The sequence below is a fragment of the Eurosta solidaginis genome, chromosome 1 (assembly GCF_040869045.1).
Source record: "Eurosta solidaginis isolate ZX-2024a chromosome 1, ASM4086904v1, whole genome shotgun sequence".
NCBI lineage: Eukaryota > Metazoa > Arthropoda > Insecta > Diptera > Tephritidae > Eurosta > Eurosta solidaginis.
This window is the reverse complement of record NC_090319.1, coordinates 200,822,304-200,883,721: the sequence shown is the minus strand read 5'-3', so window position 1 is coordinate 200,883,721 and position 61,418 is coordinate 200,822,304. Positions and strand designations below refer to the sequence as shown.

Genomic DNA, 61,418 nt, shown 5'->3' with positions numbered 1-61,418 from the left:
ATTTACAATATCTCTTCATTACACAACTTTCCCAACAAACAACGGTTCGGCGCAACGTGTTCAATCTTCTTTCATGACGAGAAATCACTTATTGGGAAAACGAATATACAGAATCGTTGACTGTTGCCATTCAACTTGCAAATTTACGACTACCAAATCTGATAGCCATAAGATTTACATATACAATGTTTCTTCGAAATACGGATCAAGTCAACATTAGCCCACCTGTTTTCGAATCAATATCGCTACAACTATTTGGTAACCTAACTCATGGATCCCTCGAGTTCAACGAAAATATTCACCAGCGTCCCGAAAGTTGTTCCTACACACTTACTAACTTTTTTGCTCTGATGCCTTAAGAATAAAAAAATAAAAAATAAAAGTAATGAAGAAATGTATTTATGATGTGTTGCACTGATTCATCTGCATCTGATCGAGTTTTCTTAAACAAGAGTATGAACAATGAACATGGCTGCTATTTTGGCAATAGGGATTTTTCAGATACAATTGAAGAGATACACCACAACACATCATATCTGTCACATCATACTTTCGGTGTATATTGACATTAGGTCTTTTTGTTATGAACTATGGAGAATCAACACGTGTGTTCAATATTTATGTAGTTTCCGATTCATAATTGAGTATTTTTTCATTTTCAATTGAATTCATATCAATATTTATAATACATTGGGAATTCCTTCTGTAAGTATGTCGTATCGTTGAACAAAAACATAGTACAAAATTGTGTGCATCATGTTTTTCTCTTCAAATTAATTTTTTCAAATGTTCTTTCTTCCTTCATTTTACAAAATACATTTAGTGATTTGAACTGTATCTATTGCTGAGCACGTGTTTTATTGTGTTTTTCATCAAATTTTTTGCACGGTTTGTATTTTCGTTTTGTCCTTTGGACATATACGTGTGGGTGTATTTCGACCGCGCATTATTTGTTTGCACAAGTGCTTTTCTTAAATTGTTGAACATGGAGATTTAGTGAATTTTTTTCATTTCTCTTGAAGAAAATGCTTGGAGCCAGAGTCAAAATATCGGTCGACGTACGCGTAGTGATAACAGAATGTTACTTCAAAGAAGAGCGGAAAGTATTGATGACCTGTCACAACAAAATGAAATACGACGTGAACGATATGCATGAAATAGGTCTGCAGAACCACAGCGGCAAAGAAATCCAGCACCACCAAGACAAATACGACGTCGTGTTTTAGAAAATGTGTATCGTGCTGCTTTTAATTACGATCCACAAATTGATTACAGTATGCATGGATATATTGTATTAACGAGTGCAATATGTCCACATTGTGAAGCAGCTAAGTTTCTGGGTGAAACGGCTGGCATGTGTTGTGCTAATGGCAAAGTGAAATTGCCGGCATTTGAAACTTCACCTGATCCATTGCACTGATTGATTATTGGAGGATCACCAATGCCGAAGCATTTTATGAATCATATACAAGAATACAAATCATCATTTCAAATTACTTCTTTTGGTGCTACAAAAATTATAAGAGACAATTTTATGCCACATTTAAGGTGATTACTTCATGTGGAATATCTAATTGTTCTGTGGATCTAAGTAACAGTTCCTACAATGTTTTTAAGGATTCTGATCCAACATCAAATTACATTGCATACACATTACAGATCCAAGGTCAGATTTATCATCGAGCGGGTGCATTGTTACCATTTCCTGACGCTAACCATCAATTTTTGCAAATATATTTTATCGCAGATCAAAATCGTGAGTTCGATGAACGTTGCACAATTAGCTCACATACAAAACGAGCGATTATTTGCGATCTCCAAAGAGTTTTTCATCAGAGCAATGCATTGGTGAAATTGTTCAAAACCGCTCTCGATCGTATGCCATCTGATAATCACAAAATCATAATCAGAGCGGATAAAACGCCTTTTGGTGAGCATGCTAGAAGATTTAATGTACCGACTATTGATTAAGTGGCAATTGTAATTGTTGGCGATCAGTTTCAATCCCGCGATATTGTACTTCATTGTAGAAATGAACAATTACAGCGTGTTTCGGAGCTTCATCGCAGTTACGACGCATTACAATATCCAATTCAACATTGGAAAGGTGATGATGGTCATCGTATTAATATACCAATGATAGATCCAAGAACCGGCAAATAATATACTAATTATGTTCATCAGATGTTAAATAAAAACTAAAATTTAGAATCGAATGAACATATTTTTTAAAGGTCGAGATGTTCAAAAGAAATTTAGTGCGATGAATTACACAGTGCTACAAAAAAAAAAAAGTAAATACACTCATCAAGTGACCTAGCTAAGATTGTTTATCTAGTCAAGTGTAACACGAAACGGTATTTGAAAAATCCGCTATACCCTCAAATTTTTTTATTGTTAAAAAACCGTTATTCCATGCTTGTCGGCACATAAAGTTCATAGAGGGGCTATTTTTGAACCGATTTAAATTTTTCTAACGGTTTCGGGGAGTTAAATAATGGTATTTTTAATATATAAACAGCAGATTGTTAGTTTATAAGGTATAAGAAGAAATTTTTCCACTTAAATCTGAAAATTTCGTAAAATTTTTTCGTTTTTTCGAGTTTGATGCCATTTTTATGGTACAATTCGAAAAACATGCTTTAATTACAACAAATATTATTGCTCTACTATTAATTCTGAGTAAAACTAGACCTTATTTATTAAAAAATGTATCAAATTGACGAAGTTACAACACTTTTTCGAAAACAAGAATTTCAACCTTTTTACCACCCACTGCATAGTAACGTATGGTTGACATGCTTGGTCGACCGGCCAGGGGTAAAACTACATGATATCACCTCAGTGAGTGATGAGTGTACAATGGCAAACAAAAAATCATTGAAAGCATTAAATCGAAAGATGCAAGATTTCGTGGAAGGCTTTTTGGTGGTGCTTTAATTTTATTGTCAGGTGACTTTCGACAAAGATTACCCGTTATTCCACAATCAACACCGGCAGATGAGATCAATGCATGATTGAAGTCTTCCCTTTTGTGGCGATACGTGAAAAAATTAACATTACACATAAACATGCTTGTTCAGTTGCACAATGATCTGTCTGCAGAGCAGTTCTCGAAGCAATTGTTAGAGATCGGAAATGGCAAAATTCCAATCGACAAAACAAATGGTTTGATTACATTGCCAAACAATTTTTGTACAATAATCCAATCAAAAGAAGAATTAGTTGAACGAGTGTTTCCAAATATTGTTCAAAATTACATGAATCACGATTGGTTGAGAGAAGGCGCAATACTGGTACAAAAATGTGCATGTCAATGAAATCAATCATCACATTCTGAAAAAATTGCCAGGTGTGGTGACCGCATTGTTTAAATTTGAAGGTCGGCTCATCAGTTATTTTATTACGGAATTTAAATGCACGAAAATTGTGTAATGGAACAAGACTGAATGTAAAAAAGTTGATGACGAATTTAATTGAAGCAACAATACTGAACGGCAAAGCGAAAGGTGAAATTGTGTTTATACCGCGAATCCCACTGATACCAACAGACATGCCATTTGAATTGGAGGGTTTGCAATTTCCAGTGCGTCTGTTCTTTGCTATGTCAGTAACAAGGCGCAAGGACAAATGCTTCGAGTATGCGGATTGAATTTGGAGAAACCGTGCTTTTTGCACGGACAGCTGTACGTTGCCTGTTCCTGTAGGCATTCCAAATTGTTTGTTTATTCATATCCCAGCTGGAAAAACCAAAAATGTAGTGTATCCAAATGTTTTCGATTAAGAATTGAAATAAAGATTAAAAAAATTCTATGATATTTTATTCTTTTTCCAATATTTCTATTGGTGTAGCGAAGCACGCCGGGGTCCCGCTAGTTTCTTATAATTATTGTTCTTCATTGCATAATCTACTGTCAAAATGTGAGTTGTTGACGACGTGCTAAGTAGTGCAATTTAGCGAAGTGATATAACGCGTGGTTTAAAATTACATAAAACTTTATGGTGAAAGAAAAACTAAAATATTATTTAAAATCTACACGTAAGGATATTAATTTGCGAGTGTTCAAAAGTTTTTTGTTTGAATATTTTTTACTAAGTTATGAGTTTTTTAACGTGTGTTATTTTTATGCTGAAAATATATAAAACCGTGAAGAGAAAAGCCTGCCAAAAGTTTGAACCACTCTGAACCACAATAATTTTTGAATTTCTACAATAGCTCAATATTATTACACATAACTCCTATGGGGCCCGTTTTGATATAATGACAATAACAAAGAGGGAGTCGTACGAGGTGTGGGTTACAGAACGTGGCCAAAAGCAAAAGGATAAACCCGTTTTAGACCACGTATGTGCTGTTTTAGGTTTCAGAGAGGGAGTAACTGTAGGGTTATCTACTTTATTTAAATATGCTATATTTTTGTAAATTATTTTTGAATTAATTTATTTTGAATTTTATTTCAAAAAGAAAAAGTTATTGTTAGTTATTTTAAATTTTTTTTAAATAAAAGTTCGTTGTCTAAAGCTTTCGGTGAACCACTTTATAAACAAAATATTCAATATATATTTTAATACAAATTATTGATAAAATTACAAAAATGTAATTAATTTTAACAAACATGTCAAAGATCAATACAATCAGGCAGCACAGCAAATCTAATAAAAACTCATGAATATATGCTGGGAGTGCACCTGTCATCGGTAGCTATGCTTTGTGCTTTTGATATGGTGGCAGCCTTTGAGTAGTTGATCTCCGCTCTCTACGTGCATATGTAAAACCAACAACCATAACAAAGGGAACATCAGCAACAGCAGGCGAAAAACATTTTTCTTATGATTCAGATAACTGTTGTCTCTCAAGTCATTAACATGCAAAAAAGTACCTTGATACAGAAATAAATATTATACCGTTTCTAATAAAAGTTAACATTTTTGGCATCCCTTGTGGGGAACCGTCTCTCGCCAATTGCCTAATTGTTAGCTACGCTCTTAAAACAATTAAGTCCTCTACAAATTAGCGCAATCACTAGATATATCTATTAAAAAGGAGGAAGGCCTATTCAGGTTAATTCTTAACTTTCCTGCAAACAACAGAAAAGTCTCGAAACAAAAGAGGCGAAGGGTTACCTGTTGGCCAGGCGAAATCTATTATCGGATTATTGGAAGCGCTACAATGACGTTCGCGATGAATTGTGTTCAGCAGAAAGAAGAAGAAAAAATTAAGACGATTTTAAGTGAAACTCGGCTAGCAACTATGGAGTAGTCGGCACATTGCTAAGCGAAATGCACGATGAAATCGATGAACTCGACAGCAATCATCGTGGAGATTCTCGATCAGCTATGCTTAATAAAATATGTGGCGGGTCCAGCAACACATCTACGTCCAAATTGCCGAAGACTGTGTTGCCCAAATTCGATGGCTCCTTTGACAAATGGTTAAGTTTCAAGGACATGTTCACAACATGCGTTATAAACGAATCTAATTTATCGGATGTACAACGTATGCATTACTTGAAAGGCGGTCTACTTGGTGATGCCGAAGCCGCTATGCTTCAACAACGTTATGATAACAAGCGTCGCCTCGTTAAGTCTTATCTTCGAAATATCACCAAACTTCCGACAATCAGCTATGAGTCATATGTTGCCATGCGAAAACTATTGGATACTGTCACCGAATCAGTTCGTGCACTACAACAGCTTGGACGACCTACAGAACATTGGGATGATTGGCTTGTCCTACTTGCAACTGAAAAGCTTGATCCTGAAACAGTTTAGGAATGGGAAACGTCATTGGAATCTGCGAATGTTATACCCGAATATAAAATACTGGTGCAATTTTTCGAAAAATGTATTCAGGGACTAGAAGCAGTTTCTTCGGCTCATAAGACCAAATCGAAAGAAGCACCATTCAGTAGTAAGCCAATAGCCCTTACTACAGTTCGTACTAATCAAACCAATATCGGACGTTGCGTATGTTGTGCAGGTAAGCATGCGTTAATGTACTGCGCTGAGTTTAAGAAGAAACAACCAGCATCGAAGCTTGAACTGGTCTTAAAGTTCAAACTATGTAAAAACTGCCTTAAAAAAAATCACTCCGCAGACGAATGTCAATCATCATATACTTGCCTTAGGTGCTCTCTGAAGCACCACACTGTTCTTCACGACAGCCTGTCGTCACCAGGTAGTAGCGTCGCTGCACTCTACATGTGTCCAGACCACTGCGATAACCAATTTGCTAGCTATGCTAAAACCAGTGTTCCAGCTGTTTTGCTAGCTACGGCGTATATCAAAGCTCAGTCGTTGACGGGGCATTACATAAAACTGCGGGTCTTACTCGACAACGGCTCGCAAGCATCTATCATAAGCGAGTATGCCGTTCAACAATTGCGACTTCGTAGGAATCGGATGCAAATTCCCATAACGGGCGTTGGTGGCCATAGCGTTGACGAATCAAAAGGTATAACCTCATTCGTTTTAACTTCACCTACAGGACCATCGTTTAGGGTCACTTGCTCTGCGCTCATTTTACCAAGGAAATCTTTTACCACTATCAATCCAAAACCATACACGGACTTTTTAGGCCTTACACTCGCAGATCTCTGTTTCTTCGCGCCACGCTCGATAGACGTCATCATTGGCACATACCTCTATGGTCTATTACTAAAAGGTCATGTCGAGAACACCGCCAGCTGTGCGTCTATAGCACAAAATACGCATGGGTTGTTTATGGGCGTATACCCAGCTCTGCATCTCCTCGGCTATGTACAACGTTGTGTACTACAACAATTAAATTTTTTTTTTACTTAAGCAGTTTAGTCCAGCAGATGTGAAAGTTCCATGAATGCGATGATATTCAACCTATGCCCACGATGACATAAGACGAACTATTCTGCGAAGAATTTTTCAAATCCACAGTTCAGAGGACCAGTTTGGGGCGGTATCAAACTCGTTATCCGTTCAAAGAAGACTTTGACCTTACACAATTATGAAGATTGAAAGCTGACGCTATCAATCTCTTGCATTCTCTGCAAGGTAGACTTAGAAATAACCCTGAAATGAATCAGTTGTACACGGCCGTCATGACAGAGTACCTATCTTTAGGGCATGTGGAAAAAGTAGTTGAAAACGACGGGCCAAAAGCTGTTTGCTATATACCGCATCATGGCGGGTACAAGGAATCAAGTTCTACAACTAAATTCCATACTGTGTTTAATGCGTCCCGTAAAACGGGAGGGCGCATCTGTTTAAATGACTGCCTCCATGTCGGGCCGAAGTTGCAAAGCGACTTAAGCCAAATAATTATGCAATGGCGACTACATCGCGTTGGTTTCATGGCAGATATAGATAAAAGTGTTATCGTCAGATTCTGGTATGCCGAGAAGACGCTGACATGCAGCGCATTATCTGAAGAAATGACGAGGGTGAGCCAGCAGCATATCGGTTGCAAACCGTCACATATGGGCTGAACTGCTCACCATACCTTGCAATTAAAGTACTGCAAATATTAGCTGACGATGAAGAAAAAGATTATCCGGAGGCGTCACAGGTTTTACAAGCGTCCTTTTATGTAGACGACTGCTTGCAGGGAGCTGACCATTGAAGCGGTATTGGAAGTGCAATACCAACTCCGACAGTTACTCGAAAGAGGTGGGTTCGTTCTTCGCAAATGGAGCTCAAACTCTGCAGACTTCATGCAGCGTTTAAGCATAGATGACCAGCAGGAAAACATTTGCTGTAACCTAAATCTAGACCTCGAGACGAAAGATCTTGGTATTTATTGGCTGTTTGATTCAGACTCCTTGACATACAAAGTTAGCTTGACTTCCTCACCGACACAAATCACCAAACGACAGCAATTATCAGACATCGGAAAAATTTATGACCCTCCAGGCTTATTAGCCCCATAACTGTAACTGGAAAAGCTATGTGTCAAAAGCTGTGGCTAGCAGGTTTAGACTGGGATGATCCCATCCCCGACCCAATGCAGCAGGAATGGCAACGATTTAGAAAAGAGTTAGGTGAAACTGAACGTCTAAGGATTCCCAGGTGGCTTGGTGTAGAACCCAAGTCTGGAAGTTTTCAACTGCACGTATTTTGCGACGCGTCCAACATTGCATATGCTGCGGTAGCATACCTCCGAATCAAAACCTCGCATAGCAATGTTCAAGTTTCGATTTTAGCAGCAAAGACAAAACTCGCTCCCCTGAAGAAAATTACCATTCCTTGCTTGGAATTAAACGGTGCTGTCTTGGCAGCCAAGCTTGCAAGCAAACTTTCTGAAACGCTTCAACTACCGTCTCTTGAAAAGTATTGTTGGTCTGATTCAAAAACGGTACTCAGTTGGATCCGATCAAATCCTGGAAAATATGAACAACATGTCAGAAACCGAATAAGCAGAATTAAAGCCTACACATCGATTGACTCTGGGAAATACACAAGCAAGCGATCCTGCAGACGTAGCATTGCGTGGTTGCATGTCGTCACAGTTAATGGAGCTCTCTACTTGGTGGGATGGACCAAAATGGCTTCAGTTGCTACCTCATCAATGGCCCACACAAACTCACCTTGAACCCGCTAAGAGTGATGGAATTGTTTCGTCGTTGGTCACAACGCCATTAAGCGAATCTGCATCATTTTTAACGGAACTACTCTCCAAGTATTCAAATCTTAAAAAATTGTTAGCAGTCACCTCCTTTGTTCGACGATTCATCGCAGCTTTAAAGAAGAAACCACAAGAAACTACTTCATGGTGCTCTGCCGAAGAAACGGACAGAAACGTTGAAATTCTGGTTAATGTACGTTCAAAGTATACATTTTAATAACGAATTGTCTTCTTTTCGCATGAACAGACCGATCAATACAAGAAGCAAGCTTCTTCAGCTCAATTCAATTCTTGATAAAGATGGCATCATTCGGTTAAATGGGAGATTACAGAATGCGCGATTCCTCTCAGCAGAATGTGCGATTTCTCTCAGCAGATGAACGTTCTCCAGTCATTTTACCGCATGATGGAATATTGAGCAATCTGTTAATTGCGCATGCACATAAAACTACCTTACACGGAGGTACACAGGCTTTTTTAGCTGTTCTACGACGGTTTATCTCGTAGAGAGGGTCTGTTTCTCACATATTCAGCGACTGCCAACAACATTTGTTGGAGCGAATGCAGAACTTAAGGCTGACTTTGCGGTATGTAAAGAACAATTTGAAGCTGCAGCTCGGTTTTTGGCAGTCAAAGGCATTTCGTGGCACTTTAAACCACCATGCTCCCCGAATTTCGCCGGTCTATGGGAAGCTGGAATCAAAGCATCATTTAAACGCGTCATAGGCCGAGCAGCACTAACCTTCGAAGAGTTCTTCACTGTACTCAAGCAAGTAGAGGCAGTACTCAACTCAAGGCCATTATGTGCTTTGTCGGATGATCCCAGTGATTTAACAGCGCTAACTCCCGTCCACTTTTTGGCGGGCGGTCCGCTGGTCGATATCCCTGAGCCCAACCTTCTTGAACTAAGCGCAAGTCGGCTGAAACGATGGAAATTGTTACAGCAGATTCAACAAGATGTCTGGAAACGCTGGAGCCGTGAGTATCTTCCGGCGTTGCAAGTCAGATACAATTGGAAGCAGACGTGTCAGAACCTGAAGATCAGCGATTTAGTGTTGCTTCGTGATGAACGCTCTCCTCTGTTGCAATGGCCCCTTGGTCGAGTTGTAGACATACACCCAGGTAGCGATGGTATTGTGAGGGTGACAACTATACGCAATGCCACGTCAACATGTAAGCGAGCCATCTCCAAGCTGGTCCCCTTACCGACCGACCCTGATATTGATTCGCATGGTGGGCGGTTTTCACTGGAAAATTTCGTCGCACCAGATGGACGAGGTGGGCGGAATGTCAAAGATCAATACAATCAGGCAGCACAGCAACCCTAATAAAAACGCATGAATATATGCTGAGGGTGCACCTGTTGTTGCTGTTGTAGCAATGTTTCGCCCCACCTAATAGATGCGACCGATCACAAATTGTCATCAATAACCTCTAACGGGAGTCAAAGGAAACTTGCTGTTTCGACAGGGGTGGACCATAATGAAAGGGGTGTTAGAGGCGTTGGTTCCACATTACAATTAAAGACATGGTTGGTGTCATGTGGGGACACATTACAAGCGGGGCATACATTTTGTATGTCGGGGTTGATTCTGGATATGTAAAAGTTTAACCTGTTACAGTATCCAGAACGAAGTTGAGCCAGAGTGACTCGCGTTTTCCTGGGGAGTATGCGTTCCTCTTCCACAAGTTTTGGGTACTTTTCTTTGAGTACTGGGTTCACCGGGTAATTCCCGGCATAAAAGTCCGACGCCTGTTTGTGGAGTTCACCAAGGACCTGCTTGTGTTTTTCCTCAAAATGCTTACGGAGATGACTCCTTAAGTCCCTAGGCGGTGTTGGCTCATCAATCAGATGTCTGTTGGAATGCCCAGGTTTCTGGGTATACAACAGGAACTGTTTGGTTAGCATCTCATTTCTCTCCCTGATGGGGAGTATTCTCGCCTCATTATGTAGATGGTTTTCTGGGGACATAAGAAGACAGCCCGTGGCGTTTCTGAGCGCATTATTTTGACAGGCCTATAGCTTCTTCCAGTGGGTAGTTTTTAGGCTTGGCGACCATATAGGGGACGCGTAGCACGCAAACGGCTGGCCAATTGCTCTGTATGTGGTAATGAGCGTTTCTTTGTATTTCCCCAAGTACTGCCAGGAAGGGATTTGAGGATTTTATTACGGCTCTGGATTTTTGGAACAATTGCGGCTGCGTGCTCACCAAAATGTAGATCCTGATCAAACGTCACACCCAAGATTTTGGGGTATAGGACAGTCGGTAGGGTAGTGCCATCGACGTGGATGTTCAAAATGGTCGACATTTGGGACGTCCAAGTTGTAAATAAGGTCGCGGATGATTTAGTCGGTGATAATGCTAGGTTTCGCGAGGCGAAAAAACTGGAGAGATCAGGGAGGTAGCCGTTTATTCTGTTGCAAAGCTCATCGATCTGTGGGCCCGCGCCTGTGGCCATTATTGTGCAGTCATCGGCGTAAGAAACGATAGTAACTCCTTCCGGTGGCGAAGGTAGTTTTGATATGTAAAAATTAAACATAAGTGGAGATAGGACACCACCCTGTGGCACCCCTTGTTTAATTCTTCTTGGTTTTGATGTTTCGTTTCTGAATTGCACCGATGCCTGCCGACCACCCAGATAATTTGCGGTCCACCTTTTAAGACGTGGGGGAAGGGTAGACCCTTCCAAGTCTTGCAGTAGCGTGCCGTGGTTAACCGTATCAAAAGCTTTTGATAAGTCTAGCGCTGCGAGTACTGTTCTATGGTGGTGCTTTTGATTTAAACCACAATTTATCTGGGTGCTAATGGAATTTAGCGCGGTGGTGGTGCTATGGAGTTTTCTAAAGCCATGCTGATGACAGGCTAGCTGCAAATTTGCTTTGAAGTAGGGGAGCAAAATGGCTTCAAGCGTCTTGGCTACTGGCGATAGGAGGGATATCGGGCGATATGACTCTCCTATGTTAGCTGGTTTCCTAGGCTTTAGTAGCGGGATCACCTTGGCCATTTTCCATTTTTCGGTTATGACAAAGGTGGAAAGAAACAGGTTGAAGACATGTGCTAAATATTTGAAACCCTCTTTCCCTAGGCTTTTAAGCATCAGCATGGCTATGCCGTCTGGGCCCACGCCTTGGATGGTTTAGCATGACCGATGGCATCCTCAACCTCTTTGGCGGTGATGGTAATTGGTGACGCGCTGAACTTATGTTTATGTGCGTGTCTGTTGGCCCTCCGTCTATTTTTGTCGACCGTAGAATGCATTATATATTGTCGGCAGAAAGCGCTCGCGCATTTTTTCACATCCGACAGCACTTTGTCGCCAAAGGCGATGGAAACTTTGTAATTGTGCCTAGACGGATTCGATAGGGACTTTACAGTGGACCAAAGTTTACGTACACCGGCAGAGAGGTTACAACCGCTTAGGTGCTCCTCCCATTTCGCCCGCTTGTATTCATTCACAAGCAATATGATGTGTTGGTTTATATCCCTTATTTGGGGGTCGCCGGGATCGAGCTGTCTTATAAGGTCTCTCGCTAAACTTGCGGCCTCTGCCGGGAAGTGGGGCCGAATTCGGGAATTCTACCGGCGGGAATGAAACGATCCGAGGCGGATTCATTGACCTTCCGGAAAGTACGCTCCCCTTGGCTGGCATCAGTTGGGATAGGGAGGGTAGCAAAGCGGTTGTCTGTAAAGGTTTTGTATTCGTCCCACTTTCCTTTTTTAAAGTTAATGGAAGTGCGTTTTTCTGCGGTGATGAAGTCGGCGGAACGCTCGAGCGAAATAAGTATAGGCAGGTGGTCGGATGCCAATGTAACCATCGGCTGCCAGTTGACGCAGTTTACGAGTTCTGCACTCACGATTGAAATATCCGGCGAACTGTGACAGCTTCTTACCATACATGTGGGGGCGTCTCCGTTTATTGTGCAGAACGTCGTTTCTTCTATTTGATCCGCTAACATCTCACCCCTACTGTCCACCCGCAGGTTTGAATGCCATATATTGTGATGGGCATTGAAATCGCCTAAGATAATGCGATTATTTCCAGTGAGTACGCCGCTGATATCAGGGCGGTATCCACTGGGGCAACAGGTGACAGGAGGAATGTAGGTGTTGATGATTTCTAGGTTTGCATCGCCTGACCGGACAGATAATCCTTGACGTTCTAAGACACTGTCCCTGCGGTCGATGTCGGGATCAAATATATGATATTGCACAGTGTGGTGCATGATAAACGCGAGACCGCCTCCATTTCCGCTCTCGCGATCTTTTCTGTGGACATTATACCCAGAACAGGTCTGCACCTGTCATCGGTAGCTATGCTTTGTGCATCTTACTTTCGTCAACAAGAGCTTTTGATGTGTTGGCAGCCTTTGAGCGGTCGATCTCCGCTCTTAAAACCAACAACCATAACAAAGGGAACATCAGCGACAGCAGGCGGAAAACATTTTTCTTATGATTCAGATAACTGTTGTCTCTCAAGTCATTAACATGTAAAAAAGTAGCTTGATACAGGAATAAATATTATACCGTTTCCAATAAAAGTTAACAAAACATGTAATTAATTAAAAGTACATTTTAATTATGTACACTCCTTCTCCAGTTTAAGTATTTATCATCTATACACAATCATAATCATTTTACATCAACGACATACAAACTCCGCAATACAAATAAATTCATATTTAAATAATAACCAAATTTTCAATTCGAAAATAACACAAACAACAACAAAAAGAAAGAAATAGCTTTAATTTTTAAAATAAAATCAAACAAATTTTTACAATTTTAAAAAATCTCTAAAAATTTTTAAAAATAAATTTCAACGACATATTTTCCTAAATATCAATATTTCATATTGAAATGTAAATCATATTAAAAACTCAACAATATATCTATTAACATGACGCAATCAATGATAAATTCATACCACCCTCAAACGAATAAAAGATTAAACTTTTCATTCTCTATCAACAATTTGGATATTACATTATGCAGAGTACAATTATATATTGAACATATATTTTGCATAATACAAGTTTTTGATTTTTGAGTAATTGTGCACACAAAGTTGCCATCTACCATCAACCTCATTCTAGGTTCTTCAATCACATCATGATAAATAACAATATTTCGCAAACAAGATACCATAGCAATAACTCAACCTAATATTAGTATACATAAAAATGTTACTACAATAAACAAACAATAACCACACTTACCAAAAAAATTTAATTTCAAGTACATCGAATCATTAAATTATTGAATACTTACATCAGTATCAAAATATACTTTGAATGTAGTTAACACAAAAAAATACATTTCAAAATTCTATATAATATATACATATATATACTATATAATATATACATATATATACTATACAAACTACGACACAAAATTCTTACAGTAATCAAATACACATGTAAATTAACATTAAAAAAATAAATTTTTCGTTTCACTGGAGGGGGAGTAAATGTAGGGTAATCTACTTTATTTAAATATACTATATTTTTGAAAATTATTTTTGAATTAATTTATTTTGAATATTATTTCAAAAAGGAAAGGTTATTGTCAGTTATTTTTAAATTTTCAGTGTGAATATTTTTATTAAAATTATAAATAAAATTTCATTTAAAATTATAGTTTACACAATAGTATCTAGATACCAGGTGATTGTATGATGAATGATGCAGTAAATTTAGATTTTTTTATCAAAGCTTTATATGGGATGGATTCAAGTGAATCACACCAAAGAATTTGCAAAATTTTTTGAAGAAGGTTTCTGAGGGGCCCGCGATTTAGAGGTACTATGACATTTTTTTAATTCAGGAGAGTCTTTAGTTGTATAGAGGGTAATTTTCATACCCCTGGGTGACTAGAGTCTCGAGATATAGGCCAAAACGTGGGCCATTGAATGCCTAGACAGTGTTTATACAATATGGATATCAAATGAAAGCTGTTGATGAGTGCTTTAGTACAGAGTAATATATTATCCAGAGACGGACTGGGACTGGGATTAGGACTAGGACTGGGACTGAGACTCGAGGTGGGACTGGGACTGGGACTGGAATAAAATACATACCACCCTCTGGGACAGGCAATAAGGGAAGCAGAAGCATGAGAAGAAATTGAGAAGAGAAAAGAGAGAAGAAGGTTGAGAAAGAGATAGAATGAGACGAACATGGAGATAGATGAACCGAAAAAGACGGAGGGAGGAGTGAATAAAAGGATTAGGAAAAAGTGAAGAGGGGGGAGGGCAGAGTCAGACGGAAAAAGCTTATTAAAATGTATGCAGATAGGCCAAATTTAGGGCAGGACAACGTCTGCCGGGTCTTCTAGTTTAATATATATCCCGAGAAATTATATTAACATACAAACTTGCTTTGAACGAAATTTATTCTCTTTGCGGAATTAATTGGTCGCCTCTAGGTTACACACAAGTAAGATCTGTACATTTTTGAAAATTTTATACAGATAGGAAATTCGAATATAGATATGTTCAATTGTTAGGGTTCAATTTAAAATTTTGGGAGGGCTCCAATCTCCCACCCATTTTCACCTATCCTCTCTGAAGGGGGCTAAGGCATGCAAAGATATACACTTGGTTTGAATGAAATATATAAATTTAGAAAACTCCACCACCACCTAAATGCCATTAGCACCCAGATAAATTGTGGTTTAAATCAGAAGCCCCACCATAGAACAGTACTCGTAGCGCTAGACCTATAAAAAGCTTTTGTTACGGTCAACCATGGCACGTTACTGCAAGACTTGGAAGGGTTTACCCTTCCCCCATTTCTTAAAAGGTGGACGGCAAATTATCTGGGTGGTCGGCAGGCATCCGTGCAATTTAGAAACGAAATATCAAAGCCAAGAAGAATTAAACAAGGGGTGCCACAGGGTGGTGTCCTATCCCCACTTTTGTTTAATTTTTAGATATCAAAACTACCTTCGCCACCGGAAGGAGTTACTATCGGATCTTACGCCGATGACTGCACAATAATGGCCACAGGCGCGGGCCCACAGATCGATGAGCTTTGCAACAGATTAAACGGCTACCTCCCTGATCTCTCCAGTTTTTCGCCTCGCGAAACCTGGCATTATCACCGACTAAATCATCCGCGACGTTATTTACAACTTGGACGTCCCAAATGTCGACCATTTTGAACATCCACGTCGATGGCACTACGCTACCGACCGTCCTACACCCCAAAATCTTGGGTGTGACGTTTGATTAGGATCTACATTTTGGTGAGCACGCAGCCGCAATTGTTCCGAAAATCCAGAGCCGTAATAAAATCCTCAAATCCCTTGCTGGCAGTACTTCGGGGAAAAGACAAAGAAACGCTCATTACCACATACAAAGCAATTGGCCAGCCGTTTGCGTGCTACGCGTCCCCTATATGGTCGCCAAGCCCAAAAGCTACCCACTGGAAGAAGCTACAGGCCTGCCAAAATACTGCCCTCAGAACCTCCACGGGGTGTCTTCTTATGTCCCCAGAATACCATCTACATAATGAGGCGAGCATACTCCCCATCAGTTCCTGTTGAATACCCAGAAACCTGGGCATCCCAACAGATATCTGATGCATTTTGAGGAAATACGGCACCTGAGAACTCAGCCGTATGAAGCAAAAAAAAAAAAATACAAGCAGGTCCTTGGTGAACTCCACAAACAGGCGTCGGACCTTTATGCCGGGACTTGCCCGGTGAATCCAGTACTCAGGGAACAGTACCCAAAACTTGCTGAAGAGGAACGTATACTCCCCAGGGAAACGCGAGTCACTCTGGCTCAACTTCGTTCTGGATACTGTAACAGGTTAAACTCTTACATGTCCAGAATCAACCCCGACATACAAAATGTATGCCCCGCTTGCAATGTGTCCCCACATGACACCAACCATCTCTTTAATTGTTATGTGGAACCAACGCCTCTAGCACCCCTTTCATTATGGTCCACTCAAGTCTTAACAGCAAGTTTCCTTGGACTCCCATTAGAGGATATTGATGACAGTTTGTGATCGGTCGCAGCTATTAGGTGGGGGCGAAACATTGCTACAACAAGAACAACGGGGGCAGGGGCTGATGCTCGGCATTGCTACCTACTACGGAGATTGTAGTTACGAGTAGGCGCGGCTGTATGAGCTGGTGGCGCCGTGGAGCGCGAGCAGCAGCAGGGTACTTGTTGTGGCTTGCTGATCGTTATGGCGTAGACTACGGGACGCCCTTGTGCGTGAACAGCAAAGGGCCACAAAAGATTTTCAAAAGGTACGAGGACTGACAAGAGTGTGACCGTCCTAAAAAGATTCTTGTCCGGCAAACGAAGCAAAACCATTTCTCTGGACTGAGATCAGGTACAGGTCCCGGATTGAGTTCGATACGTTCCCTGAGCAGGAGAATATGGCGCAGTACCGCCGCAACGATCTGGTGGGAGGATGAGCATTTGTGTGAGGGACGCAACAACTTAAATAGGGTTACTCTGAAATGACAGGCTTTGGCCGTGTCGCTCCGGTACATAGAACCTTGCTGCCTTGGGAGGTGCGTGATTGATTGTCGTGCTGCTCTGTTGCGCCGAAAATAAGGAGCCTCATTACCAAAGAGATCGAAGAACCCATTTAAAGCAGAAGTTTATACCATGAATTCCACTTTCGCATACCATGAATATGACTTTAAAAACTGTCGGCTAATATATCAAAATTTGAAAATATTTGTCTATATATATATTTTTCTCTTCTTTTCAGCAAGCGGGGCTTTTCTGGGTTCAGCTCTATCCTTTTTGCTTTTGAAGAGAAGACCGTGGCCGTTTTTAGTTGGAACCGGGTTTGGTGTCGGAGTTGCTTATAAAACTTGTGAAAAAGAACTAAGATTGTAAAATAATTTTTAATGATTTCAAAACTACTTTATTAGTTCGAAATAAAAATGTCTTTAATTTAAATTTCTTTTTAGCAGGGAGATCGAGTTTTTTTAATTGTAAAACCTATATGAATACTCTATTTTTTCTTGGATTCCAAGCTCGAAATACTGACGAAACTTTATCGGAAAGTCAAATTACAAAAACAATTTCCAACCAGAGCAAGAGAGACCAATATTGTTTCATTTATTTTTCGTAAAATTTTTTCACAATAAAACAATGAAAATACAGCCGAAAAATTATTGCACCTTCTTTTGGTTTTTCGTTACATATTTGTCCACAAAATATTCAAAATAAAAATAAAATTTTCATTTGTTAGAAAAAATAATGAAAAAACGACAAATGTTGAAAAAACCTATCGAAAAACAAACTGGTTCGTTTGGTTTTAATGAACTAGGTTTAGTTTTCCTTGTATTTCGTTAGTTTTTGGAATATAGTTACACGCCACCACGTTACACCAATACTGAAACAGTATTAGGAAGGAGGGCGAGAAAAAATTTAATACAAAATACAGGAAAAATGCAAGAAAATAAAGTAGTGTCATGTAGGTACTACGGGATTACATATCGAGCTGCTTTTTTATGTCCAACCATCGTTTACCTCTCTTTGATTGAAAGTAAAAAAACTGACTTATGTAAAGCAGCCTTCAGCAGCATCAAAGGGAGAGACAGTTCCGGTCCGTTTTGTTCACCTCCGGCTAACTCTAATCGGAAGTTTACAGATAACCGCACGAGTTCTATGCATTATCGGGCGATTACCGAACAACATTGCAATATAAGCGTACGATATGATCTCATGACAGTCTTAATTGAATTTTTTCTGGCAGATGCAGCAAACAACTTCCTTGGACCGGCGTTGAGCTCAGTATCTTCCCGGAACGAGAGAATATGAAGCAGTGCAGTTGCAAAGAGCTTCTTCGAGTAGGAAATTTGGCGAGAGGGATATAACAAAGTAGCCCCTTTTAATTTGAATAAATTATTTGTGAATTGGTGCGCCAAGAAATTTTTAAAAATATATTAGCTTCTGAAGTCAAGGACGAGAAAAATGAGTAGTAACAAGGAGGTAAGTAAAAAGAGTTTGTACTTTAGTCGAATAATCACAATGTTAGTTACGAAAAGTTAGGGAAAGTCACAGGATAAAACTTGTGAAAAAGAACTAAGATTGTAAAATAATGTTTAATGATTTTAAAACTACTTTGTTAGTTCGAAATAAAAATTTCTGTTTTAGCAAGGAGATCGAGTTTTTTAATTGTAAAACCTATATGACACCACTATATTTTTGCTTGGCTTCCAAGCTCGAAATACTGACGAAACTTTATCGGAAAGTCAAATTACAAAAACAATTTTCAACCAGAGCAAGAGAGACCAATATTGCCCACGAAACAAATAAGTTTGACATGTTTTTGTTGATTCGTTTGATTTATTTTTCACCAAATTTTTTCACAATACAACAATGCAAATACAGTCCAAAAATTATTGCACGTTCTTTTGGTGTTTCGTTACATATTTGTCCACAAAATTTTCAAAACAAAAATACAAATTTCGTTTGTCAGAAAAAATAACAAACGGCCGAATGTCAAAAAAGCCTATCGAAAAACAAACTGGTTCGTTTGTTTTTAATGAACAAGGTTGTATTTTTCTTGTATTTCTTTAGTTTTTGGAATTTAGTTTACACTCTTACACCAATACTGAAGGAAGGAGAGCGAAAAAATTTAATACAAAACACAGGAAAAATGCAATGGTGACAGGAGGGATACCGGACGATGAGATTCTCCTGTGCTTCCTTGTTTCCCAGGTTTTAAAAGCAGGACCACACTGGCCAATTTCAATTTTTCGGGTATGACGAAGGTGGACAGGGACAGGTTGAAGACATGCGCTAGATAATTAAATCCGTTTTTGCCTAGTTTTTTCAGCATAGACATGGCTATGCCGTCTGGGCCTACTGATTTAGATGGTTTAGCATGAGCGATGACATCTTCAACCTCTTTGGCGGTGATGGTAATTGGGGACGCGATGTATTTATGCTTGTGTGCGCGTCTGTTGGCCCGCCGTCTGGCTTTGTCAACCGTAGAACGCATTACATTATTGTCGGCAAAAAGCGCTCGTGCAGTTTTTCGCATCCGACAGAACTTTATCGCAAAGGCGATGGAGAATTGTCATTGTGCTTAGCTTAGGCTTTCCGGGATTATTCCGGCGGGAATAAAACGAGCCGAAGCGGATTTAATGACCTTGCAAAAAGCGCGCTCCACTTGGCAGGCAACAGTCGGGATAGGGAGAGCAGCAAACGATTGTCAGTATAAGTTTTGTAATCTTCCCACTTTCCTTTCATAAAATAGATGAAAGTGCGCTTTTCAGTGGTGATAAAGTCGGCAGATCCCTCAAGCGAAAAGAGTGTGGGTAGGTGGTCGGATGCCAATGTCACCATCGGCTGCCAGCTGACGCAATTTGCTAGTCCTGCGCTCACAATTGATAAATCTGCTGAACTGTGACAGCTTCCTACCCTACGAGTGGGGACGTCTCCGTTCATCGTGCAGAGAAATTATATTCACGTACAAACTTGCTTTGAACGAAATTTATTCTCTTTTTGCTGAATTAATTATCGCCTCTTGATTACACACAAATAAGATCAGATACAGATAAGAAATTTTAATATATGTGTGTTTAAATGTTAGGATTCAGTTCAAAATTTTGGGAGGGGCCTCCAATCCCCCAAACCCCACCCCAATTCGCCTATTCCCACTGAAGGGGGATAAGGCATGCAAAGATATACAATTGTTTTGAATGAAATATATTTTTAAATTATTTATAAATTTTTGGCGTCTAAATCATGCAAAAATGCCACTGTGCGTCGTCACTCTGGGGTTAAGTGACGGGTGACGCCTGAGTTGAGGGCGCCCTAGCCGCAAGTGCTGTCGAGGGCATGGGACTGGACGTCCCTGGATAAACATTGGAGTACCCGGGGTAGTGTGAATTGCGGTCTGGCAGCATGGCGCGATGAAACCCGTCGGGGGGTTGCCGTTGCTGAGACCAGTCGAAGGCTGGAGCTGCATTGGGCAGATGTCGCAAACATATATATTCTGTGCTGGCAAACGCTGCAAAAGGTGGTATGGACTAAGAGTCTGTTTCCCTGACCTACTCGAATACTAGTACTGGAAAGAGGGGGGAAGAAGGCGGGGCAGGTGCTGATGCTCGGCATTGCTACCTACTCTACTACGGAGATTGTAGTTACGAGTAGGAGCGGCTGTATGAGCTAGTGGCGCCGTAGGGCGCGAGCAGCAGCGGGTACTTGTTGTGGCTTGCAGAGCAGCGGGGCTGCTAGAGGGTAGTGGGGGCGTTATGGTGCAGACTACGGGACGCCCTTGGGCGTGAACAGCAAAGAGCCACAAGATTTGTAAAAGGTACGAGAACGTCGGGTTTTAGGGTCTATCCGTGAACATCCCGTCCGGTGCAACCATCCCTTACGGGTGACACACTGACAAGAGTGTGACCGTCCTAAAAAGATTCTTTTCCGGCAAACGAAGCAAAACAATTTCTTTGGCACCGAATCAGGTACAGGTCCCGGATTGGGTTCGATACATTCCCGGAGCAGGATAATAAGGCGCAGTACCGCTGCAAGGATCTGCTGGGAGGATGAGCCTTTGTGGGAGGGACGCAACAAATTAAATGGGGTTACTCTGAAATGACAGGCCGTGTCGCTTCATTGCATAGAACCTTGCTGCCTTGGGAGGTGCGTAATTGGTTGTGGTGCTGCTCTGTTGCGGCGAAAATGAGGACCCTCATTGCCAAAAAGGTCGAAGAAGCCATTTAAAGCAGAAGTTTATACCATGAATGCCACTTTCGCATACAAAGAATGTCACTTTAAAAATGAAAATGTTTGCCTATATATATTTTTCTCTTTTCAGCAAGCGGGGATTTGCTGGGTTCAGCTCTATCTCTTTGCTCTTGAGAGAAGAACGCGGCCGTTTTTAGTTGGAACCGGGTTTGGTGTCGGAGTTGCTTATAAAACGTGTGAATGAAAAATAACTAAGATTGTAAATTAATTTTTAATAATTTTAAAACTACTTTATTAGTTCGAAATAAAAATTTCTGTTTTAGCAGACAGATCGTGTTTTTTAATTGTAAAACCTATATGACACTACTCTATTTTTTCTTGGATTCCAAGCTAGAAATACTGACGAAACTTTATCGGAAAGTCAAATTACAAAAACAAATTTCAACCAGCGCGAGAGAGATCAATATTGTTTCATTTATTTTTCGTAAAATTTTTTTTACAATAAAACAATGAAAATACAGCCGAAAAATTATTGCACGTTCTTTTGGTTAGTCGTTACATATTTGTCCACAAAATATTCAAAATAAAAATACAATTTTCATTTGTTAGAAAAAATAATGAAAAAACGACGAATGTTAAAAAACCTATCGAAAAAAAACTGGTTCGTTTGTTTTTAATGAACTAGGTTTAGTTTTCCTTGTATTTCGGTAGTTTTTGGAATATAGTTTACACGCTAACCCCAATACTGAAACAGTATTAGGAGGGAGGGCGAGAAAAAATGTAATACAAAATACAGGAAAAATGCAAGAAAATAAAGTAGTGTCATGTAGGTACAACAGGATTACATATCGAGCTGCGAGGTAAAGGCTGCTTTTTTATGTCCAACTATCGTTTACCTCTCTTTGATTGAAAGTAAAAAAACCTATTAAACTCTTTTATGAGCTCGAGGCCTTATCCAAATAAAAAAGGCAGTATAAATATTTTATATTTGTATTTTTATTTTATATTCGATATTTCGACTTCAGTCTGAAGTCATCATCAGGACTGTGAAACAAAACAAAACAAAAACAAAAATTATAACATTTTCAAAAATCAACCATAAAACAAATATCACTTACACAATTGAGTATGTTATACAGACTAACCATATGTCCGAAAATTAAAAATGTTGGAGACAAATAATCATACAAAAATATAAACAATATTTCAAAGCACCGTAAATGTAAACAAAATGTTTGCAAAAACAAAAGTACATGGAGTGGCTAAAAGTACGACATACAAGCATACATATATACATATATCATCTGATTTTCCTATTGTTGTGGGAGAGATCTTCCTACCGCGCATTGTTGTTGCCTTAAAACTAATTTCCGATACACATGTGCGCAGTGGTCAGTGTCCGCTTTAAAATTCATCCTAGTACTATTAGGGGGGCTAAGATACTTGGCTTGGATATCATAAGTGGTTTCAGGCTCTGGATGAGGGACTGATATCAGTCTTAGACCGGCCATAGTGACGAATGTCACGCGTGATTAGTTATCACGTCCTGCACGAGGTGCCCCTGCTTCTACTGATAATGGCGGATCTAGAGAGGACAACTCGATAAAACCCGCACCCCTTGAGTCATTGTGCCGAGCTCAGGGGAGGGAGAGTCAAGATCGGTACACAACGGTGACGAACTGGACTGTTTTAGGACTTTGATTTCACATCACATTTTGACTTGATGACATTGGGCTGGTAGGTGCGGTATTCTGCCACTTTAGTAGGTCGGGGTGAAACCCTACCAAAATGGCTGGTAGGCTAATGCTGCACCTGCCCACGTCCCGTTAAAACCGTGGCGGGCCTCAAGGTACGTTCCGGCTCCGTCGCCGTTAAGTTGGTGGTGTAGGTGCGGTTGAAGATTTTCCCGCTTCGCGTCCGGTCTGGCTCTGAACGCATTACTCATAAGGTAATGCGTCAACCCTCGCGTGGCCTCCCTGCGTAGCATAGATAACCACGAGATCGTTAAAGGGCGACTACACAATCGGCTCCGGATAGCGGCCTTGAGGGGGGACTTTTTTTAGAATGGACAATACTAATACGAATCCGCCAAGGATGGGGTACGGAAGAAGAGCGCTTTTGATGGAAATCCGTCAAATCAATCTTCAGCACTCTAAGGCGGCTTCCGCAAATTTGTTGCTCTGCCTTGAAAAAGGCGGAGTGGATATAGTCCTTGTCCAGGAGCCGTGGCTGAGTAGTAACGGCAGTAAGATTTCTGGATTAAGGACTGGAAAATTCAACACCTTGGTGCATGGGGAGGCAAGTAGGCCTAGATCCTGTGTGCTTGTTAAAAAAGAGATTAAAGCTTTTATTCTCTCTAATTTCAGCAATGCTGACGTAACCACGGTCTGCCTCGAGCGAGGAAGTAATGAAATGTGGGTGGTCTCAGCGTACATGCCCCACGGGGACGTAGTGGGACCACCACCTGCGATACTGGGTGAAATCACCGCTGAAGCAAGGCGGAGAGGTGTTGGCGTGATCATCGGTGCCGATGCAAATGCCCATCATAGCATTTGGGGAAGCTCGGATACCAACACTAGAGGTGAGTCTTTATTTACTTTTATTGTAGATGAGGGACTTTGTATATGTAATAGGGGGAATGACCCGACTTTTATTACTGCGTTAAGGGAGGAGGTCCTGGACCTCACCCTGGTTAGTAGAGAACTGGAAGGTCGGATATCTGGATGGAGGGTTCTCAACGAGCACTCCTTCTCTGATCACCGATATATTCAGTTCTCAGTGAACGAAGAACGTCCCGGTAAAATATCTTTTAGGAACCCTAAAAGTACTAACTGGGACTTGTATTGTAGGAAGCTGGGAGAGCTACTGCCTGCGGTGCCTATCATTAGTTCGGGCCTGTCCGAATCTGAGATAGACGTTCTGGTGGAAAACTTCACCTCGGCAAGCAATAGCGCCTTTCAGCTGTCCTGCCCATTGAAAACTTACAGGGGGAAGGGCAAGCCGCCCTGGTGGTCGGATTCTCTTGACGACCTAAGAGCGTCCAGTCGGCGGCTCTTCAACAGAGCCAGGAGGAGTAAATTACCCTCGGACTGGGAGCTCTATAAGGTGAGTCTGGGGATTTATAAATATGAAATAAGGATAGCCAAGCGAGATGCATGGCGAAGCTTCTGCGAAAACGTAGAAGGCTGCAATGAATCCGCGAGATTTAGAAAAATACTCTCTAGGAACCCCGCTCCTCTGGGGTATCTGAGAGATGATGGTGGGGACTGGTCGATGAGTAGCGAGGAGTCCCTAAGGCTTTTACTGGACAATCATTTTCCCGATGTCCCAGTTGCGCAGGGATCTTCGCCTGCATGGTCGGCGGTCGTTGGCCATGCAGAAGTGCCTGCCATTCCAATACGGGAAAGTCAGATAACCTGGGCTATAGGGTCGTTCAAGCCCTATAAGTCTCCGGGCCCGGATGGAATCATTCCTGCGCAGCTTCAAAGGTCTTTGGGGATTTCCTGCCGCTGGTTGGCCATCATATATACTAACTGCCTCAGGCTTAACTATATCCCGAAGTCTTGGCACACGGTTAGGGTTATTTTCATTCCGAAGGCCGGCAGAAGCTCTCATGTATCACCTAAGGATTTCAGGCCAATCAGTCTCTCGTCGTTTCTTCTTAAGACGTTTGAGCGGTTGATTGACCTGTACCTACGGGAAAGGATACCTCGGGGGTTACTGTCGGCTTCACAACATGCGTACTGCAAGGGCAGATCGACGGAAACGGCTCTCCATTCGATTGTAAAGCAAATAGAGGGTTCCCTAGAACACAAAGAGTATGCTCTGGGTGCCTTTCTAGACATCGAGGGAGCTTTTAACAATGTCTTACCGGGGTCAATCGAAAGAGCTCTGGTGGGTTTAGGAGTCGAGGCGGCTCTGGTTGAATTTATTAGCAAACTTCTATGCGGCAGAATTGTCGCAGCGGAGTGGGGAGGGGCCATAATTAAGAGGAAGGTGTGCAGGGGCACGCCACAGGGGGGTGTCCTATCTCCTCTCCTCTGGGTTGTGGTAGTCAACGAGCTTCTTGTGGAGCTGGAAGCCAATGGTTGTCGGGTGGTTGCCTATGCAGATGACCTCGCTATCCTAGTCAGAGGCAAATTTCTGGGCGCCCTGCGCGATGTTCTTCAGGGCTACCTGGATACTGTGGCTAGGTGGGCTGAATCATGTGGATTGGCGGTCAACCCGGGAAAAACGGAATTGGTCCTTTTCACAAGAAGATATAAGGTGCCCGATTTCAGAACTCCCTCGATTGGAGGGGTACCGTTGGTACTTTCTGATAGGGTTAAATATTTGGGGATTGTTTTGGACAAGAAACTGTCCTGGAGACCCAATGTGGAAGATCGGGCCAGGAAGTCCGCCATTGCCTTGTACTGCTGCAGAGGAGCTATCGGAAAGAGATGGGGACTCTCGCCAAGAATAGTACACTGGCTTTATGAGATGGTGGTCAAACCGATTCTGCTATATGGGGTGCTGGTCTGGTGGAAAGCACTGGACACGGCGAGCACCTCCAAAATGTTAGTGTCAGTGCAACGGACGGCGCTGATCGGTATCAGTGGCGCTCTCAGAACAACGCCTACCTTGGCACTGAACGTCATGCTGAACATATAGAACAGTAGATATTGCGGGAAAGGCGGCCGCGGCAAGGTCGTTGGTCAGGCTTCGTGATATGGGATATAGACTTTCTGACCGCGGACACTCTAGCCTTCTTACCAGTTTCGACTTCATCCCGGACAGAACGGACTACTGTATGCCGATAACAGCTCCCTTTACAACCTTCACCCCAGTTATTCCAGAGAGAGAGGATTGGGGAAGAGGAATTATCTGGGGCATGGGACCGGTTAACTTGTTCACGGATGGGTCAAAGCTGGATGGAAAGGTTGGTGGGGGGGTCTTTTGTCAAGAGCTAAATTTAAGCCGCAAGTTTAAGTTGGCTGATCACTGCAGTGTATTCCAAGCGGAAATTGCTGCGATTAAGGATGCGGTGGATGGAATGCTATCCAGTGCTACCACGGTTAGGGAATTTAACATCTACTCTGATAGCCAATCGGCTATCAAGGCCTTGAGCTCAACTACAGTGCGATCGAGGGTGGTCTGGGAGTGCCTGACCTCGCTTGCGATTGCATCGAATTATTTTACAATTAAGATTATCTGGGTCCCGGGCCATAGTGATATCCCGGGTAACTGTCAAGCGGATCTCTTAGCCCGCATCGGTACAACTGAACCGGATGAAGATGGCTGTAGGGACTTCGGGATCCCGCTGGCCACCTGTGGATTGCTCCTCCATAGCTGGGCCTCGAATCAGCTCAGCAAACGTTGGGCGGATACCACGTCTTGCAGGGTAGCAAGATCTTTCTGGCCGAAAGTGGATGGCAGGAGGTCTGCTGAAATAATTGGGTTCACTAAGGCTCACCTATCAATGGTCATTGGGGTTTTGACAGGGCACTGTCCCATGGGTATCCATGCGGTACGTCTCAATATACTGGAAACTCCATCCTGCTGCAGCTGTATGGAGGATGATGAGGTGGAATCACCAAATCACTTTATGCTTGATTGTCCAGCTTTTGCCAGAATTAGGCGAAAGTACTTCGGTCGCGACTCACTTGGATCTCCCGAGGATATATCCAAAGTTGAGATCGGTATCATTCGGAGCTTTATCGTTGCTACCCAACGATTCTCTAAGTAGCTGGATCTAGGTCACCGTTATTTTTGGTGTATGTGGTATCACAACGGACCTTCGTGTTGTCCAAGTGAGCTATCCTTATCAGGGCAGCTACCACCTAACCTATCCTATCCTATCCTATTAGGGTTGTTCGCTATATGAAGCATTTCCAAAGTAAATCTTTTATTATAATTTCTCTCCTCCTGTAAAATAGTTACATTATCGAAGTCTGGATAATGCCCCGTATCTTTACAATGGGCTGACAAGGCCGTCTTATTTTCTGAATAATTGTTTCTTAACTTAATATTAGATCTGTGAGCGGAAATCCTTGTCTTGAGTTTTAATTTTGTTGTCCCCACATATACCTTGTCGCATACGTGGGACCCGTCACCATTACACGGAATTCTATAAACAACGTCGGATTTCTCATGCTTTGGTATTTTATCTTTTGTACTGCTGTAGACCTTTCTAAGTGTGTGATTATATGTCGATGCTATTTGGTATTTTTCCCGATTGTAAGGATTTGAGTATTTTATTCGGTTCGTTACGCCCGGCAAATGTACTACTGATTTATATATTTTATCTCCCGAAGTTTGTCTAATTGTATCATTGTTCAACCTGATCACGGAATTTCTGAGCAATTTGTTGATTATCTTTATGGGGAATTCATTATTTCTCAGAGTTTCTTTGCCATTTTCGATATTCTTCTTGTGAAAAATCTTGTCACTTATTGAGAGAACTCTTCTTATGAAGTTACTCGCCGTATTTATAATAGTTCTATTTTCGTGTTTTGAGTTAAAGTTTATGAGTCTACCTGATGAGGTCGGCTTTTTATACCAGCCAATAAGCAGCTTGTTATTCTTCCTTATAACAAGTGTATTCAAGAATAGTATTTTTCCATCCTTTCCTAATTCTATTGTGAATTTTATTGATTTGTTGCAGCTATTAAGATTCTTAAGCATATTTTCCACCTCCTCTGTTTTAACAACCGCAAACAAGTCATCCACGTACTTAGTTAGTAAGCGGAGTTTGTTGGTGGATTCCATTACGAATTTGGATAATAGTTCCTCCATTACTGTATCCGCTACGACAGGTGCTGCTGGCGATCCCATGGGCATCCCTGAACGCTGTTCATATATTTTATCATTGTATTTGCAATATCGGTTCTCTTTAATGCAAAACTTGATAATTGTTATAAATAGTTCCTTTGGTATACGTGTATGTTCTTTTATATCATTCCACTTAGAAGAAATTATCTCCAAGGCCAATTCTACTGGAATGCTCGGAAATAAAGAAACCACATCAAATGACACTAAAGTCTCATCATCATGAATAAATGTATCTTTTATTTTGTTCCTAAAGTCAATTGAGTCTTTTACGTTATACTTGGAGGTGTTTGTTATATTCTTAAGTATGTTTACTACATATTTGCATAAATTGTAGGACGGCGAGTTTATGGACGAGCAAATCGGTTGGAGAGGTACCCCTTCTTTATGGATTTTTGGCAAAGCATATATTCGTGGAGGGTTTGCACTTTTGCAGACCAGACGATTCTTTTCCCTTAAATCAATAAATAAATACAAAAAAATACAAAAACGGTCTGAGCTGTGCTCTAAATTAAAAGCAAATCGCGAAATTAAATAAATCCTCTTAGTGGTTCACTGTAGACTAGTTTATTCAATATAATAAGAAATATAGTTTAGTTCTAGTTACATAGGAATATCATAAATGATTGTACGAATGTATATTCATAGCCATGCACAACCAAAGATATTTTTCTTGCAAAGTTTTTTGACAGACGGACGGCATGCCTCCAGTGTTTTAGATGTGCGCACGATCCGAGGACCTAACATCGACTCGGACCATGATCTCGTTGCAGCCAAAATACGCACCCGCCTCAACGCGGCTAAAACCAAGGAACAAAAAACACAAGGAAAGCTAGACGTCGAAAAGCTTCAATCACAACAGACTGCCAATGATTTCGCAACTCGACTCTCACACCTGCTCTGAGAGCACAACTCATCCTGAAGCAATACAGGAGCAGTGGGAGCATATCTCCAAAGCACTTCGTACTGCCGCCGAGGAAAAAATTGGTTACAGGCGGCCACGAAAAAACAACTGCTACGATGAAGAATGCCGCGTTGCAACCGAAAGAAAAGACGCTGCCTACAGGGCTACGTTAAAAGCGAGCGCGACAAGAGGAGTGTGTGTTCGCTATCGTGAGTTGAAAAGGGAAGCGAGACGCCTTTTCAGGAAGAAAAAAGCAGAAGTAGAAAGGCGTGAGTGCGAGGAGCTTGAGCTGCTAGCCACTATGAATAACGCCCGAAAATTCTACCAAAAAATACGGTGACAGACGGAAGGTTTTAAGACCGGGGCAAACTCCTGTAGGAATGAAAACGGCGACCTTGTAACTAATGTCCAGAGAGTGCTTAGATTATGTAGGGAATACTTTTCTGCTCTCCTAATTGGAGGCAACAATTCACCGCGCAGAGATGAAGAACCCGATCCCGCAATCAATGATAATGGAATATATGTCCCTCGCCCGATTATGACGAAGTTAGAATAGCAATAACCAGATTGAAAAACAACAAGGCCGTGGGCGCTAATGGATTGCCTGCGGAGCTATTCAAGTACGGCGGCGAGGAGTTGGTAAGGCGCATTCAGCAGCTTCTTAGCAAAATATGGGCGGACGAGTGCATGCCCGACGGTTGGAATCTAAGTGTTATTTGCCCAGTCCACAAGAAGGGGGAGACTGCAAAATGCACCAACTATCGTGAAATCAGCCTTCTTAATATCGCATATAAGGTCCTTTCAAGTGTATTGTGCCAAAGATTGAGCCCCACCGTGAACCGGCTGATTGGACCTTATCAGTGAGGCTTCAGACCTGGTAAATCTACCATCGACCAGATTTTCACAATGCACCAAATCTTGGAAAAAACCCGTGAAAAGAGAATCGACACACATCACCTCTTCGTCCACTTTAAAGCCGCCTTCGGCAGCACGAAAAGCAGCTGCCTATATGCCGCTATGTCTGAATTTGGTTTCCCCGCAAGACTTATACGGCTGTGCAAAATGACGTTGAGCAACACCGTCAGCTCAGTCAGAATTGGGAAGGACCTCTCCGAGCCATTCGAAACTAAACGAGGTTTCAGACAGGGTGACCACCTATCGTGCGATTTCTTTAATTTGAAGCTGGAGAAAATTATACTAGCTGCAGAACTTAACCGCACTCTAACAATATACTATAAAAGCGTGCAATTACTGGCATATGCTGATAACATTGATATCATCGGCATCAACACCCGCGCTGTTAGTTCTGCTTACTCCAAACTGGAAAAAGAAGCGGTAAAGATGGGTTTGATGGTGAATGAGGACAAAACGAAGTACCTGCTGTCATCCAGCAAAGAGTCAGCGCATACGCGCCTTGGCAACCACGCTACTGTTGGCAGCCATAATTTCGAAATAGTAAAAGACTTCGTTTATTTGGGAAGCAGCACCAACACTAGCAACAACATCGGCACTGAAATCTAGCGAAGAATCAATCTTGCCAATAAATGCTACTTTGGACTAGGTAGGCAATTGAAAAGTAAAGTCCTCTCTCGGCGAACGAAAATCATACTCTACAAGTCACTTATCGTACTCGTCCTGCTATATGGGGCAGAAGCATTGCCAACAGGAGATGAAGCGGCTTTGGGAATGTTCGAGAGAAAAGTTCTTCGAAAGATTTGTGGATCTCTACGCGTTGGCGATGGCGAGTACCGAAGAAGATTTAATGATGAGCTGTCCGAGCTATACACAGACATCAACATAGTCCAGCGAATTAAAACGCAGCGGCTGCGCTGGCTAGACCATGTTATGCGATTGAAAGATGATGCTCCGGCCAAGAAAGTGTTTCTATCGGAACCCGCCTATGGAAGCAGAGGTAGTGGGCGGCCCCTACTCCGTTGGAAGGACCAGGTGGAAAACGATTTAAACTCCCTTGGTGTGACCAATTGGCGCCAGTTGGCGGAGCGAAGGAGCGACTGGCGCGCTTTGTTGGACGGCCATAACCGTTTAGACGGTTAAGCGCCAATTAAGTAAGTAAGTAATATCCGTCCCCGAAACCAAAGGAAAAGAAGTATTAAACGTTGTTTGCATCCCCGTGCCTTTGTAAATTATGAAAGTCAATTTTAAACAACCGCGGACTAGAGAAAAGGGTGATTTCTAGTTTCCAACACTTTTTAGCCTTTTAAAAGCTTCAACAATGTCTGACCAAGCTGTTGTGCTGTTTAATACTCTTTTCCGCTTTGGTAATATACCTTTCATGCACTTTTATTAACTAAAGTAACATTTTTTAACTAATTACACAAATTTGCATACAAAAAAATGTAAACAAACATCTTGTTCTTCCTTTTTTTCCTTACGTACGCTCAGCGAACAACATTGCTGTGCGCTTAGCTACACGAAAATTGCATGCTTTGTCGCTTTCATGCAGCTGAAGCCTCGTATGCAGCTCTCCATTCAAATACGTTTGTTCGGCATCAAAGCGTACAAATTCCGCCTGCAGCGTCTATGACGCGTTGCCTCGTGTGCACCTTGCCTAAATCATGCAAAAATGCCAGTGTGCGTCGTCACTCTGGGGATAAGTGACGGGTGACTACGCCTGAGTTGAGGGAGGCCAGGACACAAGTGCTGTTGAGGCCGTGGTGAAAAGTTAAAATTGATAAGATGAAAGGCTTCAGCTTGAAAGTCTGACAATAATTCTCTTTATTAAAGAAATTCTTTCCTATTTATACAAAAGTTCTTAACCTACACATACGTACTTACATTAATGCTTACATACTACAATGTACATAGTTTCATAATAATACGCATATTGTCACTTGCGAAGCGAATGAAAATTTGGGCGAATTTCGCGGTCTCGAATTGTGGTATGCGAATCTGCAGCGAATTCGCCGATAAATTTCGAATGAGTGAGGAAAATGAATTTTTCGAATTGCCGGTAGCGAAAAAATTAACTTCGCTTCGCTAGAGCTGTCAAAATTTGCCGAATATCTAATTTGTTCGCTTTTGCACGCGCTTGCATTTATTTCTGTGAAAAACATTTGTAAAAATTATCAAAAGAAAACAAAAGTGAGTGTATAATTTTTTTAAACAAAATACCGCTTTAGGATGAAACGCACAACACCACAGCAGTTACGAAAGCTGGTTACGCTTATGCAGAATAATCCAGACGTCGCAAGGGGTCAGGGGAATTTTGGTTCCACCAGGAGCCAAAGAGCGGAGTTATGGGAGCATTTCGCGATTGAAATCAACGCCTTAGGTCCTCCAATCCGTAGCGGGCCCGAGTGGAATAAGGTAAGACCCAGAGGCCTGCACGAGTAATGCCAAGGAATCTGGTGCGGTGCGCGCAACCGTGGTATCCCAGCATCGTACGTATCCGTGCAGGCGTCCAGTAATATATAGGGATGGTTGGACCTTCTATTACTGCCGCTGTGCTGCAAGTGTATTCAAGATGTGGCTAATTGAACTATTAGGAACAAAAACATACCCCTTTTGGTAATAGCTTCGTTTGGTGACCATAGCCAGTATTGATTTCTACTAAAAATTGTATGGTGATGGTATCACTGTAGAAGTCAGTAGGAGTCAATACTGAGTATATGGTTGCCGCCTGAAGCTCGTACTGGGGCAGTGATTGAAGCTCAAAAAAGGCCGTACTCTCCGTGAGAGTAGATAATTATTTATATATGTATACTAGGTTTGGCTAGACTACAAATTGAAGCTTAAAAAAAAGATTTCCACAAACCGCGCGGAAACTACAGCCACTGGAGGAGGACCGTATGTTCAGCAAAGCTTGTCTGCTCTAGAGCGAGAGGTGGATGATCTTCTCCACCTCCAACAAGCCGCCAACCCCACAGGGAATATATATGGCACCTCGAGGCAAAGAACTACTGATAGAGATAATGAATTTCAGGCCCAAGAATCCGAGGGTGAGGGTGATACTCAAACACCACGTCCATCAACATTGACACCAACAATGACCGAGGGTGAACAAGTTATTCAACCACCACGTTCATCAACAATGGCGACACGTTCACCCGAGGGTCAACAAGATAATCAACCACCACGTCCATCAACAATGACACCAACAACGACTCCCCGTCCTAGGCTTACCGTTGACGATCGTGAAAAAATTCGGTTAAAAGCACTGCAAAAGCAAACCGAAGTGCAAGATACCCTTTGCCAAGGTGTTTTAAAAATGGGGAAAACATTGGAAGATATCGCCAGATATTCACGAAAACTCTATGAACAAAAAAAGCAGGAACTAACATTATTAAAAGAGAAGGAAGAAAGAAAGAAGGCAGAAAATATAGAAAAGAAAAGACAACACAAAGACAAAATGGAAACGAAACTTAAGGAGTTGGAGTTAAAAACCCTTAAATACAATATAAGGAAATGAAAATGAATTTTTTTTAAAACTTGTTTTCAAGTGTACAGTCAGTCAACAATAAGTATACACCCTTTTATGGTATGGTTCAAATTGGTGATAGCTTCGCATAAAGGGGTGTATACTTATTTTTGTGACTTACTGTATGTATTTCATATTGCTTTAACATTTTAAAAAGTCTGAATTAAATACTTCCTTTTGATTTATTTAATCTTAAGAAAAATGTGAACTGAATACCTGATTTTTATTTTCTTTCTTACTTATATGATTTTTATTTATTTACTTTTAATAATAATAATATATAAGTAGAATATATAATATATAATAAGTACACCAGCACTAGCACAAAAAAAATTTATTTAATTTTAAGAAGTCTTTATTATTTATTTACTTTTAAGAAAAATATGAAGTCTGAATTGAATATGTGATTTTAATTTATTTACTTTTAATAAAAATATATATGTAAGTAGTAGTAGCACTAGTTTAATGCCCCTCGAATTTACTTTCTAAACTTTGTAAAAAAAAAATAAAAAAAAGTTAAGAAAATAGATTCAAGGCCATACAATTAAAATTTCTTTTTGTTCCAAAACCGGCTTGCAGCCCTGTTAACTTATTAAATAAATCAATTTTGAATTATTATATTTGAACTTTGTATTTAAATTAATAATAAAAGTAATTTCAGAACAATCTTTGCCTCACTCGCATTACTTTCCAAAAGATACAGTGGTTGAAAAAATAATAGGGACAAAATTGAAGATGGATATACTTATTGAGGAGTGCTTACTAATTTTCGTTTAAAATATAGCTTATTCAATAACAGAAACCACATTGATACAATTTTCAAAGTTTACACAAAGTTCAGAATAATTGGTCAAACTTTCAGAAACGGACAGCACAATTTTCAATTTTTTTGGCAGAATTTTCAGATAATTTTCGAGTATGCAGTTTTGTAGCCCATTTAATTTTATTCTAACAGTTTGCAAGTTAGAACTCTCAAAAAATTTTCCCTGAATTTTTAGAATTTGTTTTTGGCAAGGGTGTTGAGTGTTTTCTTCCATACAAAAGTAAATTTAGTTTATGAGTTGTATGGAAGAAAACAGTCAAACACCCTTGCCAAAAACAAATTCTAAAAATTCAGGGAAAATTTTTTGAGAGTTCTAACTTGCAAATTGTTAGAATAAAATTAAATGGGCTACAAAACTGCATACTCGAAAATTATCTGAAAATTCTGCCAAAAAAGTTGAAAATTGTGCTGTCCGTTTCTGAAAGTTTGACCAATTATTCTGAACTTTGTGTAAACTTTGAAAATTGTATCAATGTGGTTTCTGTTATTGAATAAGCTATATTTTAAACGAAAATTAGTAAGCACTCCTCAATAAGTATATCCATCTTCAATTTTGTCCCTATTATTTTTCTGTATATGGCCTATTCTATTATCGAAAAAGTGTTGGCTTTTACACCAAAGCATCAGCTATCTGTCTTCTACGACGCTCTCCTGGTGTACCGTTGCCATCTTCATTACTTGGCTCCGAAGGAAAAAGGGCATCAGTAAAAATGTCTGCTTCGTCTGGGTCACTAATTCTAAATTGCTTGCAAATATTGTGCAAAGCACAACATATGTTAACAATTGTTTTAACTTTATCCGGATCGTAGCGCATTTTATTATCGCTAAGGAGGCATCTGAAACGGCATTTCAAAACTCCGATGGTACGTTCAATAATGTTTCTACCTTTCGCATGTTTCTTATTAAAAAGTGATTCCCTAGTTCCAGACTGTGCAATGCGAAAGGGTGTAAGTAAGCATGAACTCAGCGGGTATCCGGAATCACCTACAAATTATAAGTACAATTATATTTTGCTTATTATTATTATATTATGACGCCACAGTTAACTATGGACTCACAATTCTATTTCAGATATTTAGCAAAATTTTTACTGTCAAATAAGCTAAAGGTAACCTTTGCTAGTTAACTAGAGGTTAACTCACCAAAGTTAGGCGGTTAAACTGTAGTAATCTCAGCTTGAAAATTGAAAATCGATAGTTAACTCTCTATCCAGCAAAAGTAGGTAAACTTGCCTAAGTAAATAGAGTTATCGCCGCTTAGCTGATTATCCTCTAAATAAGTTTTTAATGTGCTATTGTTCCACACAAAGGAATCATGTGTGGAGCCAGCATATCTGGCATCCACATACCGGATGGTCATGTTATGGTCGCAGGCCTGGAATGTATAGACAATTTATTATCAACGATATTGAAGTATTGAAAACTTTAAAACTTACAATCATCGCATTAATGCTGTAAAACCCTTTCCTATTCAGATAAAGGTGTCGATTTTCACTGGGAGCATAAATGCCAATATGTGTGCCATCAACACACCCAATCACGTTCGGTATTCCTGATTTGATGAAGAACTTCCTTTTTGCCTCCTGCTTCTCTTCTTCACTCATTTCTATATTTATTGCCGCCGTACAAATAACTCTCTCTAAAGTAGGCAGCATCTCCTTTAAAACGAGGGAAACTGTGGGTTGAGCAAGTCCCAACTGGAACTCGTTTCCTATGGCTTGCTGGTAACTGCCATGGGCAAAAAAACGAAGTGCGCAACAAAGTTTTAGCATAGGGGTTACAGACGACGACAGGCGGCAGTGAAAATTGTCCTTAATTTTGTCCAGGACATGCATGAAGGCATCCTTGCTAAGCCGAAAATTCGCAATGAATCTATAAACACATTTACATTGAAATACAATTTTCCATATATACTTCAAGAACCAAACTGCACTAAACTTACACTGTTGGCGGAAGCTCCATGGGATTGGAGTAATCCCTTATAAAACGCCTCTGACGAAGAAGGCTAGCTCGCTGTTCGACATTGTAACTTTCTTCGAAAAAAAGATCTATGTTGGAAATCATCGCTTTATTTTATTTATCTTTATATTAATTTATTACACTTTTGTTTATGCACATATAAATAGATATATTGTAAACACATCAAAACATATGTAGTAAGTGACAGAAACGTCAAATTCGGATGAACTTATTCAATTTGTTTGAATGGCAACATCACAAAGCAGGCGAAAAAGTTCATTCGCCACTCACAATGCAAATTTTAGATGTGTTCGCTAACCTGTTCGACTCGCCAAATATATTCGCTTCGCAAGTGACAATATGCGTATAAATAATGGTTAGTCAGCATATACGCATATTGTCAACTTGCGAAGCGAATGAAAATTTTGTCGAATTTCGCGGTCTCGAATTGCGAGATGCGAATCGTTAGCGAATTCGCCAAAAAAAAAGTCGAACGAGTGACGAAGATGAATTTGTCGAATTGCCACAAGCGAAAAAATCATATTCGCTTCGCCAAATCTGTCAAAATTTGTCGAATGCTTATTTTGTTCGCGCTTGAAAATAGAAAAGGACGTATTGGCATTTATTTGAATGTTTTCAATTGAAAAAAGTAAATAAATTGAATAAATAGTTAAAAGTGAGTAATTCATTTAATTAAATTGAGTTATTGGTTTGAATAAATGAAGTTTTCAGAATGAGAAGAACAACGCCGCAGCAATTCCAAAAGCTGGTCGAGCTGATGGAAAATAATCCAGACGTCGCCAGAGGCATGGGGAATTTTGGAGAGACCAGGAGGAGCAGGGCAGAATTGTGGGACCATTCCGCCACGGATCTTAACTCCATAGGTCCTCCAATCCGTAACGGGCGCGAGTGGAACAAGGTAAGAAGAATAGACCTGCACGAATAATACAAAAGTATACATCGCAGAATCGTGGTATCGTAGCATCGTACGGTTACTGACTGGAGTTACTTTTGATACTTAAGGCTGTTTTACACGAGTCGAATTACTGATGGTTTTTTGACTCCCAACTCAATTCAACCATCATATACAAGTAGGCACTTTGTTTGAGAAAATTTACCAGGAAATCGACTCGAGTAAAGCAGCTTTACCTGCTAACGTATCTATTCGGGTATGTTACTGGCATTGTGAAGGGTGCTGAGATGGGCTCTAGGTTTGGTTAGATCCTAGCTCCGAGCCACCGCCTACTATTTTTCTGATAATACCCGATAAGATACTTAACCAGTTAGTTTCAAAAGTAACCGTACGATATCACGATGCAAGTTTCCAAAGTAACTGACAACGTGATAATCGTCAGAAGCGTTACTTAGTTATATACCCGAACCATCGTATCCGTGCAGGCCTCTAGTAGTAACTGAATTGTATTCTGCGTGTCAGTCCATACTTACCAATATATTTGTCCTAGGTTTGGTTAGATTATAAGTTGAAGCTTAAAAAAAAGGTTTCACCAAACCGCAGCGAGACCGTAGCCACTGGAGGAGGACCGTACGCCCAGCGAAGTTTATCTGCGCTAGAGAGATCCGTGGATGAGCTACTGAACCTCCAAGAAGCCGCCAGCCCGACAGGAGAGTCCTTTGGAACCAATAATCCGGGTGATAACGGGGGTGAGAGTGACAACACGAGTGAGAGCGAAACCGAGGGTGAAGAAGATCCTCGAGACTTAAATATCACTCAAAGTTCATCGACTCCCCGTCCGGGGATGACACTGGAGGATCGCGAAAATATGCGCTTGAAGGCACTTGAAAAGCAGGGAGAAATGCAAAAAACCCTTTGCGAGGAAATTACAAAAAGACAGAAAAATTAGACGAAATGGCAAAATATGCTAGAAAAACGTACGAACTCAAAAAAGACAAAATAAAACTATTGAAAAAGAAAGAAGAGAGAAAAAAGGAAGAAAGTGTTGAAAGAAAAAGACAACAGAAAGAAAAAATGGAGATGAAAATGAAGGAGTTGGAACTGAAAACCTTGAAATATAATCTAAGGAAATAATAAAATCGTCCAACTACTTTCAGTTTCATTTCTATTTTTTCTTTACGTGACTGAATTTGTGTTTATTTTTATTTATCTTATTTTCTAATGAAGTACTGAATTAATATGTGATTTATTTTAAACTAGTTTTTAAGTGTAATATACTCCAGTTCATAATTATAAGATCACCCATATTGACATGTTCTAATTTTTTTTAACATTTCGTATTAGTTTTAATTTTTTGCTAATGGGATTCCAAATTAAGACCCTTTAAATCGACACTCCAAACTTTGTGAACATTTTGTAAAAGTTAAAAAAGGTTTTGAAATATCTTGAAAAATTTTTCAAATATTTCAAACATCTGAACCGAAGTTATATTTCTGTATCCCATTAAATTATAACTCTTAAGGCCGACTCGCCGAACGGCTCAGATCTATGTTAGTTTTTAAAATTATTTACTGGAGACATCATATACTTTTATATGAAGGAAAGTTTTATGGGCTACAAAAAGATATTTTCAGTTCTGAGGTTTGAATTATTAAAAAGAAATTTCAAATTTCTAAAAACGTCTTTTAACCTTTAAAAATATCGACAAAGTTTAGATCGTATATTTGTGCACGACTCCTATTTTGGTATTCTATTAGCAAAAAAAAATTAAATAAACGAAATAATACAAAAAAATAGAACATGTTAATATGAGTGGCCTTATACTTATGAAATAAGCAGCAATAACCTAATACGCATATCGTCAACTAAAAAGTCTGAAATAAATATTTGATTTTTATTTATTTACTTGTAGTAATAATATATATGTACCTTCACCATTTTATAAGTCTGAATTGAATTGTTGATTTTTATTAAATAAAGAAATAAAAATTAAGCAAATGTCCATTTTATGATTTCAATTTAATCTTATTTCTATTTAATTCATAGGAATTTCAATAAAATCTTCATATTTTAAAATTTGTATTTTTTTGCTTTTAGCTTGGGAATAAAATACAGCTAATAAAACTTCAAGTTCATTACGGAGAATAAAAATAATTTCGGTACATTCCTTAGCTCACTAGCATCACTGTATTCAAATACAAAATATAGGTATAAATTAATACTGTTGTCCATTAAAACGGCCCTACTCGTTTTACAGTAAAGCATCAGCTATTTGTCTTCTGCGACGCTCTCCTGGTGTACCGTTCCCATTTTCATTACTTGGCTCCGACCATACAATGGCGTCAGTAAAAATTTCTGCTTCGTCTGGGTCACTGATTCGAAACATCTTACAAATATTGTGCAAAGCGCAACATATGTTTATAATGGATTTAACTTTGTCAGGATTGTAGCGCATTTTTCCGAGGAGGCATCTGAAACGGCATTTCAGAACTCCGATCGTACGTTCTATGACGCTTCTACCTTTTGCGTGCTTCTTATTAAAAATTGATTCCCTAGTTCCGGACTCTGCAAGACGGAAGGGTGTTAGTAAGTAGGCACTCAGCGGGTACCCGGAATCACCTACAAATAAGTATATTTTTTTTAACATTACGTCATAAAAAGTAAGGATATTTGGACTTGATTCGTTACTCCGTTAGTCGATAGTTTTGAGTAACGAGCTAAGTCTTAATACCCCGATTATATTTGTGTTGATGTAACTAGCAAAATAACCTAAATAAATAGAGTTATCGCCGCTAATGCCGCGATGCATATTTTCCAAATGACTTTTTAAGGAACTATTATTCCACACAAACGAATAAGTGTTGAACCAGCATATCTAGCATCCACAAACCGGATATTCATGTCATGATCGCAAGCCTGAAATATACAATTTACTAACAACAATATTTTATGTATCCATGTCTTGACAACTTACAATCATCGCATTTATGCTAAAACCCCTTTTCTATTCAGATAGAGGTGTCTATTTGCGCTGGGAGCATAAATCGCAATATGCGTACCATCAACACAGCCAATCACGTTGGGTATTCCTGACCTGATGAAAAATTTGGTCTTTGCTTGTTGCTTTTCCTCTTCTGTCATTTCGGTTTTTATCGCCGCCCTGCAAATTTCTCTCTGCAAAATTGGCAGTATCTCCTTTAAAATGAGGGAAACTGTAGGTTGCGCAAGTCCCAAATGAAAATCATTCCCTACAGCTTGCTGATAACTGCCATGGGCAAAAAAAAACGGAGTGCGCAACACAATTTTAGCATTGGCGTTACAGATGATGACAAGCGGCAGTGAAAACTATCCTTGATTTTGTCCAGCACATACATAAATGCATCTTTGCTTAGCCGGAAATTTGCTATGAATCTAAAAACACACAAAAAATACACAAAAACTTTACATATTTTGAATAACCAATATGCACTGCACTTACACTGTGGACGGAAGCTCCATGGGATTGGAGTAATCTCTTATAAAACCCCGCTGACGAAGAAGATAAACTCGCGGTTCAACATTTTAATTGTCTTCGAAAAAAAGATCAACGTAACATTTTTAACTTTATTTATTACTATTTAATAAACTTGTTTTTACATTTCTGTTTGTGCACAAATAAATAATAAAAACAGATGACAGAAACGTAAAATTCGGATGAACTAATTAAATTTGTTTGAATGGCAATGACACATGGCAGTCGAATAAGTTCATTCGCCACTCACAATGCAAATTTGATGTGAATTCGCCAATCTGTTCGACTCGCCAAATATATTCGCTTCGCAAGTGACAATATGCGTAATAATGTGTAGTGACTTAGATACCGTTACTGTGATTCATGCATAAGTTTGTTGACCGATATATTGAATGGTTTGGTAAGTGCAAATGAACGCAATGTATGATTTATACATAAGTTGGGGGATTGACTGGTTTGGTCAATGCAAATGAACTCAAGTGGTTATTTGAGTCAGTAAAAATGCATTGGCGTAAAGGCATACTGCATCATGCTACACCATCCGCCTTAGAAAAAGAGGCTTATATAATTGTGTGAACAATTGTGTAAGACTCTTTGTTTGAGTTTATAAAATTGTAATTGCTTTTTTTTTATTGTAATTTATTGCGATTGAAGAGTTTGTTTACCTAGTCATATCTGTTTGCATTTGCTTTACATATGTGATTTTGTGCTACCATTTTTCAATCTGACATGTTGTGGTATTTTTTTCTTTTGCTCATGTGCACACTTTTTATATGCTTTTACGTGAGGAACGTACTTTGTTTCTAATATGCTGACCTTGATACTTTTATTATTTTTACATTTTTTTTTTTTATACGAATTACAATATATACATATATGTACATGTTTATGGTTATGTGTTTGTGTTTATGAATAATGTTTGACTTGAAGTGTAAGTGTGTCGACCCACCTAAAATCTTTTATGTTCGCAAATTTATTATTTCATTTCATTTCATTTATTTATTACGGCAAAAAAGCCTAATTCATAAATTAAATTATATTACAATTTACTGTCTTATTGCTAAGGTTTTACAATATTCATAAAGTCTTGCTTTAAAAGCTCCGATTTCATTACAACTTTTTATATCTATAGGCAGTTCATTGAAACTTTTTAGACCTTTATAAAAAATATTTTGCTGATCTATTTCAGTTCTGAATAAAGGCAGTTTGAAATTGTGTTTATTCCTTTTATTAATGTTATGTGTTTGCTTAACTAATACTACGTTTTTACTTAGATATTCAGGTACATTTTCACTTTTAATATTAAATATAAACTTCATAGCGTGAAAAAAATCTTTTGCTTGACACTTAACCAGTTCAAACTTCTCAGCATATCAGCCGTACGAGTATCTCTAGGTTTTTTAAGAATAAATCTCATACATATGTTTTGCATCTTTTGAAGTTTATCTATTTCTTTGTCTGACACAATGAATAGAATAGATGGGCAGTTTACAAAGTGCGGTTCTATAATGGACTTATATATAATTATTTTGTACTTTTTTTTGAATATATTTGGATGTTCTCTGCATAACCCCAATTTTTTTCGCAACTTTCTGGACTGTGTAGTTTATATGTTCTTCAAACTTGAGTTTGTTATCAATTATAATTCCCAAATATTTTATACTGTCAACTTTTTGTATGCTTTCATCATTTATTTTTAAACCAATTATATCCTCCTTGTTATTATCATAAATTTCGTTTTATTTATATTAAGTTTCAGTCTATTTCCGCACAACCATTTATACAGGTTATTCAGTTCATGTTGTATTTTAGAAAGGCAGAATTAATATTATTCTCACTAATCATTATTAATGCATCATCAGCGAATAGTTTAATTTCACAACCTTCAATAGCGTTTACTATATCATTAATATAAATTAAGAAGTAATAGTCAATTGATGCCAACATTGGTTAGTATTTATTATTTACATTTTCTTTCTTACATATCTATAGTGTTGAGTGAATTGAAATGCTTATAGTGCGATTGTTTCGGTTTCTTCTCTTTTTTTTTTAGGTGATATGTGTTATGTACTAGTGAATGCTCTATACCAGTTTAAGCCTATTTTTATGGATTATTATTATTTTTTTTTCTTTATTATTCCTATCATTGTTTTCTAAATTATACAAAACTATTTTCCTATCGAAATTTTTCTATGTATATAAGTTAACGTAAAAATTCTTATTGTTTATCTTACGAGAGGCCTTTACCTAATTAGTTAAGTCTCCTATTCTATCGAGGGTTCGAGTAAAAATATTTTCCTATTAATATTTTCTATTCTACCTGTGGCTAAAGTAAAAATATTTTTCCTATTATGTAGTGCTTATGACCTCCAGGTGCCTGAATATTTTTATGTTTATTTCTAATAACTAAAGATGATTGATTTTTGTTGTTTGGACACATAAAGTAAGGAGTCTGTTACTCATTGTGCGAGAAAAAAAATTTTGGGGTTGTGATTGATGGAAGAGCATAGTAGTTTTAATTAATGCGTATGGCGGAAGGTACGGTGGATGCAAAAATGTTTCATATCTTTAAGTATTCCTTTTATGTTTTGAATATTTTCATATTTTCCTAAGTCAATTTTATCATCTACAATCAGGTTGCGTGTATTTCTTACGCTACCATTTTAGGAGCGCGACATGTCTTATTGCTGCAAATTTATATAGCGCTTTATATATGTATTGGTTCTCTTGTGACTTCTCTTCATTCGTTTTTTGTTTTTGTTTGTTGACTGGTTGTAAAATGTCTATATTGTTCTTCGTCCTTAGTTTTTGCCTGCTTCCACTGTCCTAGAAGTTCCTATTGCTTCATGACCATGTTTGTCAGGAGCATTCACAGGAATTTATGCAAATTTTTGATTTGATGTTTGCTTTAGGCAGGGCTGCCTGTGCTGTCGATTGTGACATTTTTATATTTACTTTTTGAGATCTACTTGAATTGTTTATTCCTCTTCCGTAGTTTTGGGTAAAAAGAATTTAGTTGTTTGAGAAGGAGAGAAAAAAATTTTAGATGCGGTCTTGAACGGGTTTTAGTTGTCTGTACTTATGCTTCATATATTTCTCTAGTATTGTGGCTATTGTAATGATAAATAGCCCGATTAAGCCAAGCAAAACGGCCAGCCAAACATCTAGAATGTTTGGTGTAATTCCTGTCTCTGGTTCAGCTGGTGGTTCATATTTTATTAGTCTATTCTCTGGTACTTCAGAATTTTCTTTCCCTAATTCATATCCGGCTATCGCTATCAGGATCCCGTGGGCAATCTTTGTCCACCAAGCCATGTTGAATTTTTCCTATAATTATTTTGCCTGCTTCTGTGTGAAAAAAAAATTTGGTTTTATTCTTTATCATATACATTCCTTTTTACTTTATTTTCTTTTTTTCTTATTTAATTAGCCTTGTTATTATTTAGAAAAAAACTTTATTCTTAAAAAAAATGTTTGTTAAATTTAACATTTCTAATTCAGATATTTCAAATTTTCTTACAAAATTTCCAAAATATTAATTTTACAAAGTATTTAAAAAAATTTATTTCTCTTATTTTTTTTTCTTTTTGTTAAATTAATTTTACAAAATAATTAGCATTTTTCTTTAAATTTTAGTAATAGTAGTTTTCTTTTCAATTTACAAGTTATTTTAAAATTTAATTTTTATGTAATTTTGCTATTTTTCTTTATTTAATTAACATTATAGAAGCTATTGTATAAAATTTGTTTCTAAAATTTTAGATTTTCTTAAAAAACGATTTTAAATTTAATATTTTTAAGATCGCGAGTTTGAATCGAGCTCAAGGCCTAACAATAATTATTTTATCATTATTATTGTTATAATATATTTTTTCTTAATTGAAAAAATTTTTAAATTAGAATAGAAGAAAGAAAAAATTTTTAGACAACTGCCAAAGCTCGTTGTATAGATCTATTTCGGGAACTGCTAAATTCCTTCATCGGCAGCGTTTAGGCGCCGCTGCTATAACCATTCAGCCACCACAGCGGTTTTTTGTTTGTCTTCATTATTCCTACTTCAATTCTGGTTCTTGCCAATTGATATTCACAGCACTGCGACATCTGTTACAGAATAGTTGTGAAAATTGGACTTTGTTTATGGCGATGATGTCATAGTGTCATATTTTATTGACACTTTTTCCCCGTGCTCTGGGATGTATTAACAATTTTTGTTGTTATATCGGCCTACTGATTTGTAAGATCGCGAGTTTGAATCGAGCTCAAGGCCTAACAATAATTATTTTATCATTATTATTGTTATAATATATTTTTTCTTAATTGAACAAATTTTTAAATTAGAATAGAAGAAAGAAAAAATTTTTAGACAACTGCCAAAGCTCGTTGTATAGATCCATTTCGGGAAGTGCTAAATTCCTTCATCGGCAACGTTTAGGCGCCGCTGCTATAACCATTCAGCCACCACAGCGGTTTTTTGTTTGTCTTCATTATTCCTACTTCAATTCTGGTTCTTGCCAATTGATATTCACAGCACTGTGACATATGTTACAGAATAGTTGTGAAAATTGGACTTTGTTTATGGCGATGATGCCATAGTGTCATATTTTATTGACACTTTTTCCCCGTGTTCCGGGATGTATTAACAATTTTTGTTGTTATATCGGCCTACTGATTTGTAAGATCGCGAGTTTGAATCGAGCTCAAGGCCTAACAATAATTATTTTATCATTATTATTGTTATAATATATTTTTTCTTAATTGAAAAAATTTTTAAATTAGAATAGAAGAAAGAAAAAAATTTTAGACAACTGCCAAAGCTCGTTGTATAGATCCATTTCGGGAACTGCTAAATTCCTTCATCGGCAACGTTTAGGCGCCGCTGCTATAACCATTCAGCCACCACAGCGGTTTTTTGTTTGTCTTCATTATTCCTACTTCAATTCTGGTTCTTGCCAATTGATATTCACAGCACTGCGACATCTGTTACAGAATAGTTGTGAAAATTGGACTTTGTTTATGGCGATGATGCCATAGTGTCATATTTTATTGACGCTTTTTCCCCGTGCTCTGGGATGTATTAACAATTTTTGTTGTTATATCGGCCTACTGATTTGTAAGATCGCGAGTTTGAGTCGAGCTCAAGGCCTAACAATAATTATTTTATCATTATTATTGTTATAATATATTTTTTCTTAATTGAAACAATTTTTAAATTAGAATAGAAGAAAGAAAAAATTTTTAGACAACTGCCAAAGCTCGTTGTATAGATCCATTTCGGGAACTGCTAAATTCCTTCATCGGCAACGTTTAGGCGCCGCTGCTATAACCATTCAGCCACCACAGCGGTTTTTTGTTATATTATATTATAACAATAATAATGATAAAATAATTATTGTTATGCCTTGAGCTCGATTCAAACTCGCGATCTTACAAATCAGTAGGCCGATATAACAACAAAAATTTAATGTTTTTGGTATTTCTATTTTTCTTAAAATTCAAATTTATTTTATTTTTTTTTTGTTGAATTTACTTTACAAAGTATTGCTTAAAATAAAATTTTATGCTATTGTTATTTTTCTATGCCTCTTTGGGCTTCAATTTTTTCTCTATTTTTGGATTTAGTTTGTGCCAAAAAAATTTTTTTTTTCATCCTACCATATTAAAAAAAATTCCTAAGCAAAAATTTTCGTTTTTGCTAATGGTTTAGCGTCCATAAGGCCGCTCAATTGATTCTAATCTTAAATTAATTATGATACTTAAAAATCTACGCCGTCTTACTGCCCGTCAGAATGTTGCCAATTAACATCTTCTTTTCATGTAATATTCCATCCTGTTATGCGGTCCTGTCGTCAATGGAAATCTTCTTTTCAGGTAATATTCTGCTTCCTTTGGTGCTAGTTACCGTGTCAATATTTTGCTTCTTTTTGTGCCAGTCATTTGATGGTTGTTATTGTTCCTTGAGACCAATGGCCAATTCTCCAAGTATTACTGAATGTAAGTTGTTCATATCGCTATGTTTAATCATCTTCGATGGATTCAAAATAGTTTAACCCGTTGTTACAAGGAAATATTTGATCCTCTTTTTGTCAGGATTTAAATTTTAACCGAGTCTTCCTTGAGCGAAGTTAATGGTTTATTATACAACGCGAACTGGCAGGATCTTTAACCATCTATACCTTTAGCAGTTTTGCCAATTCTTGATCTAAGCTGGCAGGATCGCCATGAAATGTTCGAGGGCGAATCCTGCTTAGTTTATATCCAGGATTTTCCTCCAGCAAGGTCTTCAGCAGTTTTGCTAATTCTTGACCTCCTGGCAGGATCGCCATGAAAAGTTAAAATTGATAAGACGAAAGGTTTCAGCTTGAAAGTCTGACAATAATTCTCTTTATTAAAGAAATTCTTTCCTATTTATACAAAAGTTCTTAACCTACACATACGTACTGTACAAAAGCGTGGTGGCAGCGGCGCGCACCCACGTAATTGTAAAAAATATAGATGTAGGCAAAAAGGAAGAAAACAAGAACACAAGAAAAGTTTCGTGAATAAATGTAATTACAAAGGGCTTTTTTATTAATTGTATGGAAATATAACAAGTGTTAAGAAATGATTTTAACAAGTGTTGTGAAAAATTTAGATATTAAATATATTTAGAAAATTCGCACTTACGTGAACGTGAGAACCGTGTAGCTTCTCTGACTGCTGGATTGAAAGAGGACGAACCCCTTTGCAATAAAGCCTGTGAACCCGCGATCACCTTCGTTGGGTTTCCCGGCAACAAAATTGCTATACCGCGGGCGCACAGCGGTAAATGTAAAATACACATACGTAATACCACTCACACATGCCCGTGTGTTAGTGACAGCAAACATGTATGGGTGCCAGCGAATTATGTTACGAGGGGGGGGGGGGGGGGGAGCAGATATATTTAGGTCTGTGACCTAAACATACCGGCCCCCTTGAAGTAAGCAACACAAAAAGGAGAAATGAAGGAACGCCATGCCATCACACGTTCCGGAAGGTGATGGGTCGATGTACCGATGCAGACGCCGTGTTCTTGATCTCACGTCTCGGTCTCCTGTGGAAAAAAGAAGAAAAGTATTAAGTAAAGTACGTGGTTTTTTAATTCCGTGCAATATTTACTGAAAGATATATATGAGTGTTCGTGTTGAAAATTACAAAATATCTATATTGGGTGGGCTCCAGACACGACGAGGCCGAAAATCGTGGCTTGAGTGAGCAGCCCACTGACAGTGGAGGAGGGTGAACCGCTGACCATTATATTGACGTAAACGTCGGCACCCAACGTGAGCAGCACCGGTGATGATCGGTAGAACGTCGGATCGGCCAGCTTCATAAACTGAAAGGGGCAGCAATCGACGGGTCCATATTCGCCGTTGGGTTCATTCTTGCATAGTTCGCCACTACAGTGGCTTGGGTTGTAACTTTCCCAGCCACCCCATACTTCCCTCTCAATACTATGGTGCATCGCGAATGGTACGCGGTGTTGGTGCGTTCTAGGCGGAGATCCTTTGCCAAATTCGCATCGATAATGGTGGTGGGGTCGCACGCGTCTAAAAGGGCGCGGACCAAATGAAGACGGCCTCCGGCTTCAATAAGTACTATTGCCGTCGGCGCAATGGCGATAAGTGATCGCGTTATGGTTGGTGCCAATAGATTATCCCGGAGACGGCCGCTCCTGAAGCTCGTAGGTTCTTGACGTTTCCGAACGAGAGCTTTGTGGTTGTTGCGTACTTTAATCGGGCCGCCCTTCTAGCAAATTGACGTGACGAGCGGTACGGACGCGGTTCCGCGTCGTCACGCTGTTTACCAGTAGGGCGGTGCGATGGGCGAAAAGGACGTGTCTCCGCTCCATCCCCGTTTTGTGGGCGCGCCAAGGTGCCGTGCATACTCGAGCGGAACTCAGGTCTCTCGTGGCGTAGCGGTGGTCGAAATCGCTGCGTAATTAGCATTTTTCTTTAAATTTTAGTAATAGTAGTTTTTTTTTTCAATTTACAAGTTATTTTAAAATTTATTTTTATGTCATTTTGCTATTTTTCTTTATTTAATTAACATTATAGAAGCTATTGTATACAATTTGTTTCTAAAATTTTAGATTTTCTTAAAAAAAGATTTTAAATTTAATATTTTTAAGATCGCGAGTTTGAATCGAGCTCAAGGCCTAACAATAATTATTTTATCATTATTATTGTTATAATATAGTTTTTCTTAATTGAAAAAATTTTTAAATTAGAATAGAAGAAAGAAAAAATTTTTAGGCAACTGCCAAAGCTCGTTGTATAGATCCATTTCGGGAACTGCTAAATTCCTTCATCGGCAACGTTTAGGCGCCGCTGCTATAACCATTCAGCCACCACAGCGGTTTTTTGTTTGTCTTCATTATTCCTACTTCAATAATGGTTCTTGCCAATTGATATTCACAGCACTGCGACATCTGTTACAGAATAGTTGTGAAAATTGGACTTTGTTTATGGCGATGATGCCATAGTGTCATATTTTATTGACACTTTTTCCCCGTGCTCTGGGATGTATTAACAATTTTTGTTGTTATATCGGCCTACTGATTTGTAAGATCGCGAGTTTGAATCGAGCTCAAGGCCTAACAATAATTATTTTATCATTATTATTGTTATAATATATTTTTTCTTAATTGAAAAATTTTTTAAATTAGAATAGAAGAAAGAAAACATTTTTAGACAACTGCCAAAGCTCGTTGTATAGATCCATTTCGGGAACTGCTAAATTCCTTCATCGGCAACGTTTAGGCGCCGCTGCTATAACCATTCAGCCACCACAGCGGTTTTTTGTTTGTCTTCATTATTCCTACTTCAATTCTGGTTCTTGCCAATTGATATTCACAGCACTGCGACATCTGTTACAGAATAGTTGTGAAAATTGGACTTTGTTTATGGCGATGATGCCATAGTGTCATATTTTATTGACACTTTTTCCCCGTGCTCTGGGATGTATTAACAATTTTTGTTGTTATATCGGCCTACTGATTTGTAAGATCGCGAGTTTGAATCGAGCTCAAGGCCTTACAATAATTATTTTATCATTATTATTGTTATAATATATTTTTTCTTAATTGAAAAAATTTTTAAATTAGAATAGAAGAAAGAAAAAATTTTTAGACAACTGCCAAAGCTCGTTGTATAGATCCATTTCGGGAACTGCTAAATTCCTTCATCGGCAACGTTTAGGCGCCGCTGCTATAACCATTCAGCCACCACAGCGGTTTTTTGTTATATTATATTATAACAATAATAATGATCAAATAATTATTGTTAGGCCTTGAGCTCGATTCAAACTCGCGATCTTACAAATCAGTAGGCCGATATAACAACAAAAATTTAATATTTTTGATATTTCTATTTTTATTAAAATTCAAATTTATTTTATTTATTTTTTGTTGAATTTACTTTACAAAGTATTGCTTAAAATTGAATTTTATGCTATTGTTATTTTTCTATGCCTCTTTGGGCTTCAATTTTTTCTCTATTTTTGGATTTAGTTTGTGCTAAAAAATTGTTTTTTTTTCATCCTACCATATTAAAAAAAATTCCTAAGCAAAAATTTTCGTTTTTGCTAATGGTTTAGCGTCCATAAGGCCGCTCAATTGATTCTAATCTTAAATTAATTATGATACTTAAAAATCTACGCCGTCTTACTGCCCGTCAGAATGTTGCCAATTAACATCTTCTTTTCATGTAATATTCCACCCTGTTATGCGGTCCTGTCGTCAATGGAAATCTTCTTTTCAGGTAATATTCTGCTTCCTTTGGTGCTAGTTACGTTGTCAATATTTTGCTTCTTTTTGTGCCAGTCATTTGATGGTTGTTATTGTTCCTTGAGACCAATGGCCAATTCTCCAAGTATTACTGAATGTAAGTTGTTCATATCGCTATGTTTAATCATCTTCGATGGATTCAAAATAGTTTAACCCGTTGTTACAAGGAAATATTTGATACTCTTTTTGTCAGGATTTAAATTTTAACCGAGTGTTCCTTGAGCGAAGTTAATGGTTTATTATACAACGCGAACTGGCAGGATCTTTAACCATCTAGACCTTTAGCAGTTTTGCCAATTCTTGATCTAAGCTGGCAGGATCGCCACGAAATGTTCGAGGGCGAATCCTGCTTAGTTTATATCCAGGATTTTCCTCCAGCAAGGTCTTCAGCAGTTTTGCTAATTCTTGACCTCCTGGCAGGATCGCCATGAAAAGTTAAAATTGATAAGACGAAAGGTTTCAGCTTGAAAGTCTGACAATAATTCTCTTTATTAGAGAAATTCTTTCCTATTTATACAAAAGTTCTTAACCTACACATACGTACTGTACAAAAGCGTGGTGGCAGCGGCGCGCACCCACGTAATTGTAAAAAATATAGATGTAGGCAAAAAGGAAGAAAACAAGAACACAAGAAAAGTTTCGTGAATAGATGTAATTACAAAGGGCTTTTTTATTAATTGTATGGAAATACAACAAGTGTTAAGAAATGATTTTAACAAGTGTTGTGAAAAATTTAGATATTAAATATATTTTGAAAATTCGCACTTACGTGAACGTGAGAACCGTGTAGCTTCGCTGACTGCTGGATTGAAAGAGGACGAACCTCTTTGCAATAAAGCCTGTGAACCCGCGATCACTTTCGTTGGGTTTCCCGGCAACAAAATTGCTATACCGCGGGCGCACAGCGGTAAATGTAAAATACACATACGTAATACCACTCACACATGCCCGTGTGTTAGTGACAGCAAACATGTATGGGTGCCAGCGAATTATGTTACGAGGGGGGGGGGGAACAGATATATTTAGGTTTGTGACCTAAACATACCGGCCCCCTTGCCGTAAGCAACAAAAAAAGGAGAAATGAAGGAACGCCATGCCATCACACGTTCCGCAAGGTGATGGGTCGATGTACCGATTCAGACGCCGTGTTATTGATCTCACGTCTCGGTCTCCTGTGGAAAAAAGAAGAAAAGTATTAAGTAAAGTACGTGGTTTTTTAATTCCGTGCAATATTTACTGAAAGATATATATGAGTGTTCGTGTTGAAAATTACAAAATATCTATATTGGGTGGGCTCCAGACACGACGAGGCCGAAAATCGTGGCTTGAGTGAGCAGCCCACTGACAGTGGAGGAGGGTGAACCGCTGACCATTATATACGCGGTGTTGGTGCGTTCTAGGCGGAGATCCTTTGCCAAATTCGCATCGATAATGGTGGTGGGGTCGCACGCGTCTAAAAGGGCGCGGACCAAATGAAGACGGCCTCCGGCTTCAATAAGTACTATTGCCGTCGGCGCAAGGCGATAAGTGATCGCGTTATGGTTGGTGCCAATAGATTATCCCGGAGACGGCCGCTCCTGAAGCTCGTAGGTTCTTGACGTTTCCGAACGAGAGCTTTGTGGTTGTTGCGTACTTTAATCGGGGCCGCCCTTCCAGCAAATTGACGTGACGAGCGGTACGGACGCGGTTCCGCGTCGTCACGCTGTTTACCAGTAGGGCGGTGCGATGGGCGAAAAGGACGTGTCTCCGCTCCATCCCCGTTTTGTGGGCGCGCCAAGGTGCCGTGCATACTCGAGCGGAACTCAGGTCTCTCGTGGCGTAGCGGTGGTCGAAATCGCTGCGTAATTAGCATTTTTCTTTAAATTTTAGTAATAGTAGTTTTTTTTTTTCAATTTACAAGTTATTTTAAAATTAAATTTTTATATCATTTTGCTATTTTCCTTTATTTAATTAACATTATAGAAGCTATTGTATAAAATTTGTTTCTAAAATTTTAGATTTTCTTAAAAAAAGATTTTAAATTTAATATTTTTAAGATCGCGAGTTTGAATCGAGCTCAAGGCCTAACAATAATTATTTTATCATTATTATTGTTATAATATATTTTTTCTTAATTGAAAAAATTTTTAAATTAGAATAGAAGAAAGAAAAAATTTTTAGACAACTGCCAAAGCTCGTTGTATAGATCCATTTCGGGAACTGCTAAATTCCTTCATCGGCAACGTTTAGGCGCCGCTGCTATAACCATTCAGCCACCACAGCGGTTTTTTGTTTGTCTTCATTATTCCTACTTCAATTCTGGTTCTTGCCAATTGATATTCACAGCACTGCGACATCTGTTACAGAATAGTTGTGAAAATTGGACTTTGTTTATGGCGATGATGCCATAGTGTCATATTTTATTGACACTTTTTCCCCGTGCTCTGGGATGTATTAACAATTTTTGTTGTGATATCGGCCTACTGATTTGTAAAATCGCGAGTGTGAATCGAGATCAAGGCCTAACAATAATTATTTTATCATTATTATTTTTATAATATATTTTTTCTTAATTGAACAAATTTTTAAATTAGAATAGAAGAAAGAAAAAATTTTTAGACAACTGCCAAAGCTCGTTGTATAGATCCATTTCGGGAAGTGCTAAATTCCTTCATCGGCAACGTTTAGGCGCCGCTGCTATAACCATTCAGCCACCACAGCGGTTTTTTGTTTGTCTTCATTATTCCTACTTCAATTCTGGTTCTTGCCAATTGATACTCACAGCACTGCGACATATGTTACAGAATAGTTGTGAAAATTGGACTTTGTTTATGGCGATGATGCCATAGTGTCATATTTTATTGACACTTTTTCCCCGTGCTCTGGGATGTATTAACAATTTTTGTTGTTATATCGGCCTACTAATTTGTAAGATCGCGAGTTTGAATCGAGCTCAAGGCCTAACAATAATTATTTTATCATTATTATTGTTATAATATATTTTTTCTTAATTGAAAACATTTTTAAATTAGAATAGAAGAAAGAAAAAATTTTTAGACAACTGCCAAAGCTCGTTGTATAGATCCATTTCGGGAACTGCTAAATTCCTTCATCGGCAACGTTTAGGCGCCGCTGCTATAACCATTCAGCCACCACAGCGGTTTTTTGTTTGTCTTCATTATTCCTACTTCAATTCTGGTTCTTGCCAATTGATATTCACAGCACTGCGACATCTGTTACAGAATAGTTGTGAAAATTGGACTTTGTTTATGGCGATGATGCCATAGTGTCATATTTTATTGACACTTTTTCCCCGTGCTCTGGGATGTATTAACAATTTTTGTTGTTATATCGGCCTACTGATTTATAAGATCGCGAGTTTGAATCGAGCTCAAGGCCTAACAATAATTATTTTATCATTATTATTGTTATAATATATTTTTTCTTAATTGAAAAAATTTTTTTATTAGAATAGAAGAAAGAAAAAATTTTTAGACAACTGCCAAAGCTCGTTGTATAGATCCATTTCGGGAACTGCTAAATTCCTTCATCGGCAACGTTTAGGCGCCGCTGCTATAACCATTCAGCCACCACAGCGGTTTTTTGTTATATTATATTATAACAATAATAATGATAAAATAATTATTGTTAGGCCTTGAGCTCGATTCAAACTCGCGATCTTACAAATCAGTAGGCCGATATAACAACAATAATTTGGTATTTTTGATATTTCTATTTTTCTTAAAATTCAAATTTATTTTATTTTTTTTGTTGAATTTACTTTACAAAGTATTGCTTAAAATTGAATTTTATGCTATTGTTATTTTTCTATGCCTCTTTGGGCTTCAATTTTTTCTCTATTTTTGGATTTAGTTTGTGCCAAAAAATTTTTTTTTTTTCATCCTACCATATTAAAAAAAATTCCTAAGCAAAAATTTTCGTTTTTGCTAATGGTTTAGCGTCCATAAGGCCGCTCAATTGATTCTAATCTTAAATTAATTATGATACTTAAAAATCTACGCCGTCTTACTGCCCGTCAGAATGTTGCCAATTAACATCTTCTTTTCATGTAATATTCCACCCTGTTATGCGGTCCTGTCGTCAATGGAAATCTTCTTTTCAGGTAATATTCTGCTTCCTTTGGTTCTAGTTACCGTGTCAATATTTTGCTTCTTTTTGTGCCAGTCATTTGATGGTTTTTATTGTTCCTTGAGACCAATGGCCAATTCTCCAAGTATTACTGAATGTAAGTTGTTCATATCGCTATGTTTAATCATCTTCGATGGATTCAAAATAGTTTAACCCGTTGTTACAAGGAAATATTTGATCCTCTTTTTGTCAGGATTTAAATTTTAACCGAGTCTTCCTTGAGCGAAGTTAATGGTTTATTATACAACGCGAACTGGCAGGATCTTTAACCATCTAGACCTTTAGCAGTTTTGCCAATTCTTGATCTAAGCTGGCAGGATCGCCATGAAATGTTCGAGGGCGAATCCTGCTTAGTTTATATCCAGGATTTTCCTCCAGCAAGGTCTTCAGCAGTTTTGCAAATTCTTGACCTCCTGGCAGGATCGCCATGAAAAGTTAAAATTGATAAGACGAAAGGTTTCAGCTTGAAATTCTGACAATAATTCTCTTTATTAAAGAAATTCTTTCCTATTTATACAAAAGTTCTTAACCTACACATACGTACTGTACAAAAGCGTGGTGGCAGCGGCGCGCACCCATGTAATTGTAAAAAATATAGATGTAGGCAAAAAGGAAGAAAACAAGAACACAAGAAAAGTTTCGTGAATAAATGTAATTACAAAGGGCTTTTTTATTAATTGTATGGAAATACAACAAGTGTTAAGAAATGATTTTAACAAGTGTTGTGAAAAATTTAGATATTAAATATATTTTGAAAATTCGCACTTACGTGAACGTGAGAACCGTGTAGCTTCGCTGACTGCTGGATTGAAAGAGGACGAACCTCTTTGCAATAAAGCCTGTGAACCCGCGATCACCTTCGTTGGGTTTCCCGGCAACAAAATTGCTATACCGCGGGCGCACAGCGGTAAATGTAAAATACACATACGTAATACCACTCACACATGCCCGTGTGTTAGTGACAGCAAACATGTATGGGTGCCAGCGAATTATGTTACGAGGGGGGGGGGGGGAGCAGATATATTTAGGTCTGTGACCTAAACATACCGGCCCCCTTGCCGTAAGCAACAAAAAAAGGAGAAATGAAGGAACGCCATGCCATCACACGTTCCGCAAGGTGATGGGTCGATGTACCGATGCAGACGCCGTGTTCTTGATCTCACGTCTCGGTCTCCTGTGGAAAAAAGAAGAAAAGTATTAAGTACAGTACGTGGTTTTTTAATTCCGTGCAATATTTACTGAAAGATATGTATGAGTGTTCGTGTTTAAAATTACAAAATATCTATATTGGGTGGGCTCCAGACACGACGAGGCCGAAAATCGTGGCTTGAGTGAGCAGCCCGCCTAAGCCGCCTTGTTGTATCGTTTGATTTATCTCTGCCGTATTGGCAAGCCTCTCTTCTTCCTCTTCTTCTTCGACCTGCTGTGGCCATGACTTGTATTGCTCAGTAACATGGATGGAGAGCACTCCATCTGAGCTCGCATCATCGTCATCGTTATGACCTTGCGTTGGCAGCGGCTGGTCGTCGTCGATATGGAGTGTCGTATGGTGCTGCTCATTACATCGTCGTCATCGATCCAGGCTGGGGCATATTTCAAGGCGGTGAAATGGCGACAGGCAATTTGGGCAATATTTATGAATTAATACTTCGCGTAGACGCGCCTCGTCCGACATACCCCGGTATATCGGGCACAATCTCACTCCGTGAGACTTGTTGCATAAACGGCACGCGATGGTGAACGAATTGGTGCGTGCCTCTGTTTTGGAGCGCTTCAAATTGAATCCAGTCATTTCTGGAAATGGAAGCGTTTAATTTTATGGTCTTATTGTGGTTGTTGGGTGGCCAATGGTGTTTGGGTGGGGTAAAACATATATATCCCATATATTATCGCGAAAGAAACGGAAAGTTTAATTTAAATAAAGGATTAAAGGCCATGAGTAAACTTATGTGCGCAAAGAACCGAAGAAAACAACGGATTTAGTAGTCATCCATGCGATGTGGCTGGTGCTTTAGCACATTTAATACATTTTCTGATTCGGTTTATGTCGGTAGATGTCGCCGACATATATCTAAAATTTGTTTTAGATTTGTGGTGAACTTTGTTTTCACAATAACAAGTGGCACAAGTGGCCTGCCACCACACGAACGGTCTAAAATCTGGCTGAAAAGGTACAACAAAGTTGCATCTATATCATTCAACATTATTTTCGACGTGTATTGTCGATAATGTTGAGATTCGTGGAATTAAGTATTTTAAATCTCGAACAAATGAATGATTGATCGAGATAGGTAATATGAGACATGTGTGGCGTGTTGTACTCGATATGTCGTGCGGCATATAGTGCGTGACGTGTAGTGCGCGAGCTGCTTGCGCATGAGGCCTAACGTTTGTACTGCAATAATCATTGACAGTCAGACATTAAATGTAGAGATTTTGACATCTGCTACGCTTTTCCATTTCCTGAATGGAAAAAAAATGTCATTGATATAAAACACGCGGTGAGTATGTAGGCTAGAAATTGTAAACTCTTTTTCATTAATTAATTTTTGCTCTTTTATTTGCAGGTATACGCTCCCTACAAGAAACGCTGATAATTTTACTAATACACTCACACTTGTAATTGACAATGCTGATCCTGCGATGACGTAAACATTGATACTCAAATTTATGTATGTTCCTTTGTTCGCTCACGCATGTCCGCATGTACCCAACGACAGCCTATAATCATGAAAAAGGACTCAATCTGGGAAAGCTTCGGACACCTGGTACAGAACAAAAGAACACACTGCAGATACCATTATACATGTGAGACAGATACATAATTCTCAACGGAATTTTATGTATGCGAGAACAGTTTATCCGATTTAATCATGTTGTCACTACTGACTGTCATATGACAATCAAATGATTATCACTGTTGTTTTGTTATTTTTTAAATTCCGCCATTTTCAACCGACGAAAACCATATAAAAAATAAGTTTAAAAAATGAAAAAGAGAGCATTTCAAAGCTCCATGCTAAAAGAAAAAAAAAATCGAAAATAATATTAAAAAATACCAAAAGCTGTCGGAATGTGTGGGGCGCACTCAAAAAATTGATACGCGAAAAATAATAGTGGTTAGTGGTGATTCATTTTTAAATGTGTTTCCGCATGAGGAAAGCGCTCTTCTGTTTTTTTGTTATTTTCTGAATTTAAATTGAACATTCTGAACTCGAATTCTTATAAAACTATTTATTTTAAACAAATAAGAAACACGTATGCTTTTATCACGTACAAAATTAAAAACGTAATGAATTAAAGTAAATAAAAAGCAAAAAGCATTGTTTCATTTTTGGCGGAATATAATAATGGTCATTTATGATAGTATAACAGTCAAACCTGATATATACAGTAAACTATCATTTATGACACTTTTTGATAGTTAGAGTGTCAGCACTGATCCAGGAAAATGTTTGAGAGTGAGCAGTACGGCTATATACTTAATCAGTAGGCCATGTTGGTGTGGAAGAAAGAGACAAAAAGTCAAACGTACATAGTTGTTTACATCACATTTGCGCAAGTCCCCTTAAGTTTGTGATAGAAAGTTTGTATGAGGCGCTGATTGTTAGGTTGACATTGCTGACAATCAGATGATAGTCATATGATAGTCAATATTCTTGTAGGGGTTATAACATGTCCCTTTATGAAAAATAAAATAAAGAACTTGGTATTCGTGTGGTGCCAATGGATTACATGGAATTTGTTAACAAAGTATGCCAACGATCCATTTCGGGTACGTTTACGTTGGATGTTCTTTATTGGTTTTGGGCTAACTGGGTAGCCATGCTTGTATATGCCATACTAATTATCATTGATGCTCGAAATGTGCAGCACCTGAACCATTACCATGGTATAAGTGGCCTTTTTGCCAAATTTAATGACCTACAAGCAAGCGCCAGTGATATTGATATAGCCAAACGTATTAAAGCATCCGGTGTCATATGAATTGCCACCTGCACATACATATTTAGTCCAAGAACCAGATATAGAACAAAAGATCAAAGATGTTGTTGATAGCTACGATACGAGGGGAGTTAATGTTATATTAGATATAACACCAAACTATGTACCACGCAATTCAACACTCTTAAATGAAGCCTTGGCAGATAAATTAAAACATTCTGCTTGGATTTGGAAAGGAGATTCAAAAACACCAAACAATTGGCATTCATGATGTATATTGGAACGATTTTCCGTCATCCCTTGTCAAATTTGGTTTTGAGACAAACCGGTTTCGGCGTTGTGCCATCATCAGTGTCGATTTTCTCTCTCACTTGAGAATGGTTCAGCTTGGGATGAAATACATTCAGGCAATTATTTACTCTCACAATTTGGTGCTGGCTTATATGATTTACATATGAATGATAGCAGAGTTAGGCTTGCATTTGAAAATTTTCTTAAACATTTACTCTCATTGGGCGTTGGCGGATTCCGTTTGAAGAATACAAAATTCCTTTTACTTACTGACAATACGCCAGATAAGGTACCCGCTTCCGAGGGTAATTTCGTACACAATGCATATGGATTTTGATATTTCAGCAATGAGCGCATTTGGTAAGAGTTTCAATAATGCTTCAGCTGCGGCAGCTGGTAGTGGGACGGGTGAATAAGCGGCAAATGATCTTATCGTGAGATTTTTTTTTACAAAATCATAAAAATAAAAATAGGTTAATTTTTTTAAATAGTTTTGCACTAGTAATTTTTGAAAAAAAATTTATAATTCATCAAATTTGTTACGCACAAAATTTTTACAAAATGTTTTGAAATCATATTCGTGCATATGAAATTGAATATAAAATGGAATTATGAAAAACATACATAGCGCGTTCCAAGAGGGAGTGAATTTAAAATGTTTGTAAAGAATATCACAGCTGATGCATTCCTATCGGTGGCTGATGATATTCTACGTCCAGATGTTTATCGCACCAAAAATGGTGAATGGAGCATCGATATGCTAACTTGTGGGCAATTTGTACACGCTTTGCATACAAATTTAAGCGGGCAAAAATTACGAAAGTAATTTACAAATACAATGAATGCTGTTGGCAATGAAACATGGCTACATTGGAACTTTGGTGCTGCGACCCAACAGCTGTTGCGTTATTTGAACCATTATTGCCTGGTGTTCCGATAGTTTCTGATGGAAATTCTTCACTCTTCAAGAATATGCGTGTGGATGTGTTTGATGGAATAAAGCAGCTGCGTTTGTCACCTTATATGCATGGAGAATATCATTTATATGATTCGGGCCAATTATTTCCAGAATTAAGTCTGGAAATCCCGGTTACTTTGTTGCTTACAATCCATTCAGCGCGATTGTGAAAGTTAATTTCACTCATCCATCTTTACCCGATAAAATGTCGGTGTAGGCTTTAAGTGACAACTACAACAACTCAGATATTGTAGTGAAATCAAAGGTGGATACCAAATCGTTGGAAGTTTCGCCTGGCATAAATTGTAGATCGCAAAATTATCAAATGGGATACGAACGGCAATATATATGACAGCAAGTCCAAGTGCGTAGTCCACGTAGCTAGTAGGTAAGATTTCTTCACAACTCTACATATTGCGGATACGTATACATTTATTTACTTTTTGTGGAGAAATGCGAATAATACATTGCTGTTCTTATTTCAGGTGATCACAGTTGAGAGGGGAAAAAAAATAAAAAAGTGGGACATAACAACACCGGCATACTCATTACAATTATTTTCCTAGGAGAAAATGAAGACTTTAATCGATACAAAAAGAAACAAAATCATTTACGCCCGATCCTTCTAACGTAGTCCAAAGGTAATTTTCTAACCTGATTTATGTTAATTGAACAACATTCAAAAGTTTCCTTTCGGACATCCGATTATGTTTGTTGACTAGGTCAAGTTTTTACATTTCATTGAAAATCTTATAGGAATTATAAAAAAAAAGAAACGTTTCAACTACGCTGCAAGAAAAACTAAGTATTTAGTATATACGATACATTAGGGTAATCACATTTCTCGTTTGTTTGAAGCAGATTTTCACTAAAGTACGCTCGTACTCACATAGGATATACGCCAAAATAAATTTGTGCAATAAGTCACTAAATTTACATAAAAGAACATTATTACATAAAGGTGTGTATGCATAGGTAACAGAAAATTGAAAACCCTCAAACCAGAAAAAAAGGATGTTGACTTTGGATATTAGTTTCTCCTGTAAATACAGGAAACCGCTTACGATTTATGCACCATTAATTGGATATTTTTGAAACTGAAGATACAAAGCCACTCGCTTCATTAAGCGAACCTCTTCAGCAACCCCAAAAAATTATTACGCTTTTACAAAAATAGTTAAAATGGATAGCAGCCGTTTCCACCTTAACAATGGGGGCAATCAAAATAAAATGCATGTACAACTACTCATAGATGTTGTACCTAATCAAATAAAGCCATATTATCTTTTACTGCAATGCAGCGAAAATTAAATGTTTATTATTTATGGTGTTTTTCTATTTTTCGTAAATTATTGCAAATAGTTAATTTTTGATTGTCATTTGTTACATGGACAGTAAAATCCGACCATCAATTTGGAACAATTTAAAATTACTTATTAGGGATTCAATAACAATAAAGCTGTTATGGCAAACTGAGTATTGTTTCCCAAGTATATTATGGAATCATATTTGAACCAAATGTGGTTACTTTGGGTGAGTAACAATTTTTAACCATTTTTCATTCAGCTTTCTGAATCTGTCCTGATTTTGTATGAAATGTGAAGAAACATATGATAATCGTATCTGAAAATCCTTCCTAAATTTTAACCAAAACGGT

The 61,418-nt window shown here is 38.5% G+C and overlaps 2 protein-coding genes and 2 pseudogenes across 2 annotated transcripts; 2 read left to right on the top strand and 2 right to left on the bottom strand.

Moving 5' to 3' along the window:
* Positions 1-18,553: 18,553 nt before the first annotated feature.
* Positions 18,554-33,517, top strand: LOC137239369 (myb-related transcription factor, partner of profilin-like). Its single transcript, XM_067764606.1, has 4 exons — positions 18,554-18,571; positions 31,818-31,891; positions 32,132-32,318; positions 32,719-33,517. The coding sequence occupies exons 1-4, from the start codon at positions 18,554-18,556 to the stop codon at positions 33,418-33,420; spliced, it is 981 nt and encodes a 326-aa protein (XP_067620707.1). The 3' UTR covers positions 33,421-33,517.
* A 1,011-nt stretch (positions 33,518-34,528) lies between these two features.
* On the bottom strand, positions 34,529-36,433 carry LOC137240570 (putative nuclease HARBI1). Its single transcript, XM_067767031.1, has 4 exons — positions 36,194-36,433; positions 35,688-36,123; positions 35,485-35,626; positions 34,529-35,236 (listed from the first exon to the last, which is right to left on the bottom strand). The coding sequence occupies exons 1-4, from the start codon at positions 36,313-36,315 to the stop codon at positions 34,863-34,865; spliced, it is 1,074 nt and encodes a 357-aa protein (XP_067623132.1). The 5' UTR covers positions 36,316-36,433; the 3' UTR covers positions 34,529-34,862.
* Positions 36,434-38,953: 2,520 nt separating this feature from the next.
* Positions 38,954-40,621, bottom strand: LOC137239368 (putative nuclease HARBI1; annotated as a pseudogene).
* A 17,589-nt stretch (positions 40,622-58,210) lies between these two features.
* LOC137239367 (uncharacterized) lies at positions 58,211-60,113 on the top strand (annotated as a pseudogene).
* The last annotated feature ends 1,305 nt before the right edge of the window (positions 60,114-61,418 follow it).

Excerpts from the sequence above, each read along its gene's own strand:
- LOC137239369 (XM_067764606.1), top strand. Across the intron at positions 31,892-32,131 it reads TTTCGCGGTCTCGAATTGTG|GATGAAACGCACAACACCAC; the intron begins GTATGCGAATCT and ends ATACCGCTTTAG. Across the intron at positions 32,319-32,718 it reads GCGGGCCCGAGTGGAATAAG|GTTTGGCTAGACTACAAATT; the intron begins GTAAGACCCAGA and ends TATGTATACTAG.
- LOC137240570 (XM_067767031.1), bottom strand. The coding sequence starts at position 36,315 with ATGATTTCCAACATAGATCTTTTTTTCGAAGAAAGTTACAATGTCGAA. Across the intron at positions 35,627-35,687 it reads ACAGCATTAATGCGATGATT|GCCTGCGACCATAACATGAC; the intron begins GTAAGTTTTAAA and ends TATACATTCCAG. Across the intron at positions 35,237-35,484 it reads CGATAACTCTATTTACTTAG|GTGATTCCGGATACCCGCTG; the intron begins GCAAGTTTACCT and ends TATAATTTGTAG.